This window comes from Diabrotica virgifera, chromosome 3, assembly GCF_917563875.1.
Source record: "Diabrotica virgifera virgifera chromosome 3, PGI_DIABVI_V3a".
Classification (NCBI taxonomy): Eukaryota; Metazoa; Arthropoda; class Insecta; order Coleoptera; family Chrysomelidae; genus Diabrotica; species Diabrotica virgifera.
The window spans coordinates 33,934,974-34,007,062 of NC_065445.1; positions in this window are offsets into that span (position 1 = coordinate 33,934,974).

Below are 72,089 nucleotides of genomic sequence, written 5' to 3' on the forward strand. Positions count from 1 at the left end.
TTTTCAGAGCAAATTATTTTAGGTGTTTAAATTTATCTAAATTTTAAGTAAGCCATGACTGAATTGACAATTGAAGATTACCGATTATCAATCCGGTAATCAATGTAACACTGTAGTAAATAAAGAAATAAAAATAATTTATTAGTAATACATTTTACAAACAAAAACACAACCACTACATGCAACATTTTTGAAACAAATAAAAACTATCTTTTTATGTAAATGCAACAAATAAACAAAGAAAATTAGTAATAAATTTTACAAAAAAACACACAAACACAAAATACAATATTTTGTGAAGACAATTAAACACTACTTTTGTATGTAAATGTAACAATGTAACAAATAAAGAACGAAACATAATTTATCAGTAATACATTTTGCAAAAAAATATGTTTGAAAAAATTAGAAGCTACTTTTAATAAAATATTTTTAATATTTAATTACATAAGGTGTTCAATATTATCTCCTAACACATTTATGTACGCCTAAAAACGATCATTGAATGAGCTACTTACTCTACGGAGCATTTGTAAATTAACACATCGAAATACACTTTGTATTCAATTTTTCATCTCATCCCTTGTTGTTGGAGGTATTTTATAAACTTCATTATTAACGTAACCCCAAAAAAATCAGTCCAGTTTATTAAATTCTGGTGATTTGGGTGGCCACGCTACTGGTCCATTGAAAAATGAAAATATCTCGGAAACTAATAAATTTAGACATAGGGAATGTTATCTAAAAATTAAAGTACGGTAATGGTACTTTTCAGTAGTGATATAAAATACAGGTTGTTCCATTTAAAATTACTGAGAAAATAATGTACTTGCGTTTTGACTCACCCTGTATTTGATATAAAGAAAATTAGCAATATTGTCCATTCTTGAAAATTTTGACAATACGTTAAAACATATGGCATTAATAAACCATTGTTGTTTTGCTTATTTTTATTTATACAGGGAGTTGAACTTGTTACGATTTTCATATAAAATTGGTTATAACTTTGTAAATACCCTGTATAACATAACAAACCTTTATATTTTTGTGATGGAGAAGTTAACAGGATTTCGAATATAAAATAAAATATAGGGTGTTCCATTAAAAAAAAACATAAGTTAGGTCTGCCACTGTGTTATCGAACACCCTGTAACATTCTAACTAATTTTGTAATGTGAAGCTCAAAGGTGGCTAAAATTTTTGTTATTAACTTTTATTGCTATATATTTCTATAGCGGAGCTACTGAGCTTTACCCTACTAATCAATCACCTTGTATGTAACAGAAACCTGTCGATTCATACTTGCAAGAAGGTCCTGAAATGTTAGGTGTTGTCTGTCCTATTATACAGTTGTGAGACGTGGACTTTAAAAACCACAAATGCAACAAATTAGACGAATTCTACTATACTGCAATAATGTAATCAGTATTGCAGTGCCCAGTAAATAGTGTATGGAGGCCCAGGAGACTGAGATCTCTGAAACCCTGAAGATGACGTCAGAGAGGGCATCGAAACCTCGTCTAGTGAATATCGCCGCGGTTGAAGCCGGAAACTTGGTAACTTTACTTCTAATATTAATACTTGTATTAATATGGATTTTAGCTGTATATAGTTCATTGCAATAAATCTGGTTAAACTAATATCTAGATTTTTAAACAATGTTTATATTGCAGAAAATACTATAGTTATATAAATATAAATACACACCTCTGTTTTCTAAAGTGCTGTAAACTATATATATTTCTTGGTAAACATTTTTCAGTACAATTTGCGGCTAAATACAATTTCGCCTGAAATTGCAGCTACCAGGAAACGGAAAATAATTGGCAATTCCATTGGTAACAGCATTACTATTGATTACAGATAACTTTAAATAGAACTCGAGGGATTTTCTGATATATTTTTGTTTTGTGCCTTTCCACTCTAAAAATAATGCCTGAATCCATTATTTCATGTATTTTTAAATATACTATGAAAGGGTAATTTGCCTTATTAATAGGTAAATGTTATATGTCCTTATTTCAAGACCCCAAAAAAACTTATTCAGGCAATTTATAAAGGCTTTACAATAAAAATTGTAAGTTAGATCATTGTCATAAAAGAATAGGTACATAATACGCAACCTGTTTACCAATTCGTACTTTCTTTAAAACACTCATTTATAGAAATGAGAGCTACCCAGAAAAGAAAAATTTCTTTCTGGGTCCCGTTCATGCTCTTCTCTCATTAATTTCCTAACAGAGACCCTATACCCCCCAGCCCCTACTATCATCATCTTACGACGGTTTTGGTTTTTGGATCCTTAGGGATTCGGGCAGCCTGCATGGTCTTTAAGAATTGGTCGCCTAAGTTTGAGCTTGTACTTTCTTAACGATACATACTCCTAGATTATTTAAGACATTTCTACATCTCAGTCACCCCCATTGTGAGTCCCTTTTTAAACTTATACAAATTCTAACAGCTGTCAATACATCTGTGTAATGTGGTTTGCCTAACTCCACTGACAGTATACGTAAACATAATCTCTAACTACAAAATCTAGTTTACCGAATTTTAAATGATAATTCTCACAATGGAGTGTGTTGTTACATAATTTCTAATTTTAACAATCTGTACACCATAGTCTTTAAATATGACAGACTAATTTTTCAACTTCCTGTGGTACTGTCATTTCTGTCCTGTCAACGTTCGGAGGTCTACATCCAACTCATTGTCACTTTCACTTACTACCTGACTTCCACCATGTAATCAAGTCACACTACAACTCAGATGTTACCTAGGGCATAATGGTAAAATATTTCTAACATCCATGTTTTAATTGGCATCTTTGACCGATGTTTCCCTAACGGACCGCGTATATAGGGCTTTGACCCACACATTTTTGTAAAATTATATCTTGGTGATTAGCATGTAAACTTCACGTGAGTATAACCGACAGCTTTTTAACCCTAGTCAAAATTTCAATCTTTGCATTATTTTATCAGGCTATATTCATTTTAGGTAAGCACTGATGATGACTGGTAAACCAGTCGAAAACTAGTTCTGATTGTGATGTAGCCCTTTTTAGAGATTTTAAATATACCTTTTATAAAGTATTTACTGTTTTTTGATGCAGAAGTTCTTGGTGTTGATCATTTTTATATACATAGATCCTGGCAATATAACCTCTATGCCTCTGATATATACCTTTACTGTCGGTTCTCAGGGTTTGTGTTTGATCTTCGATAATCCAAGTTATAGCTTTAAATTCCTTTGTTATGCAGCCTGTTTTTAAATAGATCTCTGGGTGATGATTGTTTTGATCACGGTCTCAATTTCTTTACATACTGTGATAGTGTTGTTGTTTATGAGCCTTACATCTTCGTTTTATTTCTTAGTTGAAGATTCTTAAACTATACGTGACAATCCTACCAGCATATAAGTTACTACATGAAAAGACTGTCAAAATATTATTACATTCTATTAGTTTTATTTATTAAATAGGTTTATTTATTATTATGCTAAAATTCAGTTGCTAACTACAAGAATATAAAAAATATTACAAACGGTTTAAAAGTGTACTTTCTCTATAAGTGCACAGTATTTTTTACAAAAAAAGAAAAACGTCGTACACCATTGGTTAAAATCACTTTCAACTTATAGACTTTCAGCTATCTCTTACAATGTGTCCCGTCTGTACGACTTACAAGATGGGATTTTCGGGAAGTTTATAAGTTCTATAAAAAAGGAGAGCATAACAACGACAGAAAGTGATATCATTCAGATACTGATATCGTTCTGACGTTGCCTTTAGTGCGTATAATTGAATGGGTCTCTGTGGTTCTCGAAATAAAAAATATCACTTTTTTCCGAGAGCATTAAATCCGACATTTATATTGGAGATAATCGTGATCTGAACACATCGGGAGATTGTACCGTGATATATTAGAAACCTGTCAATATTTTTTGATACTAAAAAAACAAAGAGGGACGTTTCAACTCTGAGATCGCCCGTACCTTATCTGGCCGATACTACATTTTTTATGATACGTCATGTGGATTTAGGATATATGTATTAAAAAACTATTGATCTTTATACACTGCTCAAAAAAAAAAGAATTATTATTGATACTTTCTCGACACAAACAGAGATATCCAAATCAAAATGTATACATACATAATATGTGCAATCAATTTTAAAAATATGAGACAAGATCTGATATAAAAAAATGCTAGAAGTATTGAAATCATCTAGATTGTACGATATAGATTTACGATTAATTACAAATTTATACTCGCATCACGTGGCAAGAATGAACGTTGATCAATAACTGTTGGATGAAATAAATATAAAAAGGGGAGTGAGGTTGTATACTCTCGCCGTTACTCTTTAATTTGTGTTCAGGGGAAAGATTTGAGTAAGCCGTAATGGAGACGCCAGAGGGTATTTTTGTGAATGATGTAACCGTGTACAATATTAGATATACTTACAATATCTTATTGCTGATTAATTGCGAAAAAGACCTCCAAAATCTTTAAGGAGAAGACTTCCAAAATCGAATAAACAAAATAAACCAGACCTGTGGTCAGTATGGATTAAAACTCAACCTTATTAACTAAATATATGGAATGGAATACCTTAACATCTTACTGTATAGAATGGAAGCGTGGAAGTAAGGCTAAGGCTACATTTATACACTTGAAAGCCTTTGAAATCTATATATACAGACCACTACTAATATCAACTGAAATAGTGAACACGATTTGCATAACTTAGAGGGATGTGGAGCGCCAGGTGTTGGGTGTCTCCCTGAGAAACCGAATCAAAAACGATGAAATACGCCGTAGAACAAAAACAACTTTGAAATATTTCGAATATAAACTTTAAATCTGATCATTAAGAAAAAGACCCAAGGTAAACGACGTAAAAGAAGAATATCATGGCTGAAAAATCTCCGAAATAGTATAGAAAATCGACTACATCATTATTCCGAGCTTCGGTCAATAAAGTCAAGATAGCGAATATGGTAGCCAGCATGATATACAACAATCGATAACAATTGGTAAGCAAAATAATGGTTGCAAAACGTCAAAATCATTAAAAAGCAAAGCTGTTTGGCTAATTTTGAAAATGGCTGAAAAATATACGACCTAGTATAGAAAATCGACTACATCATTATTCCGGGCTTCTGTCAATAAAGTCAAGATAGCGAATATAGTAGCCAACATGATATCCAACAATCGATAACGATTGGTAAGCAAAAAAATGGTCCCGAAACATCAAAATCATTACAAAGCAAAGCTGTTTGGCATTTTTGAGAATTATTATATTTATTAAGCAAAATTAAACATTAATAATTAGATTAAAACGACAAAGCAATCCGCCTCTGTAAAAAAGTAGAAATTGTTAAGAACTTGAAAATCTGTTTCAATTAAACAGCCAACAACGTGATTTGTGTCCGCTCCTCTTCATTTGCAGACTTGCTGATTATGCAAATAAAAACTCCTCAGAAAATACCTCCACCCACACTTCCCGTCTCTGCAATTAAAATTATTTCAGAGGGATGAAAATTACTACGAACACCCTTACAATACCCAATTAAATCTTATTTCATATTATTTTTGCTACAGTAGGCGCTCCCAGCATCACTCACCCCTCAGCTTTCTTTGTTGACTTCGCTTGCTGATAATTTCAATATTAAAATTTCAACAAAGCGTTCAAACAAGAAATTATTACAACTTTAGTCGAAAAAATTACGAGACAAATTAAGCTCTTCATAATTCACAGATTTTTTATCGAGCCATGGTTGAAAAATAAAAAAAAATGCAATCGGAAAAGCTGTGAGAGAAAAATAAGCTTTACATATACAGCGTGTCCACTTAAGTTGGAAACATATGAGAAACGTTTTTATTATTAATTTTACGAAAAAAAGTTATTCTTCATAAAAAGTTCTGCATGCCCTAAAACCTAAGATTCAATCATCATATATCAAATTTTGTCAATATTATACGAGGTATGTAAAAAAATATGAATTTCGTTCAAGGGTAAAGTACCTTCCTTTATTTCTCTGAATATCGAAAATTCTTATTATGAAAAGTTGTTTGGAATTAAAAACCAAGATCAAGTATGTAATTACATGCTTCTAATTGAAAAAAAAATATTTTACAAATTTTTCTCTTTATGAATCAACGTCATTTTTATTTATTAAACATTAATATGATAACTCTTTTATTATTCATTTTACGAAAAAAAGTTATTCTTCATAAAAAGCTCTGCATGATCTAAAATCTAGGATGCAACTATGATATATCAACTTTTATTAATTTTATACGAGGTGTGTCAAAAATATTAATTTCGCTCATGAGTATAGTACCTTTATATTTCACAATATTTCAATTAGAAGGATGTAATTACATATTGAAACATAGTTTTTAATTCTAAATAACTTTTTTAATAACAATTTTCAATATTGTGAAAAATAAAGGTACTTTACCCCCGAGTGAAATTCATATTTTTTGACATACCTCGTATAAAATTAAGAAAATGTGATATCTGATGGTTGCATCTTAGGTTTTAAACCATGCAAAACTTTTTATGAAGAATAACTTTTTTTCGTAAAATTAATAATTAAAGAGTTATAATATGGGTAATAAATAAAAACGAAGTTAAGTACCCATAATTTGAGAAAAATTTGGAAATTTTTTTTTCAATTGGAAGCATGTAATTGGATTTTTATCTTGGTTTTAAATTCCAAACAACTTTTCATAATAAGAATTTTCGATATTCAGAGAAATAAAGGTATTTTACCCTTGAACGAAATTCATATTTTTTGACAGACCTCGTATAATATTTACAAAATTTGATATATGATGATTGAATCTTAGGTTTTAGAGCATGCAGAACTTTTTATGAAGAATAACCTTTTTTCGTAAAATTAATAATAAAAAAGTTTCCCATATGTTTTCAACTTAAGTAGACGCGCTGTATAGTATGGTATAACTAGACCCAAACCCAGAAATCCAAAGTGAAAGTTATCTTCCAACACCAAATTGTTCTATATGGTCCACATAATGTTCACAAAAAAGTCACACCATTTTGAGCGTCGGGTTTGGGGGGTAGAGGGGGGAGAAATCGGTAAATTCGTAGTTTTTTACGTTTTTCGTCAATATTTCTAAAAGTATGCGGTTTAGCATGAATAACCTTTTATACAAAAATGGTCTACATTAAATTTGAAATAAAAAAGGTTTCATGCATAATCCTTCTAAAATGAACGGTTCAAAAGTTACGGAGGTAGTATAGTATACTTGCTCCAAAAAAAAGGCCTAACCCAGACATCCAAAGTAAAAGTTTTCCTTCAACACCAAATTGTTCTATAAGGTCCACATATTGTTCAGTAAGAAGTTAGACCATTTTGAGCGTCCGGTTTGGGGGGAGATGGGGGAAAAGTTGGTAAATTAGTAGTTTTTTTACGTTTTTCGTCAATATTTCCAAAACTATGCTTTAGCAAAAACAATGTTCTATACAAAACTATTCTACGTGAAATTTAAAACAAAAAAGGTTCTATATATAATTGTTATAAAATCAACGGTACCAGAGTTACGGAGGGTAAAAGTGGAGGTTTTCGATACTTTTTATATTCTTTGGGCAATTTATAGAAATTTAACAGGATTGTGTTTTGTAAATAAAATTTGCTATTTCAGTGGCCGATGATATGTTCGTGATAAGCTCTTGAAGAAACGTCAACCTCAGCACCCAAAATCATCATCAATTGCCCAGATAATATAAAAGTATCGAAAACCTCCCCTTTCACCCCCCGTAACTCTGAAACGGTTGATTTCATAACAATTATGTATAAGACCTTTTTTGTTTTAAATTTTATGTAGAACATTCTTGTATAGACCATTGTTTACGCTAAAAACTTCTAATTTACCGATTTCTCCCCATCTCCCCCCCAAACCGGACGTTCAAAATGGTGTTACTTTTTACTGAACAATATGTGGATCATATAGAACAATTTGGTGTTGGAGGAAAACTTTTACTTTAGATGTCTGGGTTAGGCCTTTTTTGGATCAATTATACTATACTACCTCCGTAACTTTGGAATCGTTCACTTTAGAAGGATTATGCATCGGACCTTTTTTATTGCAAATTTAATATAGAACATTTTTGTATAGAAGGTTGTTCATGCTATATTGTATTGTTTTAGAAATATTGACGAAAAACCTAAAAAACTACGAATTTACCGATTTCTCCCCCTCTCCCACCCAAACCCGACGCTTAAAATGGTGTCACTTTTTTCTGAACATTATGTGGACCATATAGAACAATTTGGTGTTGGAGGATAACTTTCACTTTGGATGTCTGGGTTATGCCATTATTTGGATTAATTATATCATACTAATATTGGAATAGTAAGTAGTTCAATGAATAGTTACTTTAGCGTTGCATTTTTCAATGGACGCATATTATTTTTTTACGTATGGGGGAGTGGGTTAGTATAAACTTACGTTCAAGTTTGTGTGGCCTTCACCCTTGGCCTCCAGCCGTCATCTTGGGAAAAAAGGTGCAAAGGGATTTCGCACTGTATCTCGTAAAGCCGCATCCCTGCAGCAACTTTTATTAAGCCGGCCACTCACGGTAATGCGGCGTCGTTCGACAAAATTGTCGATGTTAAATCAATTCCGCACATTAATATATAATTACCCAGGATAGAACCTATGAACAAAATTCTGGCGTCCAAAGTAGCCGCTAACTTGACATAACAATGGCCGAATCTTGTTTTCCGAAATAATTTCTTGATTTATCAACAGGAATGCATTAAATTATTGACTTACGACTTGCTTAATACATAATTTTACCTGTTTTACAATGCATTTTACATTAAAATATGTCACCAAATAAAATATTTATTATTTATTAAACACAAAAACACCTATCAATGCCAACTTCACGTCAGAAATATTGTAAACATTATGTGACGTCAGTTCCGTCCTAGATCAGATGCATGTAAAAGTATACACAGTTAGATCGCTTGATTCTGCTGTACTGCAGCAGACAGGCCAGTCTCCCTGTGGTAACACTGTTCCAGATTTGCAACCGGAAGTACAGTCGAACAGGAATCTGGAGACTAGGCGGAGCTTCCACTGCGCCTAGAGAGAAAGTATTCTGCTAGAAAAGGATGAAATTGACCCGAACATTACCATTTCCCTTGAATTTACGCTTGATACTAGATGTTAGAATGGCTAGGTATTAAAATTTTTATAATGTTGTCCATATGTGAATGATCACAATAATATTGGGTATTTTTAGGATGATATTTTCAAATAATTATTACGCACTTAGCGAACGGCTCCACGGGCGAGAAATTGACGCTAGCAGTAGCCGTAAAACTAACTTAAGGTTCCGTGGAACGGAATAGGAATAGCCGAACTGTACCGACTACAGGACTTGTGCGTAGTCGGTTCAGTTCGGCTATTCCTATTCCGTTCCGTGGAACCGTAAGTTCGTTTTACGGCTACTGCTAGCGTCAATTTCTCGCCCGTAAAGCCGTTCGCTTACGCCTTACACTTGGCGTGTGGCAAGCGCCTACAGGACTGTGTCTGCGGCAGCATTGTGGGCCATCACCGGCTGTGTACCCTCTCACATATTGGCTTGCGAGAGAGCGTGTTTATTTTATCCTACTGGTGACAACGATTTTATACGGATGTGGCAAATTGGATGGGAGTCAACTGTGGATGTGGCGCAGTGGACCAAATTACTTATACCGGACCTGAAGACGTGGCTCGAATGTGGGCACCGGCGCTTGGACTATTTCCTGTTGGAGGTGCTCACCGGTCACGGTCGTTTCCGTTCGTATCTCTTCAGGTTTAAGACATCGGCACTCGCGTCTACGAACAGCTATACTTTGCTGGTGAACTTCTAGACAATTGACAGTCTAGTCAGGATTCGGTGGGCAATATTTGAAAAGTATATTTATAATATAATGATAATATATCATTTAAGACAGTAAATAAAAGATCTCATTCGCTTGTTTGATTATTTATATAAATGAAATTCAAAATATTACCTAATTTTTGCAATATTTTAAATAAAAAATGTCGTTATGTATATGTAGATATGTATAAGATGTTACAGTTGGGGACTTGGCAATTTTACATCAAAATTTTGAATTTCTCTAATAGAAGGTTTGTTTAAACAATAATTTTCCATTTTAGGTTTTCTCTTATTAACTGAAAACAACCACCTTTATTTAAGAATATTTTTATTTTGTGGAATATTTCTATTTTCCTCTAGTAGTACTGATCTTTAATGTGGTAATAATATAGGTAACTTTTATATGGTTAATTATTTTATAAAGAAATTAAAAAAAACATCGTTATGTATAGATGTATGTAGAAGATGTTACGGTTGGGGACTTGGCAATTTTACATCAGTATTTTTGAATTTCTCTAATAGAAGGTTTGTTTAAACACTAATTTTTCATTTTAGTTTTTTTTCTTATTAACTGAAAACAATCACCTTTGTTTAAGAATATTTTTATTTGTGGAATATTTTTATTTTCCTTTGGTAGTATGTATTGTTATTTAATGTGATAATAATATAACTTCTATAGTATGGTTAATTATTTTATAGAGGAATTCAAAATACATACTGGTATGAAATTGTTGTAAAATTCCAAATATAGGTACTTATTAACTTAATTATAGAGCATTAGCAATATTTTAAATAAAAAAACATGGTTATGTAAATACCTATATGTATACCTACCTAGGATATAATGTTACTTTATACAGGGTGTCCCAAAAAGATTGGGCATAAATTATACCACACATTCGGTTAAAAATAGTTCGATTGAACCTAACTTACCTTAGTACAAATGTGCTCATAAAAAAAGTTACAGCCCTTTGAAGTTACAAAATGAAAATCGATATTTTTTTTCAATATAGCAAAAACTATTAAAGATTTTTTATTGAAAATGGACATGTATGATTCTTATGGCAGGAAAATCTTAAAACAAAACTATAGTAAAATTTGTCCACCCCATAAAAAAATTATGGGGATTTTGTTCCTTTAAACCCCCCCCCCAAACTTTTGTGTACGTTCTAATTAATTCATTATTGTGGCACCATTAGTTAAACACAACGTTTTTAAAACTTTTTTGCCTCTTAGTATTTTTTCCATAAGCCAGTTTTTATCGAGATGCAGCTTCTTTTTTAATATATTTCCATAAAAATTTATGGGGATTTTGTTCCTTTAAACCACCCAAATTTTTGTGTACGTTCCAATTAAACTATTATTTTGGTACCATTAGTTAAACACAGTGTTTTTAAAACTTTTTTGCCTCTTAGTATTTTTTTGATAAGTCACCTTTTATCGAGATGTGGCTTCTTTTTCATATATACCAAAAATGTAAATTATAAATAAATTTTCAGATTATCGACAGGTCTCTATAATCGTACTTAACCATATACAAATATGTGGTGGATTCGACAAATATTCAAAATATCTCGATAAACACTGGCTTTTCGAAAAAGTACTAAGAGGCAAAAAAGTTTTAAAAACACTGTGTTTAAGCTACAATAATAATTTAATTGGAACGTACACAAAAGTTTGGGGAGGTTTAAGGGAACAAAACCAACATAAAATTTTTATGTGGTGCACAAATTTCACTTTAATTTTTTTTAAGATGATGCTACCATAAGAATTTCACATGTCCATTTTCAACAAAAATCTCTAAGAGTTTTCGACATATGAAAAAAAAATCGTTTTTTTATTTTGTAACTTCAAAGGGCTGTAAATTTTTTTTTGTGCACTACTGTATATAGTGAGGTTCAATCAACATATTTTTGACCCCAGAATCTGTGTTATAATTTATGACCAATCTTTTAGTATAGTTAGTCTTTTAATATAATCGTATAGTTATGTATTGTGGACTTAGCAATTTTACACCAGTAATTTGAGTTTCTCTATAAAATAATTAACCATAGGAAAGTTGTAAACTATAGTAAAATAATTATTAACCATATTATAAAAGTTATATATTACTACAACATTAAAGAATAGTACCTACTACGATGCTACTACGTACTACCAAAGGAAAATAAAAATATTCCACAAAAAAAAATTCATAAATAAATGTGATTTTTGCAGTTAATAAGAAAAAATCTAAAAGGAAAAATAAGGGTTTAAAAATCTTGTGTTAAAGAAATTCAAAATACTGGTGGAAAATTGGTAAGTCCCCTACAACTGTAACATATAACCTATAAATATATACATACATACCTAACGATGTTTTTTTATTTAAAATATTGATAATGCTGTATAATTAGGTTAATAAGTATATTTTGAATTTTATTTATAAAGATAATCGACCAAGCGGAGTGAGGTCTTTCATTTCCTATCTTAAACTTAATGATTAATGATATGTATAAGTATATAATATACATGCTTTTCAAATTGCCCGCCAAATCCTGAAACTGTCAATTGCCTCGCAGCAAAAGTATTTAGCTGTTTGTAGACGCAAGTGACATCGGCTACAGAAAACTGCCCTAAGGCTACGGCTCCACGGGCTGGAAATTGACGCTAGCAGTAGCCGCAAAACGAACTTAAGGTTCCACGGAACGGAATAGGAGTAGCCGAACTGAAACCGACTACGCACAAGTCCTGTAGTCGGTACAGTTCGGCTATTCCTATTCCGTTCTGCGGAACCTTAAGTTCGTTTTGCGGCTACTGCTAGCGTCAATTTCCAGCCCGTGGAGCCCTAGCCTTACTGTGGTTTAGTCGACACCGTGTCACATACGTTGTTGGAATGTGCAAGATGGAGTGTGGATAGATTACAATTGGAGAGAAGGAATGGTGTTCGTTTTGATCCTGTGAGTGATAATATGATTGTGAGGATGTGTGAGGATGAAGGTACGTGGGTAAGGACATATGCGTTCGTGAGACAGACGCTCCAATCCAAGAAGACTGAAGGAAGACAGCTGCAGCCATAAAAAATATATATATTGTTATGATCTGCTTTCTATTGCTTTTATATTAACTATTATTTACTTGATCAATTATTTAATTAACGCAAATCATACATAAAAATTAAGAAACAATCTCAGGGTGCCTTTTTATAATATAAAAAAATTTAAATTATCTTATGTTATACTTATCTTCTCTCGTGGTTTCAGTACCTCTTAGTTGATCCTTATCGGGATAAAATAGGAAAAGGAAATAAATAGAAAAATCATAAATAAAAACATACAATTACCTTTATTATCAAAAGCAATGTTCTGTAAATTTATCAATTAAATTCTGTGGGCATAACTGTCCAAAAGAAACTTTTACCATATAAATTAATCTAATTCAAACAAATATTTATCGCTTTGTTCTTCATACCATTAATAAACCCAGCTAAACAAACAAATTTGGTATTCGCAAAATTACTTATACTTCCTATTAAATTTTTGAAATGTTGGAATCTTAAATTCATATGATTTTACGTAAAAAATTAACTTCTGATTATAAAAAAAATCTATCACATAGGTTATTGACTGACCTTTTTGATTCACACACAATGATGTCTCCTCTTGACCCAAACAGCTCCTCCTTGTTGATTATGTTAGGCTACCAATCAAAGCCCCCTCCGTTCTCAGCAAACAATCCAGCAGGATACCAGCAACTATTTCTCCAAAACACAAGCCAGGCTTCCTTTGACCAAGACTCATTCAATAAACTCCAAATCTCTCTCCTCTCTTTCTCTCAACAATAATCTCCTGAGACCCAAGTATCTTTTTTACTTGGTGTCACAAATAATTTTAATAACGATAATTCTTGTAACTTACTCTCTTGGACTTTACAGAATCAAAGAGGTATTTCTTCTCGATTTGATTTGTCTCTCGTTCCACTTTCAGCTACTCTCACTATCTAAAACAACCACTAGTACTTGCTTCTGAACTACTCACGAAAACTTTTGACTGCTCTTCTCGAATGCCAATAACACAATAATCCCTCTTTCCAACACTATCTGAAAATTCAACCTTCTCTCCTTCCCATTCCAAATTGCCAAACCAATCAGAGACATTTCTTTTTCCCCCTTCTTTTTTTCATTTGAAACACTCACTCATACTTTCAAAAATATTCCTACCATCATACTAATTACTTTCGGGAAATTCTACAAAATTTACTCGGGGTTAAACAAAAAGGTTAAATTCCAAACTTTCTTTACCTTAATTTTCTAAGAACTAATTACCTATGGCTTCTATATTTCCCGTAATAAACAATCGGTTTAAAATACTAATCCTAAATAACTTTCACTTCACTTTTATTTACAAAAATGTTTTTAATATTCTTCATGGAAAAATTCATTACGGAGAAACCACTTTGCGTTGAAAGCTAACTTCTAATAAATATTTACAAATCAATATACAGGGTGTATCAAATTTATGTGCCCGCGTTATATTAAAAATTAAAATTTTTATTCTATCTTTGATTGATAAATTGAAACACAATAATATATATGTGGCATTTAAGTCGAGCTGCGTATGATAATAAATGTAACAATGTGGACATTTAAATGAGACGTGAGGTGGATGCAGTGTCGCAGGTATGCCCTCACCAGAGCGGACCCCGGCCTGCATTCCCAGATCACAAGTAAGTTTGGTTAAGAGGACGGAGGGTTTTAGTGGGTAGGTTCTTGCCCCGTCGGGGATTGCGGTTCAGCGTAACCGCAGCCATCTCAGCGGCGGCGAGGGAACCACACATAACCGTGCGTAAGACCGGTATCTTAAGAACATTTCCCACCCACCTCTTAATATATGAAGAAAAAAAACATTACAGTCGCAGAAATCGTACATATATGTCAGTCAACGTGTATTAAAAAGTCGAGCTCGAACATGTAATTTCGGACTTGATGTCATTTCCAGTTGAAAAATTAGGACCAGAAGTTTGGTAAAAATGGTTCAAAATTAATCAATCGACGCAAAGTTTCACGAATAGTTCAAATATCGACTTCCAGTTCTATTTTCAGTCACGTTCAGTAAAAACCTAGGACTTACGAAGTTCAATTGTTTGTTTTATTATTTGTTAGTTTTTTTTTGTTAATTATTCGAGACAAAAAATATAATGACAGACAATTCCTTTGTTAGTTAAGCCCAAATTGGCATTTTAGCGAATAGTAGAGTCCGAATATTTCGACTAATTGTACAAAAGTTCATTAACTTTACCGATGTATCGCAGATTATATTGGAATCGTGGGTGTTTCGATGGATATTGGAATATTAAATAGCTCTATTAATCAAAGCCTCACTAAGGCCATATGGGAATAAATATTGGTTTGGATTGAAATATTTAGTATTTTTGCAACCGCCAATGTGGTGATTTTAACAAATGTGAATACAAATATTTTTTAGCTCAAAGTTAATTGATGCATTTTAATGTTTTCAAATAAATTGTTTTATTTTAATAGCAGCATCAGATATTTGTATATTTACAGTGAAAAATGATACATCATTACTCGAGACTAAACAAGAGCATAGCCATTGTGAAAGCATGCATGGCAATTACTCGACATTATTGTATTCTCGTTATTTTTGCTCGTAGTATGTACATTCAAATGCATAATATATAACTAATGCTAAAAACAAAAATTGGAAATTACCGACCTATTAGCTTTTTATCTAATTTATCTTTTTATCAGAATAATTACTGATCACATTACTGAACAGGCTAGGACCTAAGCTAGATTTTCACTAACAACTAGAGCATTTTTTAGACATAACTGGATTTTTGACTGGTTTTGTAACGAATGACCACCTACAAGTAATAAAATCCTTGATCGAAAAAGTTATAGATTAAAACAAGCCATTGATATTAAGAGTTGTGGACTTTGACAAAGCATTTGACTGAGCCCAGCTTAGTTCCATGTTAAGAGCTCTTACAGAATGGAGTTTTGATCATGGATACAAAATAATTCTTCTTCGAAATATAATATAATATCTATATAATTTCGAATATATAAAATATTGCAACAGCTGCATTAAATGTACTGTGACGACACAAACAGATTTCACGTAGAGCAGGCAAGGAGACACCATCTCTCCTAAACTATTCACCGCTTTATTATAGTGTGCTATGAGAAACAATAATTGGGAAAATGTTAGAGTCAACATAAATAGGGAGTTTCTGAACAGCTTTAGTATTGCAGACAACATAGTTCTTATTGCAGACCAAATAGATCATACATGCTAGCTTCTTCAAGACCTTCAGAGCTATTGTACACGAGTTGACCTTAAAATAAACTTTTCCAAAACACCATACATGATCAACCTTGTACTGTAACGACGAAATTCACCCTGTAGGAATAATAGAAAACAGAATTTGACAAGATGTTGATATGTCATATAAGGGGATGTTAACGTGTTACACAATTTGAGGAACATGTCCTCGGTTGCTCAGTACGGAAGAGATATGGGAGTGGTTCTTAACGGGGTGTTATTAATATCCTCTTATTAGCTTAGAAATAAAAAAAATAGAAACTCAAATGAAATATCAAAATAAAAAGAAATAAAATATTGGACGCCACTGGTTTCCTTATGGGAACCAAACATTAACAAAAATAGAAATATTAAAGAAAGATAGCTCAAACCAAAAATTTAACAAAAATATAGTCAATAGAAGATCTATAAAATACTTTTAACTGAAAGCAAATATGGCGTGACTTACCTTATCCATGTCTTTACTCAGCTAATTCTTTGTTGTACTTAAACAAGAGAAAGTGAAAAGACAATAATAAAATTATATTTTGCAATGAATCAAACACTAATTATTGAAACTAAATAAAATAAAATTAAAAGGAACTGCGATCCTTGCGGTTTTACAAAATAAGAGTTCATGTTTACCAAAAAAGAATTAAAGAGTTTACAAAAAAAAATAATACCTTGTACTAGTCCTGTATCTTCTCTTGGTAGTTTTTAAAAGTCCAAGGCACAGTTACACTCCACTAAATGTCACTTTATAAAGGAATATATACATGAACAGTACATTAATGGTTATTTCCATAGCTTATAGAAAAATTCAGCATTTATTTCTTAAAACAAATCGGCACTGCTCGAACAAAATATTGAAGAAACCCATGAGTTCTTTAATATATTAAACGGGATCAAAAATACTAAAGCAACTTCATGCTTTAACTGTATTGTTAGAAACTGCTAACACAAAAAAAACTTCTAACTCCTTTTCGATCTCCCTGATCCAATCTTTCAGAAACCAAACGCCCCTTCCAAAATTATTCGATCTCCCCATCAATAATCCTCAACAACCAATCATAGACTTAAGACATTTACTCAATCAAAATCTTGACCAATAGGAAATGCAAAATACGCTGTGGGTTGAACCCTCTGGCGTACACCAAAAACATGTCATCCAATCAACAAGAGAATAAACAAAACGGATTTTAATAGTCATACAACCTTTTTCCCATCATAACAGCTGACTCAGGAAAAAAGACACTTGGACTTGTTGATAAAACTCTGAACCACTTTATCTCTTTAAGATAAACATTTCCCAGTTTCACAGTCACCAAAAACACATTAGTGAAAGATTTATAGCTAAAGATCAGTTTGGCGGTTCGAAATAACATAAACACGTGGAGAAATAAAAATTTATCTATTCACGAGAAACAAAACTTCTGCCTATGTCTGATCCAATATCGTGAGAACGAAAGAACCAAACATTTCCACGCAACAACACAATACAATTTCTGAAACGGATTTAGCATACAGGGTGAAGCAATAATATTAGGAATTCGAAAACGTTAGTGATTTTCGGACCGTTACAGTACTGGACCAAAACATTTTGACTAATGACACGCACATTGAACAAGTGTACACCTATAAGTATCTATTTCATGATAGTCCATTTTGGAAGAGACGATCACACAACAGAGTTAAACAGGAGAATATCACTAACATTGACAGCTTACGGAAAACTGAGGGAATATTTAAGTCAGATTTCATTTTCAAAACCAGAGGGCACCAGAAGTAGAGGACGACCAGGAAGAAGATGGATCGATGATGTAGAAGAAGACCTAAAGATTCTTAGGCTCAGAAGATGGAGGAAAGTTGACAGTAATAGACAGGAGTGGCGACTTCTTTGCGAGCTGGCCAAGATGCACAACGGGAAGTCAAGCCACTTATGATGATGATTACCATACGCCCGAAAAGAAAGGTATTTAATTACTCTTACCAGAAAAGTAAGAGAATCGCGGAACACAGAGCAATGGAGAGGTCAATGCTGAATATATCGCTCAGACATAAAGTTTTAAATCCAACAGTTAGGAGAAAAACAGTCAACAAAATTACAACGCTGAAATGTAAGTGATGTTGAAAAAGTAACTATTCGTTACAAAGTACTCGTTACCGAATACCGAAAGTAACGATTACTATACAGAGAGGTAAATCGTTACTTTGATTACTTTGATTACTTTGATTACTCTGATTACTTCGTACCAATCATATCAGAGTGAGTACCTATTTTGATTTTGAGTATTGTATCTACTCGGTTGATATCGGTTGATATCTGAGTCGGACCAGTATTCCAAGAGTGTTCGGTATCAGTACAGTTAACTAAAATTTTATCTATGAAGGGCGAAGGCTCTGAAGAATTTTCAATGATCACAGGGCGCTGAGAAGTAGCTGAAACAGAGGAGGTATAGCATTTAACAAATCATGCAGCCATAAACAGATGCCTATTAGACCAGTAAGGATCTGTGAAAAAACGTCTATTTTTGGATGTGAAAGGTGGCATTCGGATTTTTGCAGATAAAGTTAGGTGACACCTTCAGTAATAATAATTTACTTATGATCCTTCTCAAATATGCCCGGAACATTAATAAAAAAATTAAATTATTTAAAAATTTCGAAAAACGTCGATTTTTTTCTGCTTTCTTTCCTTATAACTTTAAAACGATTCGTTTTGGAACAAAGTCGTACAGAAATAAAATAAAGATAATTTTGTATGATATACAACTGGTTAAAAATATCTTAACGTATTACCTTTTCTGCAATATAGCAATAAATACAAAATAAGGGGGCAAAATACGCCTGTTGTTATTCAATGTTTTTAACCACTTTGGTGGCACTTAGAACCTTAGTAATTCGCTTAGGAAATTCTTTGTAACATACTTAAACCGTGTACCAAATTTCATTAAAATCGACCTATAGCCCAGTAAATGAACGGGAAATTCGGCGATACCGTGTAATTTTCAGGGGCAACTCCGAATTGCATGAAAATTTGGATTGAGGTTCTACTTACCCTCCACTTCAAAGTTGAAATTGTGCCGTTGGTTGCTTTTACTTGGGGGGTGACAGTCACCCCTTCTCGGGGGTGAAAAAACATAGGTTCAAGATAAGACCGGAAATGGATAAATTGACTGGCTTTAAGCAACTTTTGTTCTATAGAGTTTTTTACGTAAGTCAATACTTTTTGAGTTATTTGCCATTGAAAATGTTGATTTTTCGACAAAAAAACTACGTTTTCAGACGGTTTTTCGCAAATAACTCAAAAAGTAAATATTTTGTCGAAAAAAATATTCTCAGCAAAAGTGTAGCTTATAAAAAACCCAAAAAAATGGTGTATCAGTAAAGTCTATCAATTAAATAAAAACAAAGTTATAGCTTATAAAAAATACGTTCTTATTCGTCTAATTCAAAATCGAATATTTCAAGGTGAAATCATTGAAAAATTAAGCACTTTTCGGGAAAAACCCATTTAAAGTTTTTTAAAGTGTTTATTAAAAGCTTTGTTTTAATTGTTAACAAAAGTTTTAGCATTAAAAATAAGCGAGTTACGCTCAAAATAAAGTAGGCCCTCTTTTTTTTGTAAAAAATCATGAAAATCTCGCCGTGTTTAGCTCCCCAAATGAAATTAATCGCTACCGCTTTACAAACAATTTACTTACTATTTTTTATATGATCTGTCAGTATCACCGGTTTAAAGTGTTTATTTTTGAAAGGGTTATAAGTGAGAAAGCTTGAATGGGTCACTAATCACGAGTGTATGCAAATTTTGAACAGCCATATCTTAACCAATTTTTGTCTTACGGGGAAACAAAATGAAATTATCATATTTATAATAGCAAAACCTACATTTTTTTACTCTTTAAGATTTTTCTTATCACTAATACTTTTTAAGTTATTTTGAAAAAATTAAATTTTTCAAAAATTTTTAGAATTTTTTTTTTTAATATAAAACCAAATGTTTTCAAAAATAAGCACTTCAAACCAATCAAACTTACAGATCATATAAACAATACACATACAGTTAAAATAGATGGTAAAGCCAAACGATTAATTTCATTTAGGGTGCTAAATAGGGGGAGGATTTCACGATTTTTTTACCAAAAAGAAGGGGCCAACTTTTTTTTTCAGTGTAACGCGTTTATTTTTGACGCTGTAAACTTTTGTACAAAACAAATAATAAGCTTTTTTTCGATACTTTAAAAATGTTAATAAGGTTTTACCGAAAAACCCTTCTTTCTTCGGTGATTTCGCGTTGAATTATTCGATTTGGAATTAGACAAATAAGAACGTATTTTTCATGAGCTACAACTTTGCTTCTACTCAATTTGTAGACTTTACTTGTACACCATTTTTTTCGTTTTTTTATAGGCTACACTTTTGCTAAAAATATTTTTGCCTATAAAATATTTACTTTTTGAGTTATTTGGGAAAAACGGTCTGAAAACGTAGTTTTTTTGTCGAAAAATCAACATTTTCAATCGCGAATAACTCGAAAAGTATTGACTTACGTAAAAAACTTTATAGAACAAAAGGTGCTTAAAATAAGGCAGTTTATTCATTTCTGACCCTATTTTAAACATGCGTTTTTCACCCCCCCCGAGAAGGGGTGACTGTCACCCCCAAGTAAAAGCAACCAACGGCACAAATTCAACTTTGAAGTGCAGGGTAAGTAGAACCTAAATCCAAGTTTTCATGCAATTCGGAGTTGCCCCTGGAAATTACACTCCAAAGCGGTCATTTATTGGGCTATAAATAATATAAAAGTAAATTTTTTATCGTTTTACTACCACTAACAAAAATATTTGTGCAACTTGACCTTTTGGAGTAAGCTTTGTTTAAAAATTTCGAATAGTCCGCTTTTGTATTGATTTTATTAGAGATTACAATTCAGTACGAACAATATATAAAATATTCTGTCCAGAGAATGTACAACCGTTGTGTTTTTCATCAGTAAAATGCCATAAACCTAGGATATGATTTCCTTTGTTCGTTATTGGAAAATAAATACGAACCAATCTATTAAATCCATTGTATATAGTTCATCATTATCAGAAATATTTGTGATATTATTTAAAATACATCATTATAATAAACTATCCTTTTTTATTGGCTCTAAATATTTATAATTAAAAATGATGTTTGTTACAAAATGTTTATTTCGGACTAATTAAAATAAAACCGTAAAATAACAATAGAATAATATTTTGAGAACATGATAATAATTGGATTATTATCATGCATTATGTTTGAGAACGCTTTTAAAATTTTTCTGCTTTGATATTATCATACAGGGTGAGTCATGAGGAACTGTACATACTCTACTCCTATCTTCTATGGAGGCCCCCATGGGAATAACAACAAATGACCATTAAAAAGTGTCTGCTAAAAAACGATATCAATATGTACTCGCTCAAAAGATATTTAACAAAAAGAAAGGTGTTTATGAACAGAAATTCCGCTTTAAATAGATGACAGATAATATAAAAATATTTCCTCTTCTACATTGAAGTAAAACTTGTCAGTCAGATCAACTGATTCAGATCAGAATATTTGTCAGATTTGTCAACTGACAAATATTTTGTATCGACTTGGAGTATATAATAAACATTTTATACAGTGTGGAGGCACTTATGGAATAAAATTATTTTTATCCTTGTTTTAAAGAATTATAAAAAACGGCAACCCCTGTAGATTTTTATATCTAAATGTGCACTTTTAAGTATAATTAAATGTACAAAATGTTTGACGCTTAGCGGAGTCCATAAGCGTTACTTTAAATGAACAGCCTATGTATTTTTGTATCGTTAAAAGTTGATTAACGACCTGATTTTAAAAAACTATATATTCATGTAGGGTATACTATAAACAATACAGGGTGAAATTTTTAAATTTTAAAATAAATATGGAAACCTCTTATGGAATAAAATTGTTTGTGTCCTTATTTTAGAAAATTTTAAAAATGCTGTCACAAACAGTATTGTAAGTCACAAAAGTCTAGCATAGTCCATGATCGTTAGTTTTAGTGAATCACGCTGTATATTTTTATGTTATTTGAAGCTACTTAAAAACATCATCTCAAAAAAGTTAATTATGTAGGATCTATTATGAATAATACAAGGTGAAATTTTGAAATTATTTAAAAGCTTCGTTAAATAAAAAACATTTAATACAAAACCCACTATATTGGTACTTAGTTTAGAAAAACGATAGCTGATTAAAAAAATAATACCCTTATTTAAAATGAGACACCTAAATTATTAAATTTTATATATTTATTATCTTTTATCTTTACGAAAATTATGTATAATTTCAAAATTTCACCTTATATTATTCATAACAGACCCTACATAATACACATTTTTGAGATGAGGCTTAGCAACCTTTTAGCTTCTAAAAATACAAAAAATATACAGGGTGTTTCATTAAAATGAAAGATAATGGACTATGGTAGGCTTGCACAAAGAACCATGTATATTGAAATTTATGTTTAAACAGTGCACATTTAAATTTAAAAGTTAATGTTTCCTAAAGTATTTTTGAAATTTTCTAAAATAAGGACACACACAGTTTTATTCAATAAGTGGTTTCCATATATTAAAATTTTAAATGTTCACCCTATATTATTCATAATACACCATAGACGATACAGTTCGTTGAAATCACTTTGTTAAGCTGCTTTTAAAAGTATAAAACCATACAGGGTGTTCCATTAAACATTTATGGACTATGCTAGGCTTGAGTGAATCACCCTGTACATTTAAATTTATGTTTAAAAAGTGCACGTTTATATATAAAAATGGACGGGCCTCAGCGTCTTTTAAAATTGTTTAAGACAAGGAAATTATTTTAGTCCATAAATGCTTCCAACCTATTTCTATTTATAATAATTGTGTACGGAGTAGATACGGAGCATGAATACGGGGAATATGAAAATTGAAATTGAAGAAGAAAGATTAAACAGAATATTTAGTTGATAGAAGACAATTATATAAACAAAACACAAAATTAACAGTTGAATAAAATCAAAATGAACTGGAACAAAATAATTATTATTTGAAGAAAAATAACCAACATGTGAAGTGTATAATATTACAAAGTGTCTAGATTCAGTTGCTAACTATGTTTTCACTGATGATGGTCTGAATTTTAATCCGCTTAAAACATTTTATCTTTTAATATTTTTTTTTAAATATAACCATTTTACATCTGAAGTTTTTTATTTCACTGTAAGATTCTATGACATATCTTTTAACAATAATAAAAATCTGAAGTCTAAAATAATTTCAGCCGTCATTTATCTTAAGCGTGAATGTTACATATATATAAGTGCTCGAAAACGAAGCAGAGTATGAGGGAGAAAATTAGACTATTTGTCAAGGAGTGACAAGTGACTAAGGTACCTCGCCCGCTATAGGATTCTGCTTTTTCTTTTCCTTAAGATTTATGCCCGGAGTGTACCTACAATGAAAGAAATTCGTAATAAGTATTTCCTTTATATTTATGTTCACAATTTTGACTGTGTTATTACTGCAGATACGACATTCCCTATTCTTTTCAATCTTAGTAGAAAGAAATAGACCTGTAGAATTGGCTGAAATGTGAAAAATATCCAAAAGATAGTAATTTTCTGAATGTCAATAGTTACAGATAATTATAGAGCAAGAGTCAGCGCTGAAAAATCTATTTGAATTTACTAAAGCTAGATTTTTCATAGTTGATTACTGTGAGTGTGTAGAGAAACATACTGCGGTCGGTCAAGCGAAACGTAGATCAAGGGTTACTGAGAGGGTATCAAAGTTGCTTTCCTACGAAGGTAATTATTTCCATTTACTAAGACTGAAAATCAGTACACATATTCTAACTTAAATATAAATAAAAGTTATTATAGTCGGTCAGCTGTATGACGGGACAGAGCCGGTCGGTCGGCCCCAATAGTCGATTGAGGAAATGAAGCATTTTGGCTCGCAATTTTTTCGTCTAGCATGGATTTACTTGAAATTTTCACAGAAGGTAGGGAATAGTCCAATGATCATGTTCTATATGATGCCGCTACCATACGCTAAAACCTTGGGGTGGTTGCCACCCCATCTCGGGGGTGGGAATTTTTTTATTACATTTTAACTATGTAATTCGATGAAAAAAGTCATTCTAAAAAAAGTACCTATTTTACATTTTCTTCGTAAAACTAATATTTTTCGAGTTATTCGGGCTTGAAAATAACAGTTTTTCGACGAAAAACTCGACCTTTTTAGAGGGTTTCTGAGAATACCTCGAAAAATATGCATTTAATAAAAAAACTGTAGATATCGAAATTGTATCTTTTAGTAACACAAACCAAATTTCACAAACAAATTTTCTCCGTGTGAGAAAAATGACTACTTTCGCTGTTTTTAAAATTCACTATGCTATTTTGGGAACTAAAAAAACTGTAAGTGACGTGCCATGTAGAAATGCTAGTTTCAAACGTAAGTTACATCATGAGGCCAGTTTATCGCGTGCTCAGATATCCATCGTGAACGCTTTGTGTAAATTTAACACCAAGCCGCGGATACCACTATGAATTACGTCAATCTTTACGCCAAATGGGAAGCTTTCCTTAAAGGATCGCAGGAACAATATTTGGCCGTCAGAGCTAAGCAAAGCAGACACATTTCGAGAGTTTATAGAGGCTGAACAAAACTGATACTAGTGACTTGTTGACTCTCAGCTTTCCTTTGTGGCTGAAATTCCATCAACGGATCGCTTTGAAACCTCAAATTCCGCTTCATTTAACTGGACAAAACTGGCAAATATAACAAGACCATTTGCATGCAAATTTTAGGTTTACTCTGATCTGATACGACTGCAAATTTCCTGTCCCAATTTTCGCTAGAAAACAATTTGCCGCCAAACGTCACATGGAAAACTATTTTCATTCCCGAACAAATGCCGACGCGATAATCAGCGAATAAATTGAGAACGGCCTAAATGACCAACTTAAGAGTTTTCACGAGAAAATTGCCTAGGGGTTTATCAGTGGCGTACTTGATTTGAACTTTAATGGGATATGTCATAAATATTATAAGCAATCATAAATATGTATTAATAAAATTATAAAGAATATATTTAATAATCTATTAAGAGGGGTTGCGCAATAAATTAAATCAGATTCCTGATTTTAACTACGAAAATAATGTTGATGTTATTACTTATTTAATTAATGTTAAGGATGTTATTGATAAGATACAGAATAATCCGCGGAAACTGACAGCGGGTCCGGATGGTATACCGATGTATTTTATTAAAAAATGTTTATTCACTCTTGCAAAAACCTATTCATTTATTATTCAAAATGTCATTAACTTCTTCTACATTGCCTGATTTTTGGAAAGTGAGTTTTTTAAACCCATTTTTAAATCGGGTAAAAAAATAATGTTGAAAATTACAGGGCGGTTTGTTTGCAGTCTGAACTACCAAAGTTGCTTGATTTTTTTGTTAACAAGATGTTAACCTACTACTGTAAAAATTTAATTGTCGGTCAACAACATGGTTTCTGTCAGAAGAAGTCTACTTGTACAAATCTTATTTTGTATTCAAACTTCATTGTTGATTCTATGGAATCGGGAAACCAAGTTGACTCCATATATGCTGATGTTTCCAAAGCATTTGACATGGTGAATCATGAAATATTAATTGCTAAACTTCGTGGATATGGAATTGGAGATGATTTATGGGGTTGGATCAGGACTTATTTAACAGATCGTTCACAAATAGTGAAATATGGTGATTTTGTTTCTGAAGCCATTAGTGTTACCTCAGGTGTTCCTCAAGGTTCTCACTTAGGCCCACTTCTATTGAATCTTTTTGTGAATGATATATCATCAGTAATTAATAATAGTGAATTTATATTGTTTGCTGATGGCATAAAAATTTTTAAAGCAATTAAAAATACCTCGAATATGGATGCTCTTCAGTGTGACTTAAATAATTTATCTCGTTGGTGTGACATCAATGCATTGTATTTTAATCTTAAAAATGCTACAAAATTACGTTTTCCAGAAATTCTAAACATCAGTTAGATATGTTTGATGGGCATATTAATAATATTACGTCGCGGGCTTATAGAATGCTCGGCTTTGTTCAGAGGAACTCCCAGGAATTTTCAGTATTTATTTTCAAAATTTTGTATTGTTCTCTAGTTCGGTCCATTTTGGAATGTTGTAATTTTATTTGGTATCCTTATTATAATATGCACATTGATCAGTTGGAACGAGTTCAAAATAAGTTCCTAAGAATTTGCAGGTATAAAATGGGTTTTAATAGAACTTACTGTGATTATAACTAAGTATATTCTTTGTCAACTTAATATGAAAACTTTGGAAAATAGAGAATGTGAGTGTGAATTGCGTTTTTTGCATAAAGTTTTTAATGGTTTTCTCGATTGTCCGGAACTGCTAGAATTAATTGTTTTTAATGTAAATTCTAGAAGATCACGTTCTTCTGACTTGTTTAGACCAAAGTTTCATCACACTAATTATGGTAAAAATGAGACAATCACAAGGATGATGAGAACTGCTAATCATTTGCAAGATAGTGTTGAATTCTTTAATTCATCTGTGTGTGCATTCAATAATAGTTTGAAGAAATTGAGACATTATTGTTATTAATAGGTTTGTTCTAGCAAACAGTCAAACTAGTCAGAAACCGTCAACAAACAGTTAGTCAGTGAGAGCACATAATACAGTCATCAGTGCTGTCCTCTCTACTCGCGATGATCCACTATTCACTGATGGTTTCAAACCGTTTGAAACTGATGCTAGAACAAACCTAATACCTACTTTTAAAATATAATATATGACTACAGACAGTTTATATGTTAATTATATGTATATATTGTAATTTTTTGTAAGGAAAAAGGGTTCGTCCCGTTAAATAAATAAATGAATAAATAAATAAATAAACAAATAAATAAATAAATAAATAAATAAATAAATAAATAAATAAATAAATAAATAAATAAATAAATAAATAAATAAATAAATAAATAAATAAATAAATAAATAAATAAATAAATAAATAAATAAATAAATAAATAAATAAATAAATAAATAAATAAATAAATAAATATTCCACGAGCTCTTTTAATCTATTTGACGCAGTGGATTAAGTCGCATATATTCTTTAGGCTATTTCGGAAAGATTATAATGTTTTTTTGCTTTGTCTACTATCTTTTTCTCTCACTCCGGTCGTGAGTTTTTCTCTGCAGTTTGCAATTTTTACATACGATATATCATCTAGTAGTAGTATCATCTTTCCATCTTATTTTTGGTCTTCCTCTTGGTCTGTTAATTGCTGGTTTCCAATTTGCTGTGATTGTTCTTCTCATTCCCATTATTTCTCTAATGCGTTCATTGGTAATCCTTTCTCTTCTAGATGTTCCTGTGGCTCTTCTCCAAACATCCATTTCCGTTGCTCTCAGCGTTGCCAGTGTTCTTTCTTTCGGTGGCCATACCTCACAGTTTTATACACAAAGTGATACTTTTTACTCTAGTCTCGTATATCCTCTTTTTATTTCCTTCTTCTTCTTCTTCTTCTTCTTCTTCTTCTTCTTTTTCTTCTTCTTCTTCTTTTTTTTTGTATAGACATGACTCTGTCTGTTTTTTCAATGTGCCTCTAGTAAGTTGTCGTTCCATCGTTTTCGTAATCTTCCCACTGATCGTCTTCCTATTGGGGAACCGTCTCTCGCTGTCCTGACTACCCTATTTGTTGTCATTCGGCTTATGTGGTCATTCCATTATATTCTTCTGTTTCTTACCCAGTTATTAATGTTATACACATTGCAACTCCGTCGTATATCTGTACTTCTAGCTCTGTCCCATAGAGTCTTACTATCGAATTTTCGAAGGGTTTTCATCTCCGATCTCTATTTTTCTTCCGATCTCTATTTCACTTCCGCTCTCTATTTGCTAAAGGCGACGATAATGAACCACCAACAGCTGAAGTTACAACCAACGAAGAAATAAATATCGAGGAGGGAGAGGTAAAGGAAGCATTAAGAAAATTAAACAATAGAAAATCTCCAGGAGAGGACAAAATATCGAACGAACTCCTAAAGTACGGAGGACAAGATCTAACTAAACAACTAATAAAACTAGTACAAAAAATAATTGAACAAAACAGAATACTACAAGAATGGAGATCAAGCATCCTAATACCTCTCTTCAAAAAAGGAGACGAATCGGATCCTGATAATTACAGAGGAATTAATTTATTAAACACAACATTAAAATTAACAACCAAAGTGATAACGAACAAATTGAATGAAATTATAACATTAGCAGAAGAACAACAAGGTTTTAGGTCGGGAAGGTCATGCACTGACGCTATATTGATAATGAGATAAGTTCAAGAGAAATCGTTGGAATACAACAAACCGGCATATTTATGTTTCGTGGACCTTAAGAAAGCATTTTACAGAGTCACATTAAAGGACGTTATCCATTTGTTACACTCGAGAGAGGTACCTCTAGGGATAATTAAAACGATCGAAAACATCTACCAGAACAACACAATAAATAGTCTAAGAGCTAATGAACCCTCCGACTAACGGTCGTCCTGTCAGGCTAGAAATTTTTCTAGTGACAACTCATAGCACACCAAGGCTAAAAACCATGACGTGGCAGGCCTCAGCGGTGCACGTGTATCTACCAGGTGAATCGAAAAGTGCAAATTTAGGGGGTAAAATAAAATTTCTCCTGTAAGGTTTAAATTTAAGTATGTGTTTGAGTAAGTCATTTAGAAGAAATGTGTACCATGACAGGCGATTCTGAAGAGCATAAGACCTTGCCAGGCGAGGGGAAAGATTAGGGGTTTTTCCTAAAATTTTTCTTTTTGCATCGAACAAATTTTTTTTAGGTTTTTTGAATCATTCCAAACAAAAAAGGTCTTTAGTGATTTTTCTCTTAAGTTAATAGTTTTTGTTATATAAGCGATTGAAAATTTTGAAAATTGCGAAATCGGCCATTTTTAACCCTAAATCTGACATTTATCTAAAAATTTCAAAGTTGCCAAGATAGGTAGATATTCTTTAAACATTTATTGATGAAATCCCAAAGAGTTTCTTGCAATACGATATCGGAAACCCCTTTGTTTTTTAATGGCTAATCAAGCGGGCGCGACACTGTAGTATAAGTGAGGACGTTTGAGTTGGCATAAATTCATTATCTCGAGAATGGGCAAATTTCAAGAGAAATCCTCAGAGAGGTCTATTTGTATTTTTAAATTAGGACTTTTTGGCATATATGTATAATACTAGTGACGTCATCCATCTGAGCGTGGTGACGTAATCGATGATTTTTTTAAATGAGTAGGAGCTGTGTGATAGCTCATTTGAAAGGTTATTTAATTCTCTATTCACTAATATAAACATTAACATAATTATTTATACAGGGTGTACAAAAAAAAATTTATTAAATTAACTTTGATTAAATTTGACAAATAAAAAAAAATTTTTTTTGTACACCCTGTCTAAATAATTATGTTAATGGTTATATTACTGAATAGAGAATTAAATAACCTTTCAAATGAGCTATCACGCAACCATTACTCTTATTTAAAAAAATCATCGATTACGTCATCACGCCCAGATGGATGACGTCACTAGTATTATATATCTGTCAAAAAGTCCTAATTCAAAAATAAAAATCGACCGGTCTGAGGATTTCATCAATCAATGTTTAAAGTATATCTAGGTACGTACCTTGGCAACATTGAAATTTTTAGATAAATATCCGATTTAGGGTTAAAAATGGCCGATTTCGTAATTTTCAAAATTTTCAACCGTTTATATAACAAAAACTATTAACTTAAGAAAAATCACTAAAGACCTTTTTTGTTTAAAATGATTCAAAAAACCTAAAAAAAATTTGTTCGGTGCAAAAAGAATAATTTTAGGAAAACCACTAATCTTTCCCCTCGCCTGACAAGGTCTTATGCTCTTCAGAATCGCCTGTCATTGTACAGATTTCTTTTAAATGACTTACTCAAACACATACTTAAATTTAAACCTTACAGGAGAAAGTTTATTTTACCCCCTAAATTTGCACTTTTCGATTCACCTGATAGATACACGTGCACCGCTGAGGCCTGCCAGGTCATGGTTTTTAGCCTTGGTGTGCTATGAATTATCACTAGACAAATTTCTAGCCTTACAGGACGACCGTTAGTCGGAGGGTTCACTAGCTCTTAGACTAAAAAGTAAAAGTGGACGATGAATTAACTGACCCAATTAAAGCTGGCAATGGCATAAGACAAGGGGGATTTCTTGAGTCCTTTATTGTTCAACCTGATCATGGATGAAATAATAAAAAAAGTAAGAACTAAAAAAGGATACCAAATTGGACAAAAACAACTTAAAATAATCTGCTATACGGACGATGTAATACTAATATCTTAAAGTGAAGATGATTTAAAACGTATGCTGCACCAATTGAACATAATAGCCAGAAAATTTAACATGTTAATTTCCTCCCAAAAGACAAAATGCATGATTATAACGGCTGCACATGGATTCGCTCCCGGGTTCAGGTAGGAAGACCTAACCCTTCGGTCATAACTTAACTTTCGGGTATGAGTTTCGGAGCCAACTCGTGTACAATAAAAGTGGTTTTATAGGGGTTGGGAGCGAATCCATGTGCGCCGATTATAACAGCAGATCCAATAAGATGTAAATTGGAGGGGGAAGGTCAGATAATAGAACAAGTGATGGAGTTTTATTTTCTTTTAGAAGTTAATTACGCAATAAATAGGAATTGACAAAATTTGCAGTTACGTCATTCTTGTTCCGGAACGGCGATATCTATACATAGGCGTAACCAGGATGATCCTAAGGGGGGGTTACAACTACCTGAAAGGGGGGGGTTACAACTACTGGAAGGTCTCTGAGGGCTATGGTGTTAAGCGTATAGAGCTCAAAGTACATCCCAATGGGGGGTTACAACCCCCAAAACCCCCCCTGGTTACGCCTATGTATCTATACACTGTGTCCGTAAAGTATGGAACAAATTCTTTTTTAGCTAAACAGAGCATTTTAAGAAATAATCCTGAAACATGTCGATTTTTGATTGTAATTTACCGTACTTTAAAATAATATTCTAATATACAGGGTGAATTACTTTCGAGTAATGACGGCACCGTCATTTTTTTTAAATGGAACACCCCCATTTTGTCTCTATTTTCGGATTACTCTAGCTGATCTAATTCCAAAAATGTATCACATGTTGATTCAAATTGGTACAGGGTGGACAAAAATACAATAGTTTTGTGTGTGATCATAAAGTAACGCGTTAGTTAAATTAACAATATTATCAAAAATACTTATTGTTTAGCGGACAGAATATGATGAAATGCATGACTTTATAAATGTTCAAACTGCAGCCTTTGCTGTATTTGACAGTAACCCAAACGTTGTACAAATTCTTGTTGAACCTTGTTTATTGTGTCTTGAGAAATATTGACCCCAGATGACCCCACATAAAATAATCCAAAGGATTGAAATCTGGTGACCTCGCTGGCCATTCAATAGGTCCACGTCTACCAATTCACCCGTTCGGAAAAATTTCATCTAAGTACCTTCTAACATCTGCAGCATAATGTGGAGGTGTACCATCCTGTTGAAACCGTAAACTTTCATCAAAACCTCCAGGATTACGTCTGCTGGGAAACAAATTACGTAAAGTAGGTACGAGATACCCCCTTAAAAACTTAAGGTGCGTTGCCCCGTTTAAATTACCTTCGATAAAGTAGGGTCCGATGATTCGATTTCTTACAATTCCAGCCCATATATTTACCTTTTGCGAGTATTGTGTATGATGCTCACGCATCCAGTGGGGGTTTTCTTTTGCCCAGTATCTACAATTCCGACGGTTAACCTCGCCATTTAACGTGAAAGCGGCCTCATCAGAAAAAATAATGTTTTGTACCAAGAGAGGGCCTCGGTGGCAGTTATCCATCATTGCTTCGCAAAATTGAATTCTTCTATCGGGATCATCTTCGTTTAATTCCTGCTTAAGTTTGATTTTATAAGGATGCCATTTTTCAAGCTTTAATAGTTTGTGTACCGTTGTTTTGCTAACACCGATATCGCAACTAACTTTACGCACAGAAGTGTGCGCATTTTCTTCAAAACTAAGTAAAACATCTAATGCTGCATCAGAATTTGCAGAGGGACGACCTGATTTCCGTGCATTTTCAACCGTACCAGTTTCTCGAAATTTCTTTTCAATCTTACTGACTGTTGAACGCGTTATAGGTCTTTCTGGATATTTATCATTAAACAAATTGCACACTTCCATCTGAGTTCGCGATCTGTCTCCATACCCAATCATCATAAGTATTTCAATTCTTTGCTTTACACTTAACTCCATTTCTACTTCAAATTAAATCTAAGCAATACTTAAAACATTCACAAATACCAAAAATATTGTAGTACTAAACTGTCACTGAACATCAATAAATTACTAAACAAATAATGACATTTAACAAAAATATAGCCTACTATGTTTCTTTTAAATTGATAAGAAATAATTTCTTTCATATTCTGTCCGCTAGACAATAAGTATTTTTGATATTGTTAATTTAACTAACGCGTTACTTTATGAGCACACACAAATTGTATTTTTGTCCACCCTGTACCAATTTAAATCAACATGTGATACATTTTTGGAATCTGATCAGCTAGAGTAATCCGAAAATTGAGACAAAATGGGGGTGTTCCATTTAAAAAAAAAATGACGGTGACGTCATTAGTCGAAAGTAATTCACCCTGTATATTAGAATATTATTTTAAAATACGTTACATTAAAATCAAAAATTGACGTGTTTTAGGATTATTTCTTAAAATGGTCTGTTTAGCTAAAAAAGAATTTGTTCCATACTTTACGGACACAGTGTATAATATCTGCTTGGTATTACAATACCAGTTTTATTTTTTTTAAATCTGTATGATGCTTTACGGCTTTCATTACTATCACATATCCTATATGCTTCGGTTGAAAAGAAAAGAAACAGTTTAAAAATTCTTCGTGCATCCCGCGAAGATTAAAATCGAGTTGCGGTCGTGATTCCGTCAACAAAGAGCAAAAATTGAAAGAGAATCACGTTCAAAATATAACGAGCAATCAATCAACATCATTTTAATTTGCAAAAGGGGTAACGAAACCGAAATAAAAAAACGCCACGCGAATTATCGAACGAAAAACCATTAATCTTTATTTTTGGCCCTCCATTAATTTGATGTGATAAAATTTCGGAATTTCTGAAATTCTACCCTTAACACATTTTACTGCTGCTGACCGAGATGATGAATTATTTTTCGGGTCAATTATTACTCCTATCATCACCAACGGTGGTTTTAGACACGTGTATATTTTTACTTTATCCATTAACGTGGCTATCAATCCAGAACTGTTTCCACTTGTGGGTTGGTTGCATATTCTATGCACAATCGGCTCAGAAAGTCCACTCAAGCGACTGGGTTTTTCATGTCCGTGTCCTGAAAAATATAAATATGGGCGAGGAATACTATAACGAGGATGGATCATTATATAAAATATACACCCATATTTTTAATAAATCATCCCAAATTTTGGCATATGCAGATGACGTGGACCTAGTTGGCCGCACAGCATGCAAGCTAGAAGAAATGTATATCATCTTCTCAAACGCCTCAAAAAATACGGACCTGCAAGTAAACGAACAAAAAACCAATTCACGGTAGATGGTAGATGTAGAACGAGCGACAATTGTCGCTCGTGCTATACATCGCGTAAGTTCGCAAAAAGTACTTCACGCACAGTTTCATACAATATTTAATCTACGATAAACAAATAAAAAAACTGTAACTCTTCGTCACTGGAATTCATTTCTCTTCTACAATTTTTAGAACTTTAACATTTAAAAATCCTAACTACTTTCAAACCACAAAACTGTCAAAAATTTTTTTGTAAGTCATTGCTCATATTGTCATCACCATGACAATGCGAAAGTTAAGGATATTTGATTATATGAAAGTGTGGCAAAAAACCGATTGAAAGTGTGCGAAAAAGTAAATCCCATTTAAAATACATTGTCACTTCACGCACACTTTAAACCCTTCACGCACTGCTATCTATAATGAGAGTTTTCACAAACTAAAAACTTATACATAATATGACAGAGTAGATGAAAAATATTTTCAGCACTTTTGCATTTTTATATCGTTTTAAACAATTTAATAAACATCATCGACCAAATGCCGTACAATAACAATGTTTTAGCGGAAATGCTGAAAATGCTGATAATAATAAACGTCATAAATATAGGTGGATAAAATATGGCACATGTTTATTGCTACTCTATTAATTTTCGAGCTGTCAGTTAAATAAATGAGACAACCTTTATCCTAACTATTGTGGAATTCGAATTAAATGCCAATTCTGTTTTCTACCATTTGAAAAAAAAAAATGGAATTTACGCTATATCCGTAAAATCGCGACTTTTACGTGGTTCAAATATTTTGACTTGAATTTAGGATAATTGGATTTTTTACGAGGTTTCGAATGCACCTGCAATAGTCAAATTAATTTTTAAAATTTGAGCGTTTAGGATTCCTATTATATTATCGGGAATATCCTCTGTTCGATTTAAAAATAATTTGTTACATAATGAAATTTTGGTTTTCGGACAATTGCAGTTAAAAGTATTTGTATGAAATTATAATTTAAACAAAACCAAAATATTTTTACAATTTTTTTAATACGTTTCTTTTTTTTTGGCTTATAAAGGATGATGAAACATTATGCACAAATATACCCTAAACCAAAACTAAGGAATATTAGCGGAGGTGGGGGGACATGCAGAGATAGCAAGATAAATTATATATTTAAAAATCGACAAATTACTGCTCGTTTTTTTTTGAAGTTATACTTCTTTACGATCGAGAATGAAATTTTTTAATTCCCTGCATGCATCTCCCGCATGCGCAGACAGACAGTATGTAGTTCGTTGCTAATGTTTCAAGATAGGTATGTATATATCAGCGCAAATAAGTCATTAAAAAAAATATATTAATGTTTTTAGTAAATGTATTATTTATTAAAATTTTTATGTCTTCGGATTTGTCTTCCTCGGGAATAAAATATTTTATAACAATAGTAAGTATATTTACTTTAAATTTTAAAGTATTTTTATACTTTACTGGGTCCTTTAAATTTGTCAGTATGTATGAGAAATCTTGTAACCTGTCAAAGCAAAGGGAGTATAGCTCAGTGGTAGAGCGTTCGTCCGGAGATCGAGAGGTCCCCGGTTCAAATCCGTGTGTTATCTAACTTTTATTTATTTTTGGTAGATATTGTTTTAATAAAAGTAGTAAAGTGAAAATTAGTTTAATCTTTAAATAAAATACAAATAACTTGTTGAAAGTATATTTATTTCGTTGAAATCATATAATAGAAGTATAACTTATTACGTGCGTACAACGCATACACATTCTTTTTTTTTCAGCTAGTATATCTGGGGGAAATAAATAGAAAAGGCGTACAATCCCGTGGGTATCGAAATTTTCACTGTTTTATTAACATTTAACTTTCAACTACTCATGGAGAATTAATAAAAAACGTTGTGTAAAAACGTTGTGTCAGCGGCTCAATATTTATTAGAAAAAAATTACATACTAAAATTAAATAACTATAAGTCTTTTAAAATAGCATGAGCTATTTTTTGGGTTTTAAATATACCTTACTTAAATAACAATAAATATTTAATTATATATTGAATCCAATTATATCCAATTAGAATAAATGATGCCCAAATACCATATGCATCTTCTGCAAAATATTTAGGTATCACACTTGATGCAAGGCTTCGCTGGAAAGTCCACATTAAAAAGAAAAGGGAAGAATTAGGTATCCGTTACAAAAAAATGTATTGGCTGATGGGAAGAAACTCTGCATTGTCCACATATAACAAAATACTTTTATACAAACAAATACTTAGACCAGTATGGATGTATGGTTGCCAACTCTGGGGCTGTGCCAATTCAAGTAATATTCAGATTATCCAGAGATTCCAGAATAAAGTATTACGGAACATCGTTGATGCTCCTTGGTATATCCGAAATGTCGACCTCCACAAGGATCTTGAGATGGAAGATGTAGACAAAGTTATCAAGAAGATGGCAGGTAGTCACGAACAACGGCTCCATAGTCATGTAAACATCGAGGCCATCCAGCTCCTCGATAATACTGGGCTAGAAAGAAGACTCAAACGAAGAAAACCATTTGAGTTAGTGTAAAGTGTTAGTGTAAAAGCAGAGCATAGTGTTGTATTGTGTGTTAGTTTTAGTTTTAAAATTTCATACTTGTTAAAAAAAATAAGAGGACACCATAGGGTTAAGATCTTAGATTATGTATCATGTAGTAATATAAGTTAAAGAAGAACTGATAATTGGTCAACTGATGACCAGATTTCAGTAGTCTAAACACAGCTTGTGTTTAATAAAAAAAAATATATTTTATGTATGATTTAGATGTCACAGCTAAAATGATGTACATTTTAAAAGAAGAAAATTAATAAAGAAAACAAACTTAACGGATTGAAAAATGATTGCTAATATTTTGTAGGTCTTCCTTCATTATCAATTACAGCCTAGTCGTTTAGGCATGGATTTCACAAACTTTCTAGTGTACTCTGGGGAAATTGTGTCCCAAGCTTCAGTAATTTTGACTTTTAATTCATTTCGATTTGATATTGGGACACTATTTACTTTATTTTTTAAACTCAACCACAAATTCTCAATAACATTTAAATCTGGCGACTCGGCTGGTGTTTTAATGACATTTCCGCAATTATAAAGCAACCAAGTACGAACCAGATATGACGTGTATTTTGGATCGTTGTCCTGATAAAACCGGTAATTGTTATTGATACATAATTTTTGAGCACTAGAGGCGAGATGCTGCCTTAGTATATCCAAATACATGTATTGGTTCATATTCCCTTCAATAAATTGCATCTTGCCTACTCCTGCAGACGACATACACCCCCACATCATCACTCCACCTCCACCGTGTTTTACCATAGCTTTGATATTTTTTAATTTTAGTTCTTCATTCGGCCTTCTCCACACTGATATTTTTCCATCGGATCAAAACAAGTTTATTTTGGAAGATGAAGTTTTTCAATCCTAAATCAACATTAATAATATTAAAAATATTAAAAATATTACTAAAAGATTTTTAAATTGAAAAACTTATTGGTACATTTTCCTGGTGACACCTCCAAGGCTTCTACAATTTGCAAGCCAAATGGGTGCTGCAGTGAAGACAAAAGGAAGGAACCATTTTTATTCAGTTGCAATGCGAAGGCAAAACAATCTTACTTTTCAATAAGAATATGGAGTGCAATCCAGCTCTCCAATAAGAATCGAAAATCGCGATTCAGAGAATACTACGAATTCACGAATATTACATCTGCCCTAAACAGTAGGTACCCAAGGTACCTACTGTTTGTCTCGTGACTAATGACTTTTGACTAATTTTTTAATGAATTTGGCTAAAACTACAGAAGACGAGGTAAACAGTAGGCACCCTGGGCACCAGGTACTCCGGAGATCATTTCCGATGTCATATTCGTCGTCAGAGACCCCAAAAACCACCCAAGTAATGAATTTTGACTAATTTTTTAATTCATTTGCCGAAAACTCCACAAGACGAGGAAAACAGTAGGTACCCTGGACACCAGGTACTCCGAAAATCACTTCGGATGTCATATTCGTCGTTAGCGACCCCAAAAACCCTCCGAGTAATGATTTTTACTAATTTTTTAATGAATTTGCCGAAAACTCTTCAATACGAGGTAAAGAGTAGGTATCCTGGGCACCAGGTACTCCGGAGATTACTTTCGACGTCATATTCGTTTTCAGCGACCACAAAAATCCCCGAGTAATAAAATTGAACTCATTTCCGCCGATAATTGACGAGTTCTGAATTTTTTTTATTGTCTGTTTGAGATGCACTTTAATAATTCATTTTTCGTATGCAGTTTTTCAATATTATATCATGGCTCCGGGTCACAAAGTTTCCTGGCGCATTCACAAATCGAATGCCAAAAGAATTATTAAGGTCCGTCTTGTCCTTTTTTTTCCGGAGGTAAGGCCGATAGTGGTTTATTGCTTCGCCTAATGGTCTAAGAGCTAGAGCCGAAAAATCATCGTCATAAGTAATATGGAGTTTGGCATGTGAAATGTGTCTATTGTATATTGATAATTATGACCTCTTTAAGGCTGACACCTAGTGCATACAGGAAGTAGCAATAAGGGATGAAAGGGGAAAGTTAGTGTAGTCTTTAAAGGTTTTCACCTCCTATTTTTTTAAACCTCCATCGATTTGCATGAAAATTGGTGACTAGTTAGAACATACCTCAGTATGATTTGATGCCAACTTGCACTTTTACCCTGGGGGTGGATACCACCCCTTCTCGGGGGTGAAAACGATTTTATTAAAAATAACCCCACAAATCGATATTGTCGAGGGACAAATTATAAGTAAAATTTGTTATATCATGTTATTAAAATAATTCAATACTTTTTGAGTTACTAAAGATCAAAGATTTGTCTGTTTAAGAGCACATGCGTGAACTTTCGGATGATAAAAAGAACATATTAATTAATTGTATGTTACTTAACACTTTAACTGCCATGTGTACCATATATGGACACAGGTAATTTTAGTTCTCTGCCATGTGTACATATATTGGACACAGGTTTTATCAGCGTTTCAGCAATGTGTCCGTGGTTGGTACATATTTACCGTGTATTTTAATGGGAATATCATTGAGTCTGGCGTAGAACTATAACTTTTACAAATATCCTGGGATTTTTTTAATTATTAAAGGTATAAGGGATAATAAAATGAAAATTAACTATACATTATTTTTTTTTATTTTTATGCCAGTATCTCTATCTATCTAATCAGCCCTAAACATCCATCCTTGGATATAGGCCTCCTCTTCCTTCTTCCATGCCTCTCTATCTTGCCAGTATAGCATATTATAATCAAAAGTAACATAATATAATGTATTATTTTTTAATTAGAAAATTAGATACTGAGTTTTAGTTATTTTTTTGTGAAAACATGGTTGGCAAAGAAACATTCTAAGCACAATAAAGCACATGCAAATAGAAAGCCAAACATTTTTAAAGGTATGTAACTGTTGACATTTCAGAACAACAAACTGATACATACGTATGTACACATATGAGAAACAGGTACTCATAAGCACGCATACGCACATAGATGTATGTGGTTTATGACTATTTGTTAAATTAAGTTACATTTTAAAAAAAAATTTAAAAAACCGTTTTAATTTTGATCTACTTATATGCGTTACACGGGATGCTTGTAACGGCATGTAAGTAGATCAAAATTATAAGGGTTTTTAAAAAAAATTTAAATTGTAACTTAATTTAACAAATAGTCATAAACCACATACATCTATGTGCGCATGCATGCTTATGAGTATCTGTTTCTCATACGGGTGCATACGTATGTATCAGTTTGTTGTTCTGAAATGTCAAAAGTTGCATACTTTTCAAAATGTTGGCTTTCTATTTGCATTTTGATACAACCAGACAATGTTCTAACTCTGGATTTTTTAATTGTAGCATTTAACTACTTGTAACGCCGACCTGAAAATGGTCTGTATATTGTAGAGATCGAAACCGGCCGTCGAAGTAAATTAAATGATTGTAAGTCTGTGTTTCTTTACTTCATTTTAAGTAAGTCCATGTTTGGCTTGAACTTGTACAGGAAGAAGTATATTACTACTTTGAAGAAGTTGCATGCACACATTTTCTTGTGTATTTTATAACTGACATTTTGCTTTGATTGATGTTATTGAAAATAATTTAGTAAAGATTATTACATATTATAACTAGTAAAAAGAGTATTTACCAGTGAAGTACCAGTAATCATCTCAAATGCCACTTTTCTGTACGATTTGACAGACTTTCGTAAGCAGTTTGAGTAAGCTGTCTTTTGATTTGACATGTTCACAAATGCTTTTGCGTTATTGTACTTGACAATGGCTTCAGGTTTTCTTTTAGGACCTTCCCTTAGATAACGGACTATTTGACCTTAAGTGTCCATCTATGGTACTCATGGCCTGCAACTAGACATTAGGAACAATTTCACAATCGCAGGCCGCGTGCACCAAATGAGGACAGAGCAATTTTTACAAAAATACCCAAAAAACAAATCTCATTTTATGATTGTTGCTAAAAACAAACACAAATAGAGTAATTAAGATGAAAAAAATCTTTTGGCCCAGAAGACCCGGTACAAAATGTACTCTAAATTTACCTGGCAGTTAAAGTGTTAAATATTATTTTTATATTATTTCGATATTATAAATTTAGCAAAAGTGTATTCGAATATGTCAAATGTACCCATTATTGGACACCCCCAGTTTCTGGACATATTCAGTTTATAATGGAAAAAAAAATTCAATTAGATATCGAAATAATATAAAAATTATATTTTACTAACATACAATTAATTAACATGTTCTTTTTATCATCCGTAACTTCACACATATGCTCTTAAATAGACAAATCTTTGATCTTTAATAACTCAAAAAGTATTGATTTATTTTAATAACATGATATAACAAATTTTACCTAAAATTTGTCCCGCTATCGATTTGTGGGGGTATTTTTAGTAAAATAGTTTTCACCCGCGGGAAGGGGTGGTATTCACCACCAGGGTAAAAGTGCAACTGGCACCAAATTAGTTTTGTTTCTTGAGGTATGCTCTAATTAGTCACCAATTTTCATGCAAATCGATGGAGGTTTAACAAAATAGGAGGTGAAAACCTTCAATGACTGCACTAACTTTCCCCTTTCATCCCCTATTGCTACTTCCTGTATCCACATTGTCAATATACAATGGACACATTTCACAGGAAAAACTCCATATTTATTACTTATGACGATGATTTTTCGGCTCTAGCTCTCCGTCTATAACTTAGGAAATATAAGTTTCACGTCGAAAGTTCGTTCGTTTATATATCTATTTCTAAATTATAGTTTTGACATCGGTTAATTTCTCATTTTAGAATTTACTCCTCTTTGCAAGGTGCAAGCTAGCTAGTTTGTCTTTAATATCTACCGTATTAAACTACAATGAAATAGTCTCGGGTTGCAACCAAAGAGGGACTCAATGCAATTTCTAAGGCAAACATTGAAAGTGTAATTAGCAGCATTCCAGGAAATACACATGAGATCATTAGATCTAACGACGGAATATCATTTCAAATTTCAATATTATTACAAGATTATTATCTTTGTTGGAGCGATGTAAAGGTTATGGTTGTTGCAGAACTGTGTGACAGTATGACCCTTCATAACTTCTTTAATTTTTTACATATACAGGATGTTTCACTACTAACTGTCCATATAGTAACTTTAGGAACCTTAGCACAAAATATGAAGATTAAAGCTAAAACACTTAAGTAAAATATTCCTCCTTACCTAGATACAGAGTGTTTTATTACAAAATATCCTAAAATGATTGTAGCCCATTGTTTTAACACCTTCCAATATTTTGTGTGAAAACTTAACAAAGAGTTTACACATATTAGGATACTTTAACTGGTGTTAAAATATAGTTTTTCGCTGTTACCAGAGGCGTGCTCTATATACTTCATTTTTCCACTTCCAATCTACGCCACTGTCGTAAAAATCATTTCAGTATGTTTTTTTGATTCTTCATTACTTTTTACGTAAATATCATCCTTTTGTGTCAATGTGATAGAGTGAGTAGTTTTCAAGTTATTTGCATTTAAATCTAAAGGATTCAATAAAATTATGTGTATTTTAAACACATAATCTGATTTAGAGCCGGACTTCACTTTCGATTTTGTAGTCGCGCGATTGTTTTGTCGCGAAGATTGAACAAATTGTTTCAACTACAAGTCAATCCACGATTATTTAGTCGCAAATGGATTGACTTGTATTTGAAACAATGTGTTCAATTTTCGCGACAAAACAATCGCGCGACTGCAAATCGTAAGTGGAGTCCGGCGCTTAATGTTTAAAATACATAATCTTATTGAATCCTGTTTCAAAATGTTATGAAAACTGCAGGAAATATGAAAACTGAGTTGTAAAAAAATAGAATTTAAAAATTATGTTTCCACAAGCTTTGCACAATATCGCTTACCTGGAAATCGGTGATGTTTAGGATATGGTAAACTTGTAGATCCAATGGGTGACTCAATTCTGGACTCCTTCCATGGAATTCGCGATGCACGTGGAACGCGGGACGGTACCGTTAAGATCACGAAAGGGAGTACCTTTTTCGTTGAAAGCTTGAAGCGAAATCACAGTAGTGGTACCTTGTCCTTAAAGTACTTAACGCATGTCCAGTTTTATACATGCGTACCGAAAGCGATAAGCTTTGAGCTTGTGGATAATTTTAAAAATTGACATTAAGAAGGTTATTCCGCGTCATTTTACAGGGGGCATACCAAAATAACTAAATATAATTAAATTGTCTAAAGCTTATTCTACCCGAAAATAAATAAATAGTAGAATCATAGCAATATTAAAATAAAGAAATAAGGATTCCCGAACATTCACCCCGCCAAAACGAATGTTTTCAAAGTAAGAGAGAAAGCAAAAAAAAATAAAACTAAAGTTAAACTCAATTAAACTTAATTAAAAAAGGCAGTTACATTGCCTAATTGCCTGGAAGAGGACAAATCTTGACCACCGGTCGTTTCATCGTGCCGCGAGAAGTTTTGACTTCGACAACGCGAATTACATCATCCTGTCCCGGAAATACGTTAACAATACGACCAAGTTCCCATTGCAAAGGAGCTTGCTGCTCATTCTTAATAACTACCAGATCTCCTTTAGAAACCGGAGGAGACTGTTTAGTCCACTTGTGTCTTTGTTGAAGAGTGTTAATATACTCTAAAGACCAACGTTTCCAGAAATCGCTTTGGATACGTTGCAGTAGCTGCCAACGACTTAGTTTGTTAAGACTTAAATGCTCTAAATTGGGTTCAGGAATCGGATTATTTAACGATTCGAAAATCAGAAAATGTCCAGGCGTAAGTGGCTGCAGATCATTAGGATCTGAGCTAATGGGACACAAGGGACGAGAATTTAGAATAGCCTCGACTTGTGTTAGAACTGTATAGAATTTTTCAAAGGTTAAAATTTGATTTCCCATAACTCGGTAAAAATATGATTTAAATGACTTGACGCCAGCCTCGGCCAATCCATTCAAATGCGGAGAAGCGGGAGGATTAAAATTCCAAGAAATGTCTAATTTTTGTGCTGTAATTTGAGCAAGTTCTATTAATTGATTATTAGCACCCTTAAAATTAGTACCCTGATCACTTACAATATGATTGCACCTACCCCTTCGGGCAATGAAACGTCTAAAAGCTGCTAAGAATGACTCTGAACTAAGATCAGATGTGGCCTCCAGATGAATGGCCTTAGTAGCGGTACAAACAAATAAACAGACATAACCCTTAAAAGTTTTTGCTCCTCTGTGTTTGCTCATCAAAAGCGAAAATGGACCAGCGAAATCAATGCAAACTGATGAGAATGCCTTTAACTGAGAAACGCGGAACGAGGGTAAATCAGCCATATACGGATTATATGACTTGGGTTTAGAACGAAAACATGTAATACATCTAGATAAACATTTATAAATTGCTGCTTTAGGGGATAAGATCCAATATTGTTGAAGCAACAAGTATTGCAAAGTCTTTAAACCAGGATGAAAATATGAGCTGTGAACTGATTCTATTATCAATTCTGTCAGTCTGTGTGTTTTGGGCAAAAGGATAGGAAGTTTAATGTCATAACTAAAAGAAGATCTTTTAAGCCGACCACCAACTCTAAGTAAACCATCTGGGTCCACAAATGGGGCCAATTTACGAAAAGGTTTTGACAGTAACTGATTTTGATTAATCTTAAGAAAAATATCAGAAAAAACATCCAGCTGAACATATCGAATGATCGGTATAAGTGAAGAATTTATTTCCTGAGGAGTAAGGATTTTGTTTTCGTTGAGTCTTTGTTTAGACCTAGAATTTTTTATAAACCTTATAACATAAGCTAAAATTCTTTGAATTTTAAGCAAAGAAGACAATCGGTTAAGTAAATTAAATAGAAAATTGTCACTATTAACTGTCACCGCAAGTGCAACTTGTTTTTCCTCCTCTTGGATCTCTATTGATAAATCAGAGTAAGATTCAGTTGCAGGCTGACAGGGCCAAGTGGTTCTAGGCATAGAAAGAAAAGGAGGGCCTGACCACCACATAGAAGTATTTAGAAGTTGAAGCGGACTTTGACCACGACTTGCATAATCGGCAGGATTCTGTGAAGACGCCACATGATGCCAACTAGAATTAGGGACAGTTTCTTGTATATGACTTACTCTGTTAGCTATAAAAGTCTTCCATCGACTTGGTGAAGAAGACAACCAAGCCAAAGTTATCATAGAATCTGACCACGCATATACAGCGTCAAATATTATGAAGCCCTCATAACTTCTTTGAACAAAATTAATTAAGTTAGCCAGAAGAACTGCTGCCAAAAGCTCCAAACGAGCAATAGACTGGGTCTTTAATGGAGCAACCTTGCACTTAGCGCTAACCCAAAAGGTTTTGATATTACCAGTAGTTTCTTCAATTCGAAAGTAAACAACACTAGCATAACCTACTTGAGAGGCGTCACAAAAGCCATGTAACTCGACGCGAGATATGGCTTGAGAACCCAAATAACGAGCAATTTTAATATCAGCGAGATTTGGTAATTCCGTTTTGAATTTTGTCCAACTTTCGGTAATCTCGTCGGATAAGATTTCATCCCAAGGGACATTGAGCTCCCACAATCTTTGTAGCAGACGTTTTGCAAACAGAAGACAGGGTGAAATAAATCCGAGAGGATCAAAAATCCTACTAATTTCAGACAAAATGTGTCTCTTTGTACAAGAGCGATCAAAAGGGAAATAGGAATAGGAAAATATGTCTGATGACGGATCCCATTTTAATCCCAACAGTTTGATGAATGAAGGTTCGTCCTTATCAAAACTATAAGATGAGTTCTGACAATCGGAAGCAGAAAGATGAGTAATTAGATCAGGGTGATTACTAGCCCATTTTCCAAGTTCAAAACCTCCTCTTTTCATAACTGCGATTAAGTCAAATTGAAGAGTCAAGGCTGAGGGAATATCATTAGCTCCCAGTAAACCATCGTCCATATAAAATTGAGTTCTTAAAACTTTAGCTACATGAGGATAATTATTTTCTTCAGAAGCTGCGAGTTCATACAAGGTACGTAATGCCAAATATGGTGAAGAAGATATACCATATGTCACAGTGCGTAAATGATACTCCTGAAGAGGTTCGGATAGGGAGAAACGCCATAGAATACGTTGATAGTCCCAATAGTCGGCAATCACATTAATTTGTCTGTACATTTGCTTAATGTCGCAAACAAAGACATAGGCATAAAATCGAAATCTAAGTAAAAGACTAGCAATGTCCTTCTGAAGCTTTGGACCTACAAGTAAGGTGTCATTTAGAGATACACCGTTTATGTCACGCAAACTTGCATCAAAGACTACCCTTATTTTAGATACAATCTCGAATTCGGAAATTTGTTCCTTAAATATAGCATGATGGGCGATATAATAGGCCGAAGGAGAATGGTTATGCTCTGTAGGAACGAGAGACATGTGACCCTTATTTAAATAATCTTGCATAAAATCACAATATTTTGTGCGTAAATCAGGATTTTTTCTAAAACGATTTTCAAGCATCGAAAAACGTCGATGGGCTTGAGAATAAGTATCAAGAAATTTAGGTTTTTCTTGACGAAAAGGTAACGGGACAAAAAATCGACCTGTAGAATCTCTAAGAGTTAAAGACTTATATATTTCTTCACATTTTTTATCTTCAGAGGATAAAGGTAAGGATTTAGAAATCTCCTCAAGCTCCCAAAATTTTCTTAATTGCGTGTCGATATTTGTTTCAAGAGACATATGACAATTAACAAGAGTATTTATAGAAGAATCATTAGGGAGGCAATTTACTTTACCTTGAAGAACGTATCCAAAAACAGTTTCTAATGCCACTGGTTGATTTGGATTTCCAAAAATTCTACCCGATTTTAAAATAAACGGAGTGAGTTCTGCACCAACTAACATGTCTATAGGACCAGGTATGTGGAACTTAGGATCTGCCAATTTTAAAGTTTGAAGATGTGTCAACTCAGAAGGATTAATTAGGAATTTTGGCTGATTTGAACATACTTTAGGAAGAACAATGGCTTCAAATGAAAATGTTGGATCGATTTGTCCACACGGTTTCATTGTGCACTGCACTATACCACTGTTTGCAGCCAATGATATTCCATTGAGACCTTCAACAGGAATCGAAAAATTTCTTTTTGAAAGGCCAAGACGTTGAACAAAAGATTCAGAAATAAAATTCGCCATAGAACCTGTATCAAGAAGAATTCGTATTGTGGTAAAGTTACCTCGAATATCCTTTACTTCCGCTTCACAGGTTGACAATAAAATAGTTAGAGGAAGTGATAAGGTGCTTGTAATACAGTCAGAATTGATGTAAGTATTTACAAGGGTATTGGTAATCGAAGAACTAGTAGACGGGTTGCAACCCACTGACGGACCAACAGAGGGGTTGGAAGAAGTAACCTGAACGTTTGAATTCTGCTCAGAAGCTGTATCGTTTGATTTTGTATCAAAGTGCAATGTTGTATGATGGGGGAATTTGCAAACACGACATTTATGAGATGACACACAATTCCTCATAGAGTGTGGCGAAACTAAACAATTAACGCAAAGTTTGTGTTGTTTAGCAATAGAAAACCTCTCTTGAGGGGATTTAGAAAGAAATATTCCGCACTTATATAAGGCATGAGGCGAAGAACATAAGATGCACTTAGACTGCTCAACTGAATTAGGGCTGGATTCCACCAGAAAACTAGATACGTGTTTTTTGTTGTTTACCTTTGGATTGTGAGATGACGAAGCAATATACTGAACAGACTCCAGTGCGATGCATTGTCTATCTAAAAACGACATTAATTGCCTATAAGTTGGCAATTCCTGGCTAAGGCTATGTTCCAGTTCAAAATTGGTTCTGGTTTTTGAATCTAATTTATTAAGAAGCATGTTAAATAGCAAAAAATCCCAATGATCTACAGGCAACTTCATTACCCTGAGAGCAGCAACATTTTCTGAAAAGACGCTTAATAATTTTCTTAGTTCAAAAGAATTTGCCTTTGAAATTGAGGGAGCATTAAAAATTTCATTATAATAGTGGCTAGCTAAGATACGTGTATTTTTATATCTTTTTTCCAGCTTTTCGTATGCTACAGTATAATTGCCCTCAGTAAGAGAAATGCCTTTGATTAAAGCTAGGGGTTCATTACCCAAAGAAGTAAGCAGATACTGAAACTTTTCAACATTAGATATGTCAGGATTATTGTGGATTAGACTGTTAAAGACATCAAAATAAGTAGGAAAATCTTTATAAGAACCTTCTAAACGCATCAAGGAAAGCTTTGGAAGGTTTACGACACTTCTACGGTTAGAAGAATTAGAATTATCCACAGTAGACATGTTTGCCGCTTGAGAAGATGAGTCATTCAACAAAAAATCATGTTTTAGTGATAAAACTCCATAAAATGCTTTATCAGCATTTAATCTCATCTCATCATAGGAAGAAAATTCATCATCATTGATTAATGAAATAACAGTGTTATGATTACTTTGAAATTCATTATAAGTGCCATCAATAGCATTGGCTCTAGCAAGAAATTCAGGCTTTAAAGACTCATCATTCGAAACTTTAAGACCACACTCGTAAGTTTCTTGTAATCGTTTAAAAGCAGTAGTTTGCTTTAAATTGGCTTTTGTTAATTTATCAGACATGTTAGAAAGTTAATTTAACAAATTAATATTCTAATAAAATTTACTTAAATGTGATTGATTTGTATTCTAAATAGCGAATAAAAAATTTATTAATCAAAGACACAAGTGGTTTAAATAATAAACGTAATTCAAATAATAATTGTTTTGTTATAAATAAGCGAACAACAGCAAGTAACTTTATTTATCAAAATCGACATAAAAATAAACACGAAAACCTAATTAACGTGAACCCATCAAATTAACCGATAATAATAATTAGCGACAGGTTTAGAAAAGCAAAAACTAGAAAGCGATGTACCGTTCAATTTCTCGATTCAAAAATATGTGCGAGAATTTACTTTAGGTATCGTATTTAAAGTTTTTAAAAGTTACAAAAAAGTGACTGTTAATAAAAAGCCTATAACGTTTGTCGTTTATAGAAGCTTACAAGGTTTAAAAATGACGCAAAATAAGCTTATATTATGTAAAATAAATAGAAAAAAGGCTCAAAATATGGCTGCGAAGGACCGAAATGTTTCAAAATGTTATGAAAACTGCAGGAAATATGAAAACTGAGTTGTAAAAAAATAGAATTTAAAAATTATGTTTCCACAAGCTTTGCACAATATCGCTTACCTGGAAATCGGTGATGTTTAGGATATGGTAAACTTGTAGATCCAATGGGTGACTCAATTCTGGACTCCTTCCATGGAATTCGCGATGCACGTGGAACGCGGGACGGTACCGTTAAGATCACGAAAGGGAGTACCTTTTTCGTTGAAAGCTTGAAGCGAAATCACAGTAGTGGTACCTTGTCCTTAAAGTACTTAACGCATGTCCAGTTTTATACATGCGTACCGAAAGCGATAAGCTTTGAGCTTGTGGATAATTTTAAAAATTGACATTAAGAAGGTTATTCCGCGTCATTTTACAGGGGGCATACCAAAATAACTAAATATAATTAAATTGTCTAAAGCTTATTCTACCCGAAAATAAATAAATAGTAGAATCATAGCAATATTAAAATAAAGAAATAAGGATTCCCGAACAAATCCATTACCTTCAAACTCACATATCTTGAAAACTACTCACTCTATCGCATTGAGACAACGTGATGATAGAATCAAAAAAACATACTGAAATGATTATTACGACGGGTGCGTAGATTGTGAGTGTTAAAAGGGGGGAAAATGAAGTATATATCCCTACAGAACGTCTCTGGTAACAGCGGGAAACTATCTTTTAACACCAGTTAAAGTATTCCAACATGTGTAAACCGTTTGTCAAGTTTAAACAAAAAATATTGGAAGGTGTTAAAACAATGGGCTAAAATAATTTTAGGATATTTTTAATAAAACACTCTGTATCTCGGTAAGGAAGAATATTTTTAAGTATTTTAGGTTAAATCTTCATATTTTGTGCTAAGGTCTCCAGTTACTATATGGACAATTCTTAATGAAACACCCTGTATAAGCAGTGGGGTTCCTACTGTCTCCTCCGTATTCCATATTTCGCTCGCCCTCGTTCTCTTATAAGAAAATCAGTTTTTTATTTATTCATTAAATTTTTTACATCTCTCTTCAATCCTGATTCCCCGGATGGAGTGTAGTGGTCGACGTGATGTCGTGTATTGTACGTCTCCAAAGATCTCTGTCTCTGGTCATTTCTTTTAACTCATGCATAGGTCTTTTGCATATTCCCGTAATTTGATCGATCCATCTTGTTGGGGATCTTCCTCGTGATCTTCGGTCTTCCACCTTTTCTTGTATAATGGGTCTTTCCATGTTGTCTGTGTTTGCTCTCATAACATATCCAAAGTATTTTAATTGTTGGAGATGGACTTTACTGGAGAGTGCTGGCTAACTTTTAGCTCTCTTAAAATTGAATTATTTGTTCTATGGTCGGCCCAAGGAATTCGTAGCATTCGTTTCCAACAGAACATTTCAGTGGCGTCTATCTTTCAATTTTTTTTTATAGACAATGGACAGGTCGAACGGTTGAGGAATTGTTTCATGTGGCTGCCGACCGAGAAACATTTCATCAGATTGTTAATACGACGATAGGCAACGCTTGAAGACAAGCACAGCACACCAAGAAGAAGATATTTTAAATTACTTTTAATTTATTAGCTAATTTTTTCTACGACGCAAGCCACTTAAAAGCGGATTGAAGCCTTCGAGATGTGGATCTACAGGAGGATACTAAAAATATCTTATGTGGACCATGTCACCAACATTGAGGTCCTACAGCGCATGACAAAAGAAAAACAAGTGCTTAATTTAGTAAAACAACGTAAGCTTGAGTACCTTGGCCACATGATGCGGAACGAAGAAAAATATCGAGTTCTTCAACTCGTCATGCAGGGCAAAGTATTTGGCAGGAGAGGACCGGGACGCCGTCGTATCTCGTGGTTGAAAAACCTCCGACAATGGTTTAAGATAACCTCCGCGGAGCTGTTTCGCAGAGCAGTCAACAAAACAATGATAGCCTTGATGATCGCCAACATCCGGACCGGATAAGGCACTGAAGAAGAAGAAGATTTTTCTACTTATGTAATTTTTTACATAAGTAAATATTCTGCGTCCATTTAAATGCCAAGAACCATGCGTTCTATTCGAGAAGGGACCATGTTGCCCTTTGAGCATTAATAGTATATAATCCATTAACATCGACTTGAAGTCGCTATATTTCATAAAATCGTACTATGTCTATGTAAATCATATATCTCGATGTTACCAATTTTAATAGTGTGCTAGTTCCATTTACTAAGCAGAACGCACTAAAGATGATCTGATTCAGATCGAAAACATTTTGTAATCCATTTGGATGACATTTTAAAAGTTTTAATAAACATTTTATATCAATATACAAATCGAAGTTTTTTACTTCTGTATGAGGGTGTAACGTTACAAACGTCACATCTTTGCTATTTTATTTTTAAATAATTATTCTATTTTATTTTCTTTAATATTTCATTAATAATAATTTTTTTCTATTTGTTTTACCTGTTTTCTTCGTTAAAAACTCGTTGGCGCCCTCTTTTATTATCCTCTGTTTGCTATTTCTCTTTTCGTTTAACATCTAAGTCATCATACTGACGTACTCCGTATATCCTTACTCTCTAGATATCTGTCTTTCATTACGGAACATGCTTACCGATCTTTATGTACATGGTCGTCATTTCAAATGTCGTTTTCAATGAGAGAGACACTTCATCGCTCGCTAAGGGAAGACTTATTTCTTAGAAAGGACATGAAATTCGAATAATAGCTATTTATTTCCGGACGATCTCTCTCTTGGGGTAAGAATTCTAATTAATTACAATCATTATATTCCTACATGTATACCTAGCTTTTTATAATAGTTTTTATAGTATTTTTTATACCTAACCTCCCATCTTCTAAAAGCATGTGTTCTGATATTTCATTTCATTTATTAATGTGCATTTAATAATCAGATAATTTAACTATTCCCATTAGTATTAATTCCATTTAATTTATTCTTGTCATCTGCTACTCTTTCTGACGATTATTTCTTAAAATAACGGCAGACTTGGCACACTTACTTCTTGATGTTTGATTTGTCTTTTATCTTCTAGTTTTTGGGAAAAAAATCAACCTTTCTCCCTTCGGGAGGTTCAAGCCATCCTCACCGGTGATGGAACTAAGGCTGACAACAATGAAGACCATGTCATCTAGATTGCAACGACGAACATCTTCAGCTGCGGGGATCTGAGGCCAAACATTTGTCCAGGTCTACAAAAAGTCTACAGCAGTACCATTCGATATCAATAAGTTACCATCGAACCAACACCATTAGCCATGCATCAGTATAATCCAAGAATTGTTAGTTTTTGGAAAGAATTTGAATATATTTGTTAATGCATTTAATAAGTCACATATTTATTATAGGCTATTGATTATGTTCAAAATAAGAGAGCTAAAAGGAACTACAACGTTAATGGGATTTTATTGTCTCATATGGTCAATGGGCCTCTAAGTTTGAAAAAACCCCGGAGTGCTACCATTTAAATGGGTGCGTTTTTGAGAAAGGGGTGAATTAGTCCCTAGGCACAGGGCGAATTAGGGTGAGTTTTATTCACTCTTGGTACAAACACTTCTACAGGAAAATTGTTCCAGGTTAAATTTACTATGGAAATATTATATCTTAAAGTCCAAAGTATTTTTTTTACAAAAATATATTCAAAAGAAAAGCAAGAAAAAAACACGAAAGAAAGCAATTTTGTTTTTTGCCCCATAACTTTTTTCCACAGCGATATAGGTATAGGCATTGCTTCAGCGAAAAATAACTACCATCTTTCCTCTTTAAAATAACGTTTGGAAGAAGTCTCTAGGATTTATAGTTTCCGAAATACGATTTTTCAAAATTTGCCGCTCACAGAATTTTTGAGCCATTTTCCCCATTATTTCGCAAACAGTGTTCTGTAACTTTTTTCTACGCATTTCTAGGTATATGCAATGGTACATTTAGTAGAAATAGAAGTCAATTACCTTTAAAATGGTCTATTGTATAAGGCTGTACGCCTATTTTTAAACAAGTTATGCTTTTTCAAGGTTTTATACTCTTAATGATTTTTGATATTATTTATGATTATTTTTTAAACATCTCATTATGACTTTTTTTCTTGTACATTTAGGTATATACATTGTGGAATAAAAAAAGCTTATTTTCTTTACTTTAAAATGGTGTATTGCAAACACCTCTAGGACTATTTTTAAACAAGATATCCGTAGGATATCCAAGGGTATCCGTAATTTGAGAAAAGTTTAAAAAAATTTTATTTTTTCAACTAGAAGAATGTAATTGCATATTGTAATATAATTTTTAATTCCAAGTAACTTTTCTTAATAACACTTTGCGATATTGTGAAATATAAAGGTACTTTACTCTTGAGCGAAATTTATATTTTTTAACATACCTCGTACACTAATGATACAATTTTATATCTGATGATTACATCTTAGGTTTTAGACTATCCAGAGCATTTTATAAATAATAATTTTTTTCATAAAGTTAATAATAAAATGTTTTCCATATGGTTCCAACTTAGTGGGACCAATTGCATGTGTATATGCCAAGCTTTGAAAAAGCATATCTTGTTCAAAAATAGACCTATAATTTTTTACATTACATCATTTTAAAGTAAGAAAATAGGCTTTCTTTTTTATTGGACAATGTATATACCTAAATATACAATAAAAAAAGTTATAATGAGAAATTTAAAAATAATCGTAAAATATATCAAAAATCATTAAAAGTATAAAATTTTGAAAAACCATATCTTGCTTAAAAATAATCAAGCAGTCTTCTACGATAGACCATTTTAAAGATAATTGACTTTTCGTCCTACTAAATGTAACATTGCATATACCTAAAGCTGCGTAAAAAATAGTTACAGAACAATGTTTGCGAAGTAACAAGGAAAATGGCACAAAATCGCTGTGAGTGGTGAAATTTCAAAAATCATATTTTGGAAACTATAAATCATAGAGAATTATACCAAACGTCACTTTAAAGAGGAAGGATGGAAGTTTTTTTCTGTGAAGTAATGCCTATACCTATATCGCCGTGGAAAAAGTTATGGGACAAGAAACAAAAATGCTACCTTAGGTGTTTTTTTCTTGCTTTTCTTTTGAATATATTTTTGTAAAAAAAATATTTTTGACTTTAAAATGTAATATTTCGATAGTAAATTTAACCTAGAACATTTTTCCTGTAGAAGTGTTTGTACCAAACGTGCATAGAACTCACCCTAATTCGCCCTGTGCCTAGGAACTAATTCATCCCTTTCTCAAAAACGCACCCCACTAAATGGTAGCACTCCGCGGTTTTTTCATATCTAGAGGTCCATTGACTATATGAAACAATAAAACCCCGTTAACGTTGTAGTTCCTTTCTAAAATACGTAATCAATAGCCTATTATGCCTTTATTGAACAATAAACATAATTGGTTAAAATATTGTTTTTTTGCTTCCATTCTGAATTTTCGTGGTTCATATTTAAGATTAGGACCAGACGAACACTTTCGATAGCGAGTAAATCGAAAAATATTAATTTTATCAAAAAAATGTATAGAACATTTTTTGCTTAAAATGAATGTTTTAATCAACTTTTGCGGTCAAAATATAATAAAAAATGTCCACCCCCAAGGTGAGGTGGCAACCACCCCCATGGTTAAAGCGCCTTTCGGCATCATATAGATTTTGATCCTTGGACTATCCACTACTTATTCTCAAATTTTTAAGCAAATCCAGATTTCAAGTAAAAATTGCGAGCTGAAAAGCTTCGGTTCCTGGACTAATATATTATTTTTTTTTTCATTTATTGTTGTAAAGTTTTATGCTTTTCCTGTTTAACTTGAATATTTTAGAAGTATGTTTTCGTTTTTATGTTTTTACAGCGTGTATTTAAACTCGGATATTGTTTTCATTAAAGCAGCAACGTTAACAAAATGCCAAAAAGATTATAAAACTTTTTGTCTGTTCCGCTTTTTCTATTAGCATTGTGGGCCCCATCACAACACGAGAACGTTTCAACCTATCTTAAATGAGTAATCAACCGGACAAAGCCGTGCAAAATCGATATTTTGTACGAACAAACGAGAGTAGACTGAAGTTACTATCGTAAAAAAAAAGGATTTCAAAACGTTCAAAGTTGCAGCTATTTTCACAATGACGTCATTTACCTCTTGAAATCCATTAGCGGATAAAATGAAATTAGTCTAGTTATTGTCAACAAAAGAACTCCACGTTGAAAAAGGGTTCACTGAGTTTGGAAAGGTTTAAGCTCTATGGAAATTTAGGAGCTTTAACTATGAAAAATAGATCCAAAGAGTATGAAGTCCTTTTCTTAAAGCAAATTTGGTCACACAAACGTAAACTTTGTAAACGTATATTTTCAGGTACTTTTATTTATTTTGTCAGTTCATTTTTGAAATGGTTAGGTACTGTGTATACCTTTTTGAATATTCACCTAACAAAATATTACAGATCAAAGACAACGAACAATTCCTTTACTGTCATGAATATCGCTTTTACAAGAAGTGCTGCTCAACAAGATGTAGGACATAATATACAGTAAATGAATGAGAAATGTCAATTTGTATTTTTGACATTGTATGTGGGTCCCAGAAGTAGGGGAAAGGCTGGCAAAATGGGGTGCTTAAGGTTTAAATTGGGATTTAAAAAAAATCTGTAACTTTTAAGGTCTTAAATAAGACAAATATCATTGTTATAGTAGTAACTATTTATTAATATAATTTAAATTTAAAAAAAGTCAAAGTTTTTTTATTATATGAAAAAACAGAAACTAATGTAGATTGCCCCATTATGCCCATCGTATAGGATAAAATGGGGTACCAAATTGAAACCAAGAAAAGCCTATTGACAAAATTCGCATACAAGTACTATACTTCATCATCCTTATCTTCTACACTTGCACATGAATTTTTAGCCCATTTAAGGCAACTGGATCAGTTTATCCATTCTTCTGTGGAACTTGAATAAAAGTTTCCGCAGAACCAGTCAGTGTCACTATCTTCGCCTTCTGAATCTGACTCTACTTTTTTAGTTTTATTCAATTGCGATTTATTACTCGTCTGTGATTTGGTTTGATCATCGGCTATCTTACTTGGTATGGTAAAAAGGGTAAAGACTACCAGTAGGTATGGTAAAAAGGGTACCATATTTTACCCTACCTATTGGTACCCCATTTTTCTCAAAGAGATTTTGAGATTATGACCTGTTTAAATGATTACAAGTTTTTATTTTTTAACATAATGACAAACGGATACTCTAGAACACATTCACTGTTAGTTGAAAGTAATGATATTAAATAATAAATTGTTTTAGTAATACTAACGATGGATTATTTTTCGGCCGATATTATAACTTGGTTAACTAAAAACGCACATGTACTCTTCACAACAATCGACTAACAGTTAATTATATCTGATTTATGACAGAAGGCGTAAGCAGGCGTCTATAATATAATTTCATTAACGTCGTATAGATGGAGCGACTGATATTGAAAAAAAGAGAGTACCCCGTTTTTAGCAGCCCACCTTTTGCCCGCCTTTCCCCTACTCCACCCAACAATGAAAACACATTTTTTTTTTGAATAAAATGTATTTATGGTTGAATATATAATCTCCTATCTCCTTACAAAGTATTTCCGTCTTTCATGGTTAGTGAAATGTCTCCCCCAGAATAGATGCTTTTACGTAACGCTTTAGTCCAAGAACAGTCGGTGGAGGAACCAAAAAAATGGAACTCCAACGGGAAGTGTCTTTGCTCTAATTTTCTAGAAAGAAACAAACCAACAAACTAACGGCCAATCCATAAAACAACAAACAAGACAATTGGTTATATAGCTGCGGCAGCTCAGGAAAGAATCTTCAAAAAGAAAGTTGAAGTAAAACAGACAGCTGTCCTACGAGACTTAGCGCTATACTATGACGAAAACCATCTGAAAACCCTCTGAAACCCAATCCTATAAAAACCCAGTTGCATGTTTTCTACCTTAGAAAAAAGCATACCCGAAGGAAGCTGAGGTAGAATGGCCTGGTCAGATACTAGAACACAAAGCAACGCCAAAATACCCCAGATTACGTCTTCATAGAACTCTATCTTATCGATACGACTATCAAGATGTTAAAAAAAAATAAGCGCCAGAAATAATATCATCCGCAAACTAACTAGTACAAACTGGGAAGCACAACCACACACTATCTGCCCTTCTACCTTAGCATTATGTTTTCTGACCGAGGAGCTTGGATCACCAGTGTGGGAGAACTCTGCTTGCGCTAAAAGGGTCGACGTTACTCTAAATGAAACGGTTTGTATAATATTGGGTTGCCTGAAACCGACACATATCGAATATGTCTACCCCATAGTTGGAATCGCTCCACCCCCTATCAGAAGACAGATCACGTCTGAGGTAGAATGAAAGAAGCAGGTGACGGATCGTAGACACCTTTTGTACGACCATTACACTTAGCAATAAGGAGTATAAAGACAGAGACCAAAGAACAAGCTTTAGAGCAGGAACGTCCACGGCAGACCGCTTTTTTGTGTAATCCAAGTGATTGAGAAGAAGACAGCGTTTGATCAAGGAGTTCATTTGCTTCATGTTGATTTATACATGGCATACGACAGTGTGTCACATCAAAACAAGAGATATTTACATAGTTTTTTGGTTATCTCTATTCGAGTTCTAAGGTTTTTTAACTTTCTTCTTTTATTTACAAAAAGTGAAGCGGTGTCCTTTTTTATTTTTATCTACTAATCTATGGTAAGTTTACCATATCTTAATTTTTTTTTATCTATCTATCTATCTATCTATCTATCTATCTATCTATCTATCTATCTATATATCTATCTATCTATCTATCTATCTGTCTATCTGTCTATCTATCTATCTATCTATCTATCTATCTATCTATCTATCTGTTCTATTTTATCTTAACTCTGGTAATTTGTTCAGTTGGACCAAATACCAATTCCAAAAGCCAGGAACCCACGATTCCCTTTCCACCAAAGATCTAACTGCCGTTCGCAGATATCCGTTGGTGACATATCTAGCAATATCCAAAAAGGGTTACACGATGATATAAAAACATAAATGGCGCCCAACGTGGAACCTGAAATTAGCTTTTGTAATAATTAGTAATTCAGATAAGATAAAATAGGATACATAGATAAATCTATAGATAGATACATAGACACGTGGATAGATAAATAAATAGGTATATATATGTGGTAAAATTTCAATAGGTAAGTATATAAAGATAGAAATAATATAAAAGGTATGAAAGTAACAATTATTAATTAAACCCACGCTAAAAATTAATACCAAATATGTGACCTAATCTAATTTGAATTTGATATATTTGACATCCATATTCACTGTTAAGTTTTTGATGAAAATTTTATAATAAACATAGAAATACACATTAAATCCAGTGCACACGATACGCAATTTACAATAATCCTATAGAGTAACCACAAACGAATGGTTTGAAAACATCCCCACTTCCTCTAATTGCAATTTTGTATTTTATAACTATACACGCATTACAACTCAACTGATATGTGTATGCTAATAATTACTGCTCTTCGTGTGTTGGTTGGGGATGGATGTACAAAACGACCGCATCGGGGACGGGAGCAAACATTTCTATACTATTTAATTACGGAGATATTTCGCTCACTAACATATGTAATGACAAAAACGATGACATAATATTTCATAACGGAATTTGGTGTTTACACGAAATGAGCGGCTTTGAAGTTTAGTCTTCTAGTGATTTAACGACACAATAAAGCATAGCTATTTTCATTAACCCTCTGTTGCTCTGTTACATGAAACAATTTTTGGTTTTGGGAAATACATACAGCAGCAAAGTAGGAGTGAAGTTTATTCTATTGATTTATACAGTGGTTTATTCTATTGATTTATACCTTGAAAGCTTAGGGTTGAAAAGTGAATTTGTTTTAATCCTACTATTTACATTTATTTATATACAATACATTCAATACTTCATATATTCTTTCCATACATTTCTTAACCACTACTTTCTTCCATTGATTTCTGTCCAGTGCATTTTTTTTCAATTCTCAATATCCCTTTTTTTTAAGTCTTCATATAAGCTGTCCTTTCACCTCTTATTTGGTCTACCTTTTTTTTATGTTCGCTTTTTGAGAGTACTATTTCTTTACTTTCCCATTCTTTCAGTGTGTCCTAAATATCGTATTCTTCGTGCTTTGATTACTGTAGTTATTTTTGGTTCGTTGCAGGTATAATAATTCTTTAAGTTGTTATTATTTTTTTCCACTGACCATTTATTTTCAAACCTCTATATGTTTCTCTTTGTATTTTCCCCCCCCATTTTTTAAAACATTTATTTCTGATTTTCTAAGCCCCCATGTTTCGCATGAATATGTAGCTGTAAGCCTGATAACTCTTTTTAAATTCTAATCTTTGTTTTTCTTGACACATACTTGGATTTTAATAATGATCGCAATGCTCCATACGTTTTTTTTTCTTTTGACTTTATCTCCTGTCCCTCGTGTTCCTTTTCATCTAATTTTGCACCCAGATAAGTAAATTCTAAAACTCTTTTGAACATGCCTGTATTTTTCCCTTCTACTTTCAATGTGAAATGACTCTTTTTTCACCTAATCTGATTTCCCATTACCATTTATTAGGTGTTTTTACATGCATTATATAATTTTGAAAAAACATTGTCTGCACATTTATTTTGCTTTTTCTAATTACTCCTTGCAGTATCAAATTAAACAGACTTAATGATAGTCTTTTGTTTCAAAATTAGTTAAGGGAAAAGGCGCAAAATGTCGCCTGTCAAAATTTTTAATGTATTCATTTTTTTCGAATCCTGAGAAAATTTATAAGTATTTTTGAAAAATTTAAACGCAGAATGAAAGATTACGTCATTACCGAGGGCCGAAAGTCCCTTAGAATAAATAAAAAGTTTCTTTTGAGTGAAATATTTGCAATTAAAAATCATACTGAATTTTCTCTTCTATTTTCACCCCTGTAACTTATTAAAATAAATATTATAGAAGTTTTCAGGGACTTTCGGCCCTCAGTAATAATGCAATCTTTCATTCTGCGTTTAAATTTTTCAAAAATATTTATTAGTTTTCTCAGGATTCAATAAAAATGAATACATTTAAAGCACAGAAAATTTTGATAGGCGACATTTTGCGCCTTTCCTCTTAATAATATTTCCATACTATTTCGTTGGTTGTATTATCTATAGTCATTTTTATCATGCTGGCGAATATACTCTGTGGGCCCTGCTTCCCTTTTTGCTATGTTGTATGTATCCGAATCTTCCGCTCTTTTAAACCTTACCTCTCTCTAGCCTCTTTCTTCTTTCCAACCTTCTGTTGTACTTTATCGTCCCTCCACCATGTTTCTTTGTTCCTAGAATGCCCTTTACCAGACGTTTTTCTAGCACTTCCTTGTACTTGTTTGTACCACAACTTTGCTTTTGTTTTTTACCAGGAATTCACCGTATCTTTGTCCTAAAATTCTTTTATCACTCAATTCTTGAAGTCTTTTGCCAGTTCCTTATCCTTTACCTTCAACCGCTTCACTTTTTTTTACTTCACCTTTATCTCCGTATCACCGGTCAATGTTAACTAAGAACGTTAGTCCAGTCGGGTTAGACGAATAACAGGCCTAACCTTGCATTAGGAGCTGCCCCAAATTTTATTTTTTTAATCTTTATGGGAGGTCAATAGTGGTGTAAATTTAAATCTCGACGGAATTCCGCCAATGTGTTAGCCGCCATCTTGATTTTAAACGAGAACCGTTTTTGCTCAATATCTCCGCCATTTTCAACTTTTCGACAAATAGTATAACAACCAAAATTGTTGAAAATGTAATTTTCTATCATTTCTATTTTTACAATTTTTTCGTGCCATCGATATTTTCCGAGTTATAGTGGAAAATAGTGACAGTTATATATAAATAGAGCATAATTATTGAATTATCTCGTTTATTGTTAGTTTTACGACAAAAATGTTACTATACAGAAATAGAGATAATTGAATTCTACACAATTTTAGTATTTTTCATTTTTTTGCTAAAGTTAATATTTAAAGTAGTATGTATGCGATAATGGCGCGAGGGTAAGAACTGATTGATTTTGTAGCAATGGTTTTTGTTCAATATCTACGCCATTTTTAACTTAAATTGTTCCAAATATGATTTCCTCCAATTTCTTTTTAACAATTTTTTTCATGACGTTGATATTTTCCGAGTTAAGTGGGAAAATAGTAAAAAGTGGTGGGGGGAGCATAATTACTGAATTGAATCTTTTTTCCGAGCTGCCCCAAATTTTATAATTCTATCCTTTAGGGAAGATCAATAGTAGTGTAAATTTAAAATCTCGACTGAATTCCGCGGTTGCATTAGCCGCCATATTGATTTTATAGGAGAACCGTTGTTGCTTAATATCTCCGCCATTTTCAACTTTTCGACAAAAACGGTAGGAACTAAAATTGTTGGAAACGCAATTTCCTATAATCTATTTTCCACAATTTTTTTATGCGATCAATATTCTCCGAGTTAAGGAGGAAAATAGTGGAGGCGGAGAGGAAGCATAATTATTGAACTGTCTCATTTATTATTAACTTTACGACATAATTGTGCATAAACAAAAATAAAGAGAAATATATTTTATACAATTTTTGAAACTTCCAATGAAACACCAACCAAACTAAGTACATAAAAGACATAAATAATAACTTATATGCATTAAGTTCACTTAATTTTATTAACTAGCGGGATTTATTAGTTGAATTTGTCTGTCGATAATTAAGTTATTTATATTTAAAAAAATTTTTTTTAAATTTTGGACCCCGTTGGGGGCATTTTTCCATCCCTCCCCTCTTAGACACGCCACTGGTTCTCTCGAAAAATTGTAGTAAATCGTAATTGTAACAAGTTCAGTCCTTACACTTTTTGACGAAAAGTTAAAAATGGGGAAGATATTGAACAAAAACAATTGCTTTAAAATCAATCGGGTCTTACGCTCGCGCTTTTACCGCATACGTACTACCTTAAATATTGATTTTATCAAAAAAATTAAAGAAATCAAAATTGTACAAAATTTAATTCACTTCATTTTTGTATAGGTTAAAATTTGTTGTAAAAGTAATAATAAACGAGATAATTCAATAAATCAATAATTATGCTTTAATTGTCACTGTTTTCCCCCATAACTCGGAAAATATGGACCGCACCAAAAAAATTATAATAAACGAAATTATAGAAAATCGCATTTTCAACAATTTCAGTTACCATATTTTTTGTCGAAAAGTTAAAAATGGCGGAGATATTGAGCAATAACGGTTCTCGTTTAAAATCAAGATAGCGGCGAACGCAACAGTCAAATTCAGTCGAGATTTTAAATTTATGCTACTATTGACCCCCCCCCCCCTAAAGATTAGAAACATAAAATTTGGGGCAGCTCCTAATGCAATGTCAAATGCTATCCCGACTGGGCTACCTACACACTCACTTTTTTTCACGTTATATTTCTTCATCATTTCTTATTCTAATTCCCCAACCTTCATGACCTCTTTCTTTTCCTAAATTGTCTTCTGCAACTATTTTAATCCAAATTATAATCCTGACTATTCAGTTTTAAGGGGATGGGTACGTATTTTCAGCTGCTATGCTATTGAAATGGGGATTAATTTTTTTCGAATCCTGAGAAAACTAATAAGTATTTTTTTAAAATTTGAACGCAGAATGAAAGATTACGTTTTTATCGAGGGCAAAAGTCCCTGAAAACTTCTATAATGTTTATTTTAATAAATTACAGGGGTAAAACCTAAGAGAAAATGTAGTGTAATTATTAATTTCAAATATCTCATTCAAAAGAAACTTTTTATTTATTCTAAGGGACTTTCGGCCCTTGATAATTCGGCCCCTTTATCCTTTTATTCTGCGTTTAAATTTTTTAAAAATATTTATTAGTTTTTTCAGGATTCGAAAAAAATAGACACCATGTCCGTGGTGATATTTTCCAAATCGAACATTCACTATCTTTGTCATACAACGCACTGAGTCAAATAGAATATGATGACAAGAAAGTGACAGTTTTAAATTTGACATGGCTTCGGCAATATTTTGAGCTGTTTATTAAGTAATATTATCCACAGGGTATTTGATAAATAATTGATTTAAGACGTGAACTTAATAAAAAGTTATTTATTGTTTATTATTTATGGAAGATTCAAGCAGAGAATGCATTAGGATATATTCTGTGATCCAAGTATTTTTTTGTTAGATGTTCAAGACTGTAAGCGTTCCATAGTAACAATATGTATATCATTAAAAAATCACTTTAACACTTTTCTTCTTTTCTCGATTGAGTATTAGTTTTTGTTGTACATATAAATTATTACAATCACTGAATACATAGTTAGTGAAAAAATTATTAGTGGTAATTGCACAAGAGCTCTGAAATTATTAAATTTTTCCCGAGTGACACTTTGACAGTTTTAATTTCACGAGCCGAAGGCGAGTGAAATTATGTCAAAGTGTCACGAGAGCAAAAATTCTATATTAATTTCAGAGGTCGAGTGCAATTTGTTGCGATTATTTCATGAATAAAACTGTTCAAAACCAAAATTTTATTGTAATTTATTTATGTAAGTACCATTAAACAGACAGTTTTTATAAATATTTGACGATTGAAAGTCATCACTTTTATAATTTTTAAAACATTAATTGTCATTAATGTCACTGAATGTATTTTTTCGTAGCAACGAAGGGCATCTGACGTAATATACTTAACGACGGGAGATTATCAAAAATTATCGATTTAATTCAGATTTCTATTGGTCAGAATCTCCTATGAATGAAATAATCAGTAGTAATTGCACAGGAGCTCTAAGGTTATTGAATTTTTCCCGAGTGTCACTTTGACAGTTTTAATTTCACGAGCCGAAGGCGAGTGAAATTATTTCAAAGTGTCACGAGGGCAAAAATTCTACATTAATTTTAGAGATCGAGTGCAATTTGTTGCGATTATTTCATTAATAAAACTGTTCAAAACCAAAATTTTATTGTAATTTATTTATGTAAGTACAAATTACTACAATTAAACACACAGTTGTTATAATGAAAGTCATCACTTTTATAATTTTTAAAACATTAATTGTCATTAATGTCACTGAATGTATTTTTTCGTAGCAACGAAGGGCATCTGACGTAATATATTTGACGACGGGAAATTATCAAAAATTATCGGGTATAATATCACAAGAGAGTGAGAATAAATTGAAAATAATGCGACAGTTTTTCGAAAATTTGTTGTCTGGCAATAGACACTATTGCCCAATGACAACAAATTTGAGTAAAAGTGAAGCATTATTTTCTTATTTATTCTTACTGTCGTGTGATATTCGTAAGATTATTTTTTAATACGTATATTATGGATATTTTCTTAAATGTGACAGTTGTCAAAACTAGGAAACTGGTTGCCATTAAACAGAAACAATCTACTTAAAAAAATTCTATCGGTAATTTTTTACAGTAGACAATTCTCAGTATAACTTTAATCTGATTGGACAGAATTAAACATGTGATCAAATATCTTACTATACGATTGGAAGTTAAAATCATTAAAAAATAATCGATTTAATTTAGATTTATGTAGCTTTCTATTGGTCAGAATCTCCTATGAATGAAATAATCAAATTTATTAACTGAATTAATAATTTGCAATTATACAAATAACAGTTATCCAAGAACATTCAAAAGACATCTCTTAAAAGTTGAATGACATTCTAGTAATGTTTACATATCCATATCAGTGAGAATTTTACTACACGTAATTTGCCATGTAAAGACAGAAAAAGTGGGGATAGCCGTAAAATATTTGCGAATTATGTACCGATGGCCTTAAATTAAAAATACTTGATATATGCCTTTACAGACACCAAATGAATTTAAACAGTATTTAAATCTAGAATCAAAATTTGCATAGTAAAGAGATTTAAGCATTGCTAAATTAACATATTGGCAACGATGTAACAGAAATAAGTGGATGTGTTTGAATTTTCAACAACACCAAACTCAAAAAACGAGCGGTATTGTGAAAATCAAAGCCAACAAAGTATCGAGGTGTGATTATAGAGCGATAGCCTAAAAGTGTAGTTCAAAAGGCCAAACTGCAAAAATAATTGCAACCATTTGCTGGACAATAAAACGAAACAAGTAGTCATAATTATTGTTATTGCGATTAGATATAAAGTAGGTATACAAAGTAAGATTTGGTAAAATTAAAACAGGACTAGAAAATTCATGATAAAAACAATTTCGGATATTTTAAATTTATAATTAATAACTCTGAAGTATATCCGACCAAGTTCGATCAGTACGTGTTGCCAGTTCTGACATACGGAACTGAAACTTTGGCTTTTCTCAACGGCATAGTCTACAAACTTGAAGTGAAACAGAGAGCTGTGGAACGGAGAATACTCAACATTACGCTCAACGATCTCAACGATCAAAACTAGCAGATGTGATCCAAAAGATTGCCATGTGAAAATGGAACTGGAAAGGACACATAGGAAGAATGGAAGACAATTGTTGGACAAAGCGAATTTTCAAAGGACAAGCAGAAGAAGTAGAGGCAGACCTCAACCAAGATGGACTGATGACATCAAGCGAATGGCTGGCCACGAATGGATGCAAATAACAGCAAACATATATGAATGAACACACCTTACAAGAAAGGCTTACATCCGACGATAGATGGAATAGCTGTTGATGATGATATTATACTAAGGGATAAAATAATATCAGTCAAAATTGTACTTAATAGAGAAGTGTTGAATATTGTATATGAAGGGTACAGGTTCATAAAGAGCTAAGACACCAAACGTTTATTTCGTGCAAAACAAAGTTTAATAAAACCAGTTATTGATCAATTGTTGATCGATATCATGAACTCTGTTGATTAGATCAGTTACTTGGGTAATTAATGAGACACACACAAGAAATTAAGCTTATTGGTATTATGCAACATAAGCCTTAATTGGTCAAACCACCAAACATTATTGGACCCGTGTTGAGCTGCCCCCCCCCCCCCACTTGCAAAAATTAAAAAACAAATAGCCCTGATTTATAAGCTATTTATGAGCTTTCATATTCCGCAAACTAAAAATTTTGAGCTCGTTCCACTGAGCAGGAATTTCATACTTTAGTGGGGGGCTCCCCCCACCCCTACTTAAAAATAGGAATATGGAATCGGTTTTCGCGGCAGAATTACGAGCTATTTATGAGCTCTTGAAATTATATAGCTTTGATTTTTGAGCTCATCCCCTTCACCCCCAAACAACCCTTTAATTGATTTAACTTACGAGAAAAATGCCGAGAAAACTTAAAATATATCGTATTGCAGATATAATTCCTATAGCTTATATACCCTAAGAATAAACTATTAAATCACGTGCATTTCGATTATTGAGCTACAACCCCTTCGCAAGAAAACCACCCTATCTTTCCGGCTTAAGAGAAAGTTGTACTTAAAATGCATTAAAGTAATTATTTGGCGTCTACATATCAATTAATAATTTATAAGCTCCCAAATTACGCGCATTTAGATCAGTAACTTGCAATTTATTTTGTATAGTGCAGTCACTGAAGGTAAAAATCAACGATTACCTTCAATTTCGGTGAACCTTCATAGATTTTCACGAAAATTGGTCAGTGGTTAGAGGATACCTCAAGAAACAAAGGTGACATGGTATCACCTTGCGCCTTTACCCTGAGGGTGGATACCGCCCCTTCTCGGGGGTGAAAATTATTTTATATAAAATAACTGCACAAATCTATAAAAGAACAAATTATAAGCAAAATTCATTATATAAAGTTATTAAAATAAGTCAATACTTTTTTAAGTTATTAAACATCAAAAATTTTAATTATTCGTGAAAAAATGCATGTTTTGAAGCGGTTTTTCGTAAATCACTGAAAAACTAAGTTTTTACAAAAAAGTTAATAGTAGTTTAATTCGTATAGCTTATATTCTAAGAATAAACTCTTAAATCACGCGCCTTTCGATTATTGAGCTACAACCCCTTCGCAAGAAAACTATCCCATATTCCCGGCTTAAGAGAGATAGTTGTACTTAAAATAATTTAAATTAATTATTTGGCGACTAGATATCGTTTAATAATTTATCAGCTCGCTAAATATACGCATCTCAATTATTGAATTGCTATTTCCTTTCTATAGTGCAGTCACTGAAGGTGAAAATCAACTATGACCTTTGATTTCGGTAAATCTCCATTCATTTTCACGAAAATTGGTGAGCGGATGGAGGATACGCCAAGAGAGAAAATTAACGATAACAACTTAGCCGGGGGTATATGTCACCTCTTCTCAGGGGTGAAAATTACTTTATTAAAAATAACCCCACAAATCAAGAGAGGGACAAATTCTAAGCAAAATTTGTTATATAATGTTATTAAAATAAATCAATACTATTTAAGTTATTAAAGATCAAATATTTTAATTTTTGTGAAAGAAAATCCATGCTTTAAAGCGATTTTTCATAAATAACTTAAAAACTGTAAGTCTTTACAAAAAAGTTTTCATCACTAAAATTGAAGCTAATAAAAAATATAATAAATTGCTGACTTGAAAAACCCTATAATGTAAATTTAAAGTAAGTTATAGGTAATTAAATGTATAGTTTTTTCTGCGACTATTCAAATCTAAGGACTGAAGCTTAAATAACGGGAAAGAGATGAATTTTATAACACTTACTAAATACTTGTCAAAGTACTTAGAAATACCTATCAAATGAGCTCCGGAAAAAGTTGATAGCATCAAAATTTATACTCCAAAAATTTTTTCAAAATAAAATGATTTTTTTTAATCACTCTGTTAATTTTTATGATATCAGGCACATCCAACTATTTGAAAGGTAATTTCAAGAGCTATAAAACTGTATTACATTTAGGCCCGATACTTTATGTCTCGATTAACAGCCGGTTAGTTCACCGGGGTTTTTTCGTGACCTCTTTAGGGTACCTACCGTAATCAATCCATATAAATGAGTGTTCTATGAGTGAATGAGTACTGCTCATTAATAGAAGTCATTATTTTAAAATTCTTGATAGTTTCTTTGGGCATATTTTGAAAATATTGTTTACGACAACTATTACACATTTCACCGCGTGACTGTAGAGTCTAATTTTTTTCATGACATCTCTCATTCTGCCGTACTTTTTCCTCTTTTTTGATTCATTCTGTCTAGGCACTACTTCAGTCTCATTTCCGCTATTATTGTTTTCTGTATTCATTGTTATTTACTTTTAAATCACTTGGAAAACAATGAAAACACTAGTTAAACCAACGAGCCAAACTCTAAACTGAGCGTATTAGATCAACGTATATCAGCTGGTTATATGAACTTTACCCTTTTAGGACCTATCTGATGACGACTTACCTTCTATTGACGGTGTATGCGTAAATAAGAATTATCATTTCACATGACACTAAGCGCTTTTAGGACCTGTACAAACCGATGGCCACTTCTACGTTAAAATGGCTACAAAATGGCACCACTAGATCTATGTATGTAAAATTACGACTTGCCTCCTTTTGGACCTGTACCCTTCATATGTGTATTAATCTACTCAGGTCAGACTGGGTGAAAATTGAAGAAACGAATTTCTATGGTTAAATTAGAAGACATAGTGAGTGATATTTCATCACAGGAGAAGGTCATAATAGAAACCGTAGGTCTATTTTGTATATTGTGTTAAACACGTCTGCTACAATGTTTAAGTTTTCATCATTTATGCATTTTAAGTTTTTTATTGTGATTTGGTCTGAACCTACTACTTTCTTTTTTCTTTTACTTCTACATCTATCTGGTCTGTTCTCTTGTCTTTGAACAACTCATTGATGTGTTTTGTGCATCTCTTTAATTTTTCGTCTCTATTCGTCATTCTCTCACCATTTGTATTTTTCAGTATTCCCGGTTTTCTTTATCTTTTGTTGTGATTTAATTCTGAAATTTTGTTCTATTTTAAAATTATCCTGTCCTTTCTTGTATGATTATATTGTACACGTTGTTCTTTTACCAATTCTTCTTCCATTCAATATTCAAAATGACCACTTTGTATTTATCTGTATCAGTATTTTGCAGAATTTGTTCGTTAACATTAATTCATCGATTATTCATTGCATTTGTCAGGCGTGATTTTATGAGTGGGTTCCCTAAATTACTTGTATTGATTTGTTTATCTGTTGTTCTTCGTTTTATTTTTATTTTTATGGTAATATTTTATATTACTGGGTTGCGATCTGATCCTATGTCGGCACTGTGATATGTTTTTGCTGATATAAAGGTGTTCCTGTATCTTTGTCTAACTAACGTTGTTACCAAAGCTGAAAATGAATTCAAATGATACAGACCAGACAGCTATGATCAGTAAATTAAAAAAGAATACCATCAACAATTTAGAAGAGGACGAGGACCCTCGGAAAAAAATGGATTTCAAACATTCACACGTAAAAAGGCACTACAAAAACCCACGTAAAGATAGTTTAACTGTGCTGGCGTTTTATTTTTTCATGTTCATGTTCAGACAAGGGTTTGTAACACTCTGTGTAAGATTAATACGATTAGTACGATAAAATATCTAACGCAAAAACATTTATTCATTTAAATGTACAATATTTGTTATAATTATTCTTTAATTGCCCAGAAAATTAAAGCCTCCTGCGACGAGCAAAAATATTTTGCGCAAAATTTAGCGCTATCATCCCCACAATCTGTTGCTACTCTCGCGTACAAAAAGAAAAGATAATTAGACGTTTTAAATTAAACTCCTCTAAAACAATGTCAACGCTAAAATAAGACATCCCTTAAATTCCAGCAGCCCAAACTTTAATCTAAATTTCTTACTCGATGTTTCCCGCTCGAATCCGTGGCTCTCTTCTCTTCGTGGTAACCATAAAAAAGGACCAGCCACACAAAAAGTTATTAAATGAAGTTATTTTCCGTACCGAATAAAATTCCTGTCCCTTTGTGGTCCGCTTGCCGGTCTGTTCCTGTTTTCAAAAAATTTGAATGAGTGACTGGCTGCAAACAATAAGTTTGTTTAAATTTCATTAAAATCTTTAGTTCCTCAAATTTAAAGTGTATTCATGAATATTTTACGTTAAAATATGAATATTTAGTAGGTTTTTAACGGTCTGGGTTTAAAAAACTTATTATTTCTGATTTATAATTTAATTCATATTTTATTAATTGTTTCCAATAGCAAAAACTGCAAAAATATAGGACAGTTTTTGCTTAAGTTGCATCATATTTAATTATTTTAATAACACTCATACAGAAGTAAAAACTTTAAGTTGTATATTAGTATAAAATCGTTTATTAAAAAACTTCATAAAATGTCATCCAAATGGATTGAAAAACGTTTCCGTTCTAAATTAGAACATCTTCAGTGCCTAGAATGAAGTATTTCCACGTTAGATTAAAGCAAAAAGTTAAAATTGTGACTGTTAATAAAAAAACATGTGGAGAATCCTTACACTCTGCTGATTAATAACTGAAACTAGCACACTATTTTAAGTGGAAACCTCATAATATAAATATGGTTTACATAGTATTGATTAATAAAATATGGTAAGTACAAGTCGATGTTAATAGATTAAATCATATACATGCTTAAAGGGCAACATGTTTCCCTGCTCGAAAAAATGCTAGGTACTTGCCAGTTCAATGGGCACAGACCAACTGAGAAAGTAGGAAATAGGCATTCATTATGACAAGAGCGACATGACAAGACAGGATAAAGCCAATTTTTGGTTAAGAACTTCAAAAAGTGTAGTTTTAATTTTGGATTTTAGTTAAACTGTAAATAGGTCTGGATCCCGCGTACCAAAAAAAAGTTGATTAATAGCAAGCTGATAATGCGATTTTGACAATTTTCCCCCACATGAAATTCAAAATAAATCTCATATTCGTTTTCAGCACCGTCAAAAACATACAGTATGTCTAAAATTGGCCATTCACCTCTCCGTGGTCAGTACCTGGTCATTTTGGGGGTGCCTGCCGCTAGCCTAAAATTCGACCTCCAAGTATTGTTGGCTTTGAGTCTCATGGTGGTCATACAGGCTACCACCGAAATATAAAATTCAAGCGGAGGGAAACCTGTGATTGCATATAATGAAGTTTAAGTAACTGTTGGTCGTATCTCTGGTATATAACCAACAGATTCTTCTTCTTCTTAAAGTTCAATCTACTATCGAAGGTTGAAAATCATCATAGCCATGCGGACCCTGTTGACTACCGCTCTAAATAGTTCTGTACTACTACAACCAACATTACCTTTGGTTTTAATCCTCAGATTTAATCTACAACTCGTCTGCAGTTCCATAAGATGCTCTTAGTCTTGTTGGTTATATTGTTAATGGGTGTGCTCCAGTAGAGTTTGGAAACCAGGGTTGTTCCTTTATACTTTTAACCTCATTGGTTCTTTCCAGTTCCTTCCCAAATACTCTCATCTCACTCAGGCCAGTAAATATTATTTGCATTGTTTTTATTAGTACACTAATATTTTTTTTATATTCTCTACCATAATGGAATTATCGAACAATGTCTCCTTAGGAAGTTACCGTGTATATAATTTTGAATTTGGTGTTATAAATCTGGCTTTAATACCAATGATTAAAAGCAAATATAAAACTCGATTCACTCATGTTACTGTTTCCGATTGTCATTAGCAAACAGTTATTCAAAAACAGACACAGAGTAGTTCAAGCTTTCAACATTATTTGCATTATTTTTATTAGTATACTCATTAAACATACGTTGGCATTCATAATGAATCGATTTTATATTCCAAAATCATAAATGTTTTGAATAATGGACCTGCACACTAGTATTTGATCGAATTATTTTGGAAAATATGTAAATAATGAAATTTCAAATGGGCATTTCCATGTTATTGTTACAATGAAATATCCATTTGCAGCTTAAATCCACTCTAGATAAATAGGTGAGATTAATTATTATTATGGAGTACAAAGAATATAAAGGAACTACTTTACCGATTGTTACAATTAACTAAATGGAATAAACCATTATATAAATTTGTTTTCAAACAGAGTGCTTAAAATTATTTCGTTCGATTAGTTAGTTTCCAATCACATCAATTTAAAAATTAGTCAACACCAGATATAAAAAGTACAAGAGAATAGAAAAAAACAAAAAACACCAGGATGGGTTTGTCCTGGTTGGAAAAACAGTAGT